The 72,089-nt window shown below is 25.1% G+C and overlaps 2 protein-coding genes across 2 annotated transcripts in view; both read right to left on the bottom strand.

The window, feature by feature from the left end:
• The window catches only part of LOC145834885 (uncharacterized), an 18,611-nt gene extending 100 nt beyond the window's left edge, over nt 1-18,511 (bottom strand). The window contains exons 1-10 of the mRNA XM_082942409.1: nt 18,435-18,511; nt 13,888-14,008; nt 10,158-10,348; nt 8,250-8,361; nt 4,724-5,001; nt 4,238-4,352; nt 2,149-2,342; nt 1,826-1,928; nt 1,128-1,441; nt 1-39 (exon numbers count right to left, since the gene is read on the bottom strand). The exon at nt 1-39 is cut by the window's left edge and continues 100 nt beyond it. Coding sequence (XP_082798535.1) covers nt 1,243-1,441; nt 1,826-1,928; nt 2,149-2,342; nt 4,238-4,352; nt 4,724-5,001; nt 8,250-8,361; nt 10,158-10,348; nt 13,888-14,008; nt 18,435-18,507 — 1,386 coding nt within the window. The 5' untranslated portion in view covers nt 18,508-18,511 and the 3' untranslated portion in view covers nt 1-39; nt 1,128-1,242. The remainder of the gene's footprint in view (nt 40-1,127; nt 1,442-1,825; nt 1,929-2,148; nt 2,343-4,237; nt 4,353-4,723; nt 5,002-8,249; nt 8,362-10,157; nt 10,349-13,887; nt 14,009-18,434) is intronic.
• Nucleotides 18,512-34,435: 15,924 nt separating this feature from the next.
• On the bottom strand, nt 34,436-47,784 carry LOC145833616 (uncharacterized). Its single transcript, XM_082940770.1, has 13 exons — nt 47,704-47,784; nt 44,032-44,198; nt 43,696-43,791; nt 42,470-42,624; nt 42,099-42,200; nt 41,654-41,767; nt 41,334-41,465; nt 40,892-41,148; nt 39,487-39,560; nt 39,048-39,183; nt 35,891-35,967; nt 35,165-35,466; nt 34,436-34,762 (listed from the first exon to the last, which is right to left on the bottom strand). Exons 1-13 carry the CDS (start codon nt 47,782-47,784, stop codon nt 34,725-34,727), a joined length of 1,731 nt encoding a protein of 576 aa, XP_082796896.1. The 3' UTR covers nt 34,436-34,724.
• Nucleotides 47,785-72,089: the final 24,305 nt, after the last annotated feature.

The raw sequence follows: 72,089 nt of genomic DNA, 5'->3' as shown, positions 1-72,089 counted from the left end.
CAATCCACAATTTTTCCAAAGTCTTATTACTATTCCATTCTGTTTGAAAAACAAACAAATTATAACTAAATATATCTTAAAAGGTTTTTTATAATGAACTTTGAAAAAATCAAGTTTTCGTAATTTTCTCCTAGAACCCAAACTAAGAATCTTATTTGTTATATCTAAAACCAAAATTTACTATCTATTTCATTTTAAAAACCAGCTTAACTGTTATGTTTGTTACTATTTAATAACCTTAAAGTTAATAAAGCATTTCAAAATTACTAGTATCAAATACATATAAAATTAAAAATCTATTTAGAAAACTATTTTTATGTCTAGAACTCTAGAGCTATTTTTTTTTGTGCCAAACGAAAGATTTGTTTTATTTATTTTGAATAAAGAACTAACAACTGAAATTTTACCACTTTACGAAATAGACTAAAAAAAAAATAATCATATATAAGCAGCAATGATCGACTTAATATGTTAATAACACGAACAGAGGTAACGAACAATAAACTATAAGGTATAAATTTGAAATAAGTAAAAAGTATAAAAAAGGAATCTAAATAAAAAATCTGAAAAGACTTAAAAAAACGGGTATAGCATTGTTTCCAAATTTTTTAGACTACTAAAAACTTTTAATAACAACAAAAATGGGGCAGCTAGTTACAAAAATTATAGCAACAATGTTTTAATTAACATAACAACAATTTTTTATTCTTCACTTACAATACCATGTGTTTATAAATAGATCACTTTAACTTTAAGGAAACTTAAGTTTAAAAATTAACTTATCAATTAACTATCGAAAGTAAACCGAAAGATTTGCACAAATAACGTAAAGAAAAGTAAATTAAAAACTGCAGTTTATGTTTTTTTAAAAACAAAAAAAAATCTTTTATAACTGATCCCTTACACGCAACTTTCTAAAAGATAGTTCAATTTGTTTACTCGTTTTGTGTGTTTTTTTTGTAAAAATCTACTAAAATTTAAAATGTTCAACGCAAAAGTTAAAGTGTTTTAACTTTAGGCATTCAGTGTTTGCTTTAAGTTAGCAATATATAGACAAACAATTTGGAAATAAACAAAAAATTACCCATTTTTGAAACCAATAGCTAGCATTTTTAAAGCAGACTTACAAGTCAAATGTCAATTACTCTGAATATTTCCAACCACCGACAATAAAACCTTCCTTCATCTTAATTGAATCCTCCGAAAATTGCAATATTCTTTACTTTCTCCATCTTTTACTTCTCATACGCAGTTGTAAGTGAGTGATAAATACTTGCTCAATGTCGGGCATGGGTCCCCGAAAAAGTTGGTGTTGGCGTACAATAAACACGCGTTTCTGTGGTTGCACTGTAGGGAAACCACCTTCCACGAGAACGGCGACCTGCAGTAAGCTTTCTGTTGTCCTTGAGTGGTGGAGTTTTGTTTTGGTAGCGTCCGGCATCTGATAAAAAGACATGATTTTTAAACGTTACACTAATACATATATATTAATAAAAAGACGTTAATAAAAATAAATGAGAGAAAATATTTAGTTGAGGGTTAACAAAAACCTTTGAATTATTTCCTAGCAGTAACACTAAGACTAATATGATAAGACTAAGACTAACATATATTTTTTAGTTTTGTAAACTTTAGTGGTTGACAACGGTAGCATTATATTATTGTAGCTATTTTGAAAAAGGTTTTATAGTTAAGTAAATATGAATTAAGAAAACTTTTAAAAGTAAAAGTTTAAATTGGTTTAATGCTTTATCCAAAAACAAAAAAGGTCAACAACTGTAAGATAATGTTTTTTTTAAACATTTAAATGATAACAAAAACAAACATTGATTGATCAGTTCTCCCAAACATGGTATTCAGTATCCTCAGATTTTTATTGATTGGACATCGAAGCCACTGACTTTGCCCTTCACATATGTTTACGGCTCCTGGACAAATTTATACTTAAATATTTATAACATTAGATATTTTATAATTTTCCATTATAACTAAAAATCTAAATTTACATATATTAAATATTTGAAAATACTTAAAGAAGTATGTTGATTATGTATAAATTTCGGTCCTCAGAGAACACTAAACTTTTGTTATCTGTGAATCAAGTCTTTGAAACCATATCACATATACACATTATGACGTCACACTAACTAGACTTCACGCACGAGTACTCGACGGTCATGTACTTGCTGACTGAGTGGCACGGGTCGAAGTGGAAGTCCGGGTAAGTCCCCACCTTCATACTGCACTCGTTGTTCCAGTTGCACTTTTTTCGCGCCAAAAAAGTGGCGCCCGACCAGCTACAGTTCCCGCGCAGAAAATATGGCCTTTTTCCTAAAAAGCACCTTAGGAAAAAGATATTTTATGTAAAAATAGGCAGTTTCCATACTTTGTATGTTTTATCTTAAAAAGATTAACTCAATAAAATTAAAAAAATGTATTTAGAAACTTTTTTATTGTTTTGATAAGTAAACTCTGCTAAGTCAAGAATTTGAATGATTCTTCTAAGGATTATAAGTTTTTCAAGTCATTTTAAACAAAAAGTTATCAAAAATCATTTAAAATTTAAATCGATATTACTATATTATTTATATTATTTATATTAATCTTTGAAAACATTAATGTATACGTCTAGTATAGAGATAAAACAAAACATCAGTGATAGTCTAAAAAACCTAAGCCTGGACTTTCGTATACCGTAAGGCAAGTTCAACACAATCATTTGAACTAAAACCTTCGGTAGACTGAGTCCCGGGCTCGTTTTTGTTGAAACTCGTTAGTCAGCTGCAGCTGAAAAACCTGCAGTCGTTAAAATCTCAAAACATTAAAAAAAATCGTTTTTAGATTGACGACAGCAGATTTTTCGGTTGCGGCTGACTGACGAATTTCATTAAAAACGAAACCCGGTCTCAGTCTACCGAAGGTTTGTGGTCTGATGATCGAATTAATACCATCGAACTTTGAATATAGAGAAAAAGTTTTTGTCTTCGAAAAAGCTCTACGACTACTAAAACGTTACTAAAAATAGTAATCTAATTATTCAATAAAAAAAAGGTATATTCAATGTTAAATAAAAACATATAAAAAATATGTTTTAATTTAACAAATATCAATGCTATATTGTGACTGCTTTATATTCCTATTAAGGTAAATTTAATTTTACTACATCGTTCCAACTTTATATATTTTATAGTTTTTAGTCGTAAATTAAACAAATAAAAGTGCTCACATTCTTTTAGTTTTATTATTTTCAAGTTTGATAGATTAAAAATATTTTATATCAACTTTAGTAAATACATTAAAAAAGGTACAATTATAACTAAAGTTTCAAAGTAAATACATTAGTGTTTAACTAGCGGTCTAATTTGCACTAAAAAGAGACTAAACCAGAACTTAAACCGAATGAAAGTTAATACCATTAGCTATGTACAAAAGAGGTGAAATATTTTAAAACAAACTAAATTTGACAACTATATAAGCTTACGGCAAATAACCGGCAACTGTAATATATACATAAAATAGCTTAAAATTTCGGCGATTTTAAGATCAAAGGCTTAATAGAGTTAATCTAAACAAAGCAGTGCAAATTGTTTACAATTTAGTTTGAAACAGAAACTCTTTTATTGCAAACTACTTATCATACACTTCAAAGTAAACACAACAGCTAATCTTTTAAAGCTTCCTTAAACACTTAAATGTTAGATTTAATTTGTATGTGCTATGTTAAACAAAACTATCAATAATAATGAAGCAGATGTTTAAATCTTTGTTTAATAAACTAAGCTGTATCTAGTTTTAACAAATATTTATTTACTGTACACTGCGATTAGTACCCCGAAACTATTTCAGTGTGTTTAACGTTTTTAGAGCAGATTTGTTCTACCAGTTTACTGTGAAACTTTATTTGGATTGTCCCAAAAAAGTTTATAAAATCAAAAATTATGTACATATCACTCTACTATTTCTTTTAGAATTTGTTACATTACATTTGGATGTTCTGTTTATTTTTAGAATGAATCAACTACTGAGAACCCGAAAAAGTAATACTTAGATTATTAAACCGCGGAAAAAATGTATACCTGGTTGACCTGGTTTATTAAAGTGCACAGATTTACCATTTAGTAATTTAATTTCGACATTAAAAAATATGAAAGTTTTTAAATAATATCTATTTGTATTTATTAGATTATACTTGATCTAATTTAACTATTGTTTAAATTTTTAAAGACATACAACAAACTTGTTTTCGTTTTTTCTTCCATAAAAAGCATTATTAACAAGAATGCTTTCATATCTGCTTGAACATTTTAATGTTAACAGTTGACCATCACATGCTGTTCGTTTTCTCATTCCGTCTTAAAATATAAGCAAAGATCATAAATTTATATAAAACTTTATCTACTGTTATGTTAACATTTATTTAGTTTTTTTTTTTAAGAATTTGAACAAAAATAAATTAAATTAATTTTATAAATCTTTAATGAATTTAAAAAAAAATAGTTCAGATTATAGGATTTGTAGGGCTTAAAAGATAATTATATATTTTATAAAGTACTAAAACATTGTCAAAGCTAAAACTAAAAAATAAAAAAAATATTCCGAACTTACTGTAGTAAACGTACGTGTACAGCAATTCCAATTAAAAATTGAAAAATAGATAAAGTTTAATTATCATATGAATTGCAAATAAGTGTTTGTTATAATATACACAAAAATAAAAACTAACTGTAGTAGACGCACGTGTACAGCAATTCCAGTTGTTTCCGCATGAGTGGGCACGGATCACGTGACGTCAGATTTGAAACTTTCAGCTGGCACGACTTGCGCTCGTTGCAAATAAAAGCCGCGTTTTCGTAAGCGTCGTTCGCCCTGCACCTACCATTGAGTGGTTTGTTTCTTGCTAGGGGCTTCCCTATGACATAGTTTCTCCCTCCATGAGAGTTTCTCAGAAGGGGATTGTTCAGCGAGATTCTAGGGATGCTCTCGAATATGTCGTCATCGCAACTAAAAATGAGATCATTTTAGTATTAGAAAGTTTCTTTTCAGTTAAACTGTTAAATAAGTAAAATCAGTTTTGCGTAAAATTTGCTAACGAGTAAAAAACAGTTTTATTTAATTTATTAAGTTACTTAAAAAAACTAGAGTTAAGTAGAAAAAATGATAATATCAGTACTAAAACGATATTAAAGTTATATTGAATTAGCCTTGTTTTAATGTAAGTACATACCAGGGGCGTAGCGTGGGTAGGGACGCTGGCGCATGCGTGCCACCCAAAAAAAAGAAAAATGTAAAAAAAAATAATGTAATATCTTTATTCTTAATAGTTTATTTTTTCTGCTAAATTTGCATTTTTTCAACTATGTTTATCTAGCATTCAAAAAGTTAAACGAATTTACTAATACCAATTAGTGACAAGTTAGGAAAGTACATGTAATTACTAAATATACTGATTCGGGGCGTAATTGCAAATGCGCACCGATGTTGATGAAAAAATCCATAAGGAAAAAATTTATAAGTTCATTAACTTCATAATAATTTAGACTCAAAAAGCACGCAATTAATATAGCGCACCGCTGTAGTATAACCTTATGGCAGATTATTTTCTACAAAAAGTTTACAAAAATACGTCACGCTTAAAGAAAAACTAAACAACTTTACAATTTTTTTTTATGCTACATTGTTAAGACTACTGCTAGTTTTCTAAACTTTATTTTTGTAAACATACAAGATAAGCGTGTCGGCCTATGAGAAATAAACTTTGTTTGTGATTTTTATTTTTAACAAATACAATTAAATGAATTAAATTTAAAAAGTATACTTTTAACTATTTTACAAAGCTGTAATAAACTGTAATAACAGTTATAAAGTTAATCTATTTTAACTTCTGTGTAACTTTATTAAAATTATGTGCAATGAGGTGTTGTTATCACTGTTGTATTGTATATTAAATAGATTGATATTTTTTTCGTAAATAAAACAGATACTTTCGTTTTATTGAATATATTAGTTTTTAAAGATATAAAGTTTACTATGAGTTATAAAAACAATTTTTATTTAGTAAGTTTACATTTTTGCAAGTATAAGTAATTCTAATGAAATTTATACTTTTATTAACTTGTTTTATTTTGTAATATATAAATATTTTTAAAACAGTTAACGAACTTACTTTACTTAATAAATTTATTTTAAATATATTACTTGTAAAAAGTTTTTTTATAGCTAATTACAAAAGTTTTAATTTAGAGGATTTTTTGAGAAAAAAAAATTGCGCACCCCCTGACCAAAATTCCACGCTACGCCACTGGTACATACTACATATGTGCAAAATAATTAGATTATTAAGTACTAATTTACTGTTTAACAGCTGAGTATCGGTAATTTGAAACATAATTTGCTGTTTTCATTTTCGATTTAGGGTTTTGCATAAATTTTATCTTTAGATATGCGTATACAAATTATGCTGAAGACGCTCGTTTCAAGTTGGTTCTTTTCATTTTTAATTTGTTGATAATATACATATGTACAAGTATACAGTTTTCATAGGAAATAAGTTAAAATGTTTTTTTTATTAACATTATTATTAACTTTCATAAATAGTCTAGAAAAACTAGGACTTTGATATAAGCTTAATAAGCAATTGACAAAAAGTTTTATTTTAAGACAAACAGTTCATAGTAAGTTAGATAAGTTTCTAAAGAATTCCAAGTATTGTTTTTCAAAAATTTAAGTTCATAGGTTCATTTAATCAAAAACAATCTTGTTGAAACTTCCCCAATTATGTCTGGTGCCAATTCAAAACCCACTTTTTGCATTTAATCAGAGATAATACGTCAAAATGTGACGTGATTACATTAATTACTTGTTTGTAAACGTGATTTTGCAGCAAACTATTTAATATTAGAATTTAAAAAAATAGCTGAGCATTAAATAATACCTAAGTTTTTGTTTTTAATTTAAAAAGTCAATTTTACAAACGATAGCGTAACCAGAAGTTAGGTTTAAAACGAAAAAGCTAAGTAAATAGGTAAAATATGGTTTTAGCTGCTTAACTTTAGGATAAATAAACATTATTTGACACTTAAATAAATTCTTTCAAACAATATAAATAAGACTAAATTTTTTAGAACAAAATATATTTCATGCTTCATTTATCAGTTGTATACTAAGAAATACAAACAAAATTTTAAATCTAACTAATAAAGTGAAAATGCAATAAACGTAATTAATAATTATAAAGTAAAGAATAATTAACAATATATAAGTACTTCTAATTACAATGCAACTAAAAAAAAACTAATAAAACAGAGCAATAACTTATAAAACAATTTAAGAAAACAACGAAACAGTATAATCAAAATCTTTATGTTTACAAAACTTAGGTTTTCTTAACAAAATACAAATAGCCTCAAGTTTAATTAAATCCGAAATGTGAAAACAATTTTTAACAATTTTAAATCTTTTTAAATTATAATTACTAGCACAATCAAGGTTATTTACTAAGTGTTCAGCAATAGCAGATCTTTTTGAAGCATTTATTATATTAATAGATTTAGTTTTCTCATTACTCTTACAAAATTCATCGATACTTTTCAGAATATTCCTTTATTCTTTTGCCAAATTGTCTTGAGGTCATCCCGACATAACTAGCTTTACAGAAGCAGTTAAACTGGTAAACTATCATACTTTGTTTAAATTCTGCTATCGGATCTTTTCCTCCAGGTCTGAACAGTGGTTTGGATACGAAAATAACAATCGAATTTGCCGAATGATAAGTCCCACTTACTAATTGACAAATATCTCTTTCTAAAACTCCTGAGTTCTTATTGACATAAGGATACTAAAGGATTCAAGCATCTCTCCGGCCCTGCTGGCTTTATTTTGTTCAAACTATTAAGATGTAAATTTATAATTTTATTAACAAGTTCTTGTGGATAGCCATTCTTATTTAATATCAATTTTATCTGTTTTATTTCGTCATCAAATAAATCTCTTGAACAGAATTTTGCATTTTCACTATATAAGTTAGATTTAAAATTTTATTTGTATTGTTAGTATACAACTGATGAAAGTAGCATGAAACATACTTTGTTCTGAATCATTGAGTCTTATTTGTATTTTTTTGAAGCATGTCTTATTTGTATTGTTTAAAATAACTTTAAGACGCTTTAAAACACTGCACTTTCTACGAATTAAGATAAGTTTTGTAAAAGTTTGACTGTAAAAGTAAAAGCAAAGAATTTGTTCAAACTAACACGTTTTTATGTTTTTTTCCAAAAAAGGTGTATCCGAGAAATATCTTGGTGTGCCTCGGACAATTTAGGTTTAAGGTATCTTCTTGACAACCTATTTTCCTTGTGAAATATCCTGAAATTATACAACGATTGATTAAGCCAACCTAAACTCATGAAAAAAAGGAAATAATTTACAGATATTTATACAACTAAACAACCCAAAAATTAAAATAAACATATAAGCTAAATATAAAATTATGTAAACATGTTTTACTTTTACAAGTGTGTAGACTTTCTCACGATGATTAAATAATAAACTAAAATCATAAATGCAAATACACTCACAAAAGTTTAAACCGTTCAGAGTTTTTTTTTAAAGCAAACAAGGCAAATTAGTTTTTATGATAATGGAAACTATAAAGTTTTAGTGTACTTTTATGCTATTAAATACCTATAAACTGTAAGTATCGCTTATAAAGTTTTAATTAAATATACAGAGTTAATTTGAGACTGAGTAAACAACAAAAGTTTTACAAGTGTGTGTTTTTTCACATGCAATATAACGTAATAAGCACTTTTAAATGTGCTGAGAAAATTTTTAAACTACTTGCTAAAAAAAGCTTAGTTGAAAACTTGCATATTTTAAATTAATAACCTTATAATCTGAAATAAAGTTAGATAAAGATTTATGGTAAGTTTTTTAATGTGCTCTTAAAAAACATATTTATAAATTTGATTTTACCACCACAATACAATGGTAAATTGAAAATTACAAAAGTTAATTTAGTATATAATTATTATTTAGTATTAGTATTTTAATAATTTGATAAGTATTTTCGAAAGTTAATCTATTGTTATTTAGGTACTTTAAGTGTATTGATAAATTTTATTTAATTAATAAAACAAGTTAAAAACCTATCATTATTGTATCTATTTTGTGTTAAGTAACAATAATACGTTTGATATTAATTTAACATTGTTAGACTGTCAAAATTACAACATATACAAATTACCACTTAAATTAGTTACATGTTAACAGTCCATGTTAATCAGATTAATTTCTGAAAAATACGATTGTTTCAAGTATGTACACTTGTATTGAAATATGTTTCTTGGAAAGAATTTATCTCAGTAAAGTAAAGTAAAAATTAATAAGTTGAAAATTGCAAAAGTTTCAACTATTAGTATTTTAATAATTTGATAAGTATTTTCGAAAGTTAATCTATTGTTATTTAGGTACTTAAAGTGTATTGATAAATTTTATTTAATTAATAAAAAAAGTTAAAAACCTATCATTATTGTACCTATTTTGTGTTAAGTACAAAATAATACGTTTGATATTAATTTAACATTGTAAGACTGTCAAAATTACAACATATATAAATTACCACTTAAATTAGTTACATGTTAACAGTCCATGTTAATCAGATTAACTTCTGAAAAATACGATTGTTTCAAGTATGTACACTTGTATTGAAATATGTTTTTTGGAAAGAATTTATCTCAGTAAAGTTCTTTAAAGTTTTATCAAATTAAGTTTACAAATAGTTTAACTTTTATGAAAACTTTGGTAATATATTTTTTCAGATTGTTCATTTGTATAATATGAAACATTTTATACATTTAATAATACAATATGTATTAATTTTAACAGTGTTTATAAAAAAAATATTTTCATCTAACAGAATCTGGTTAAATAACCATTAAATTTTTTTTTCTTTTTTTCAAAGAGAAATTAGAAAACGATCTTTCGTTTTATACAACAATTTTCGTTCAACTTCTATTTACTTAGTTGTTATTAAAATTTTTATTTTAACTATTAAACATTTTTTAAAGTAACCTAAATGTATTCACATTTTTTAAACTATTCAATAACATTACATATTTGTTTTTGGACCTAACAATCGAAATAATTTCAAACAAACTAACTGATGTGTATGCACATGTACACCACGTGCAAATACTTGGAAGTTTGAGGGCAGCTGTCCCCGAAATACTGCCCTGACACCTTCAGTCGGCACTGGAACCTTCCGTGGCAGTTCCTGGCAACTTTGTCCATCGCTTTGGAGGAGTGGCAGCCGCCAGGAGGCACCAAAGAGCTCCGTTTTCCGTCGGAACACCTTCAAAAGAAATTAAGTTTAGAATTTTAGTTTTGCATAAGTAAGGTATCTTGTTCTTATTTTTTTTAATTTTCTTAATCTAAGATACTTTGTTTGTTTATCAGTTATAAAATGAAATGCTATCATTTTATCAGACCACCGGTTTTTGAAAAATAATTCAATTTAATCCTTAATAATTTACATAATGGAGGATTTCTACTTGAGTTTATTAAATGTTAGAATATTTAGATTACACAAAATTTGTTCTTTATGATAATATATTTCTTTGAGCACTCCTGTGACAATTTTCAGTAATTTCTGAGTATCTTTCGTTGGCTTAAAAAAATTTGCTGTTGTTTGTTAAGTTAAGAGACTTTTTTTAATGGTTTAATTTTTTTATTAGAACACCTGTCATTATTGAGAAACAATTTAGATTTGAGCTTCGATATTTATCTCAATTAAGGTTTTTTTACTTTATTTCTAGGTGTAACATATTTTGTTTATAAACAATTATGTTTTATTTAGTTTTAAAGTTTATAATTTCTGTGAACACATGTGACCATTTTCAATAAATTGTTTTCATTTTATGAAAACCAAATTGTACACCTGTTTTTTTATGAAAAAAAAAAACATTTCCACCACGATAGTTTTCTCAATTAAGTTATCATGTGTGCTTAATTTTGGTAGATTTTTTTGATATTTGTTTACATAGAGCTCGTCCACTATAATTTTAGACTTTACAGTTCATGTAAAAGTTCGTGGTAACACTGTACACCTGTTTTTATAAGAAAAACATTTTGATAGAAACTTTAATAGTTCAATAAATTAAGTTGTTTGGTTTTTAAAGTAAGTTTTAGTAAAAATTGTAGAACAATTTGTATACATACCGTTTGCCCTCTTTAATTTTACTTATTTTGATTCATAAGTACATTTGTGCCTACTTTTACTTAGTTTTGATTTTTTCACTAATGAAAAAGTTAACCTCTATTTCAAAACAATCTAATTCAAAAAATTATAAGTAAGTGAAAATAGTTTTGCATTGTGTTTGTACACCTGTGATAAATACCTTTATTATTTTTGTCAACTTATTATAAAGTTTAAAATGATAAAGTCGTAAGTTTCTTTGTCTTTTAGTTTATATGTCCTATAGGTATATGTTTAGGTTTAGTCCTTAGTTGATCATTTTATAGTAAATTGTTTCACTTTTTAACTTTATGCATAACTCGAAACTTTAAGTTTGTAATATCTATTTACAAAATCTTTAAAACGAATATTATACTTTTTTTGATACGCACAATAACAGTTTACAACGTCTTGTTTTTTTTAATATAAAGTAAACATCGGAAAAAATGTATGTGCTAATTTTCTAAAGCTTTGAAGTTTCATTGTACAAAATTATCGGAAATAGATTTGAACAGGAAAGCAATTTGAACTAAGTAAAACATTCAAATTTAAAAGTAATTTAACGTGAATGTTACAAAGCTTCCGATAACTTTATACACAACAAGGAAACATTAATGGTATGCTTTCTTTAGCTGAATAAGAAGTAAACTTTAAACTATAAATTAAACATTGAAATTGTTATGTGCAATTTTTTTTGTTTGGAAATTAAGTGAACAAATTTTATGAAGATAGGTTTAAACTTGAAAGTTATTTGAAATAATTGCAAACTAGTAACGCTTTTGTAATCTTGAAAGTAATTTGATGTGAATGAAAACATCCGAAATTTACACTTCAAGGAAACATGGTTTGTATGCTTTCTTGGAACTAAATAAGAAGCAAAACTTCACCACTATAACCAGCTGCTGCTGTTGAAAGACAGTTTATAAATGTGAACTAATTTGTGACCGCCATTTGACCTTATGCTGTGTTCTCGTGCGAAATTTATTTACAGCACAAAAGACACAATGCAATTTTTCTTGCTCTATTTTTCTTTATGCTTAAGAGTTGCTCATAAAAAAACAGTGCTTTGTGTAGAGACCACCCACATTTTATATTATTTTTAACAGGTACAAAACTGTTATTAGAGTCTATTTAAGGTGCTTGACATTTTTTAACAAGCGGAAATCTTCTTAAAAAAAGCTTACAAATTTTTCATGTCATTTTACAACTTAAATCTTTTTTAAACCAGTTTAAAGTAAATTATAATTTGATATCTGATCTTGATTATTTATTTACATCATGTTTATGAAATAAATAAGTCTATATATATATATTAACTTTAACTATCTTTTTTTTGAGAACCTACTAAATTTATTTCATTTCTTACATCTACATTCTTTTAAATGATTTTAGAATTGATGCAAAATTATCAAGTTTACGGATTTAAAAGTCACAAGATGTTAAAAAACACACAAATTTCAAAAACAACGCAATGTGCTATCGTTAGTCAATGTAAAATGCTAAGCTATCTTATTGGATTAAACTTTCATGATTAGCATCAAAAATAAGTATTTATCAGATAAAACTAATCTTTATGATGTCAATGCGTATGATCTTCAGATAAGGTCTTTTACACCTATTATGAAGAAAACAAAAGATTGGATATGTAAATAAAAAATTTTGTCAAGAACTTTTTAACTTAATTATTAAAAGTTTTAGTTAAGCTGAATTAACTAAAATTTTGTTGCAAGTACAATTATTTTTAACAATACAAAGTTGTAAAAATGTATTTTTTAAATGAACACTTGTAAGATGAAAAGATAATTTTTAATGCAAGTAAAACTGTACAACAAAACAAAGAATTTGTTCAAGATTAAGCTGTTATGCTTAAAAAACAAACAGCTATGTATCCGATAAAAATAATCTTTATAATTTCAATGTACATGATATTTTGATAAAGACCCCAACACTTATTAAATCACGTTAAAAATTTTATATGTAAACAAATAAATTGTTTGAAAAGTTTGAAATCTATTGTTGAAATTTTTGTTTAAAATAAGTCATTAAAAAAAACATTATTTGCAAAAATGTGTTTTTTTCTTTACCAAACTTTTATTTTATTTAATGCAACCTAAAAGATAAAAACAATTCTCATGGAATTGAAACGTACAAAACAAAGTAAACAAACAACTTATTTAAGATTAAAGTTTAATTCTTACAAAAACAAACAGTTGTTCATTTGATAAAACTAATCTCTACGTATTCATTATAAATGATATTTAGACAAGGAAATTCACACCTACTATATCACATTTGAAGCCATCAATACAAATAATAGATTTATTATCACAAGACTTTCAAAAGTTTGGTCGGAAACTTCTTACTATATACTAAACTTAAACTGAGCTAACTGAAGTTTTCTTCTAGGCCCAAGTATATTTTGTATTACTACAAAATTTATGAAATACTACTTTAAGAGTAAACTTTTGTAAAATGATAAACTTTATACTTTTTTATAAAAACAAAATAACTTCTTAGGTTCTCCTCAAGTAAAAGGCGTTTGAAATGAACTATTTTATTTTTGCCCAAGTTAATTTCTCACCATAACAAAAATATAAAACTGTTTTGAATAGATGTTTAATAAAAAAATATTTTCTGTGTGTAAAAGTCAAACAAACTTGTTAGGGTTTCTCCTTCCGTAGAACACGTTTGAGATGAACAATCTTGAAGATCTGTGGTCGTGACATCTCAACCTCATGACGTCATTGTCGCACGTCGTCTTGCTGAAAAATACGCCACCTAGTGATAAGTTTTTTAATTAGTTTTCAATACTTTAGAGAAGTACATATGTGCATACATATATATAATATACATTGTGATTAGATAAGCTGCTGATATTACATATTGTTTGTAATCCTAAGCTGTAGCTCGATTTGAAATGCACTGTGCTTAACACATAAACAAAAATAAAACATGTTTACTGTTTGTATGAAACATATGTATTGTATACAATTTAAATGACCAAACGAAAACTAAATTCACAACTTATAATTTGATTATAACTAAATAATCAATTCACTTGAAAATGTTAATGTTGCTTAAACTACATACATTTGTGGTTTTATACAGCTTTAAGAGGTGTTTTAAAAGTACGCAAGCTTGTGTGAAAGTCGTACATTTATTTAATTATTTTACAAATCATCAAGATATTTTTGTTTGTTTAATCTTTAAAATAAAACACTTGTAGTAGGTATGCTCACAAATGGAGCTTTTATTTTTGTTTCAAAACTTTAAAATTGTTTATTCAATTTTTTTTGTAGAACTTAAATAGTTGTATTAATAAAAGTTAAAATATTTGGTAAAAAATATTTATTACATTAAATTCAAATTGTTACAGATATCATAACTAGAACTTTAAAATAAAAAAAAAAGTATTGAAACTACAAAATAATTCGATGTGGTCAAAGAATATATGTTATTTATGATAAAATCATTCCTTGGAAAACTATTTTAGATAGAATTATGATAAGTATGTGTTTTCACGCTCGAATCAAGCAAAATAGGTTTTATCACCAGTAAACAATTTTTAGCAAGCCAACTTTCAAGTTCGCACATTACGCAATGATAAAATAATTCGTCTCGCATGAGTGACTTCATGTATACACGTGGGAATTTAAAATCGACTGAATAAACAAAATCAATTTTTAAGCCGTTTTGGCAGCAAGTGTTTAAAACTTCACTTCTTAAGTGCTTCACTGCGGTCTTTTTTGTTGAAAAAGAAGAACTTGGGGATAGCAAAAAACTGATAAAAATTTTTTGAATTTTTCAATAAATTTAGTTTCTTAAAAGTGTCTGAAACTTATTTAAAAGTGATTAGCACGTTTCAACAACCTAAATGGGCACTTATCATATTTCCACAAATTTAATTGGCAACTTTCATAAATGCATTCCAATGGATGTTAATTTTGACGCGCTGTCATCTTTTAATACGTTGGTTTATTAGAAAGTCGGCAATTTTGACAAGCAGACAATAAACTACCTTTACTTCGCCGCGAATGATGGCCACAAAAAATGTTAGGTATACTATATGATTGTCGGCCGCATTTCAAGACCGCAACTCAATTTGTAAAACGGAAAGTACATAGATAAAACAGTACGAACAGTTTTCTTAATAAATTATTTTTAATACCGGCGGTGTAAAGTTATTAAAAAGTGATTAACGCTAGGACACATTTAGATAACAAGCTTTAGCAAGCAAACTTTAAAATTTACATTTAAATTTATTATTGAGTTTAAATTAAGTATCATTAGTCTAAAAGGGTGTAAATACTCGAGTTGCTATGAAGTTTTAATTACTTGGTGAAATATTGAATGAACAACTCAAAGCATTACAAAGCGTTTCTTTAATAATTTTCGACTTCTGTGGCAAAAAATCTTTGAAAATATTAAAAGTCTTATACAAACCTAAACCTAAATATCAAGTATGCTGTTTTTAAAGTTAAAGACATCAACTAATAATCCATAAATATTGTACTCACATTTTTGATTGCTTTTTTAAAAATTAAAATCTACATTAGTTTGACACTAAGAACATTTTTATATACTATAGTTGCTATCTATTGCATTTTATAGACTTTATTATGCAAACACCAACAATGATGGTCAATAATGATAATTTTAAACAAGACAAATAATAGTTAAAACTTTATGTTTAATGTATAAACTTTGAAAAGTATAAGAAGCATATACCATGTTTGTCAAAAACAAGTTATGTTCAAATAAACTTAACAACCTTAAAAACAACAAATACTTAAATATAGAAGTACCACAATAAAGGGACCGGCAAACACAATGCAGACAATACAAAATATTTGTTGTGTTGTTATCCGGTTATTGAAGAAGCGATTTAGTAAACAATAATTTGTCCACTTTGCGAGATTTTCATTAAAGTACAAATATGAGTGCCGGTTTTTGACAAAAGAATGCTTGTAAAACATGGCATATTTTTTGCCTTTCATCAAAGGACAAATGTTTTACTCCGGTTAATAATTTGTGCTTGTTTTTGGGTTATTATGGTTCAATAATGCGGATTTTATGATAGTTTTGTGGTGATTTGTTGTCATAACAACGTAGTAGCCAATATTTCATTGTTAGATTTTGATATTTTTATTGGTTTGTATTGGTTTGTATAACTTTTTTCACTCTTATTTTGCATTAAATTCTTCTTTGATCACTGTTTATTTGTTTTGTTTTTTATTACTAAACAATATCAAAGCTTCAGCATACTGCGTTGCTTAGTAGAATTTTAATAGTATTTATTAAACGTTATAAAACTATTTCAACAATTTTCTACGTTAATAGGTGAAAACTTGATGTTCTCATAACAAGTATTAATAAAATCAGTATATCCAAATCTTTATCATATATCACAAAAACTATTATTAGGTACTACAAATAAACACAGCGTCAAAAGATGTGTACCAATATTAAGAAAATTTTAAGTAAAATATGACGTCACAAATGTTTGAACCAAAAGTTTTTTTTTCAGATGTAAAAATGTTAAAAAAGTTTAAAATATCAAAACTATTAAAAAGACATTGAAAAAAAAAAAGAAACCAAAAAAGCATTCTTTTGTGTATTAACAAACAGGTTATTCTATAGGATGACGGCCTTCTACTGTAACAATGAAACAGTGAAATAATTCAAAAAAAACAAATCAACAATTAACGTTTAATGTGGTAAATGGGTGTGTTTTACTAAATAGTATCAAGAGAAAACTCTTTTGATAATTATTTTTATCAGAAACAAACTGTGTCATGCTGGAATGTGGACAAATTTTTGCTTGTTGTAGTTAGATAAGTCTATTTCATAATAACTGAAGTTGTATCATTTTGACAAGTTCTTTTTTTGCTTTTCCTTAGAAATTAAAAAAATGACATCTTAAATCGCTTTAACATCTCAGTAGATTAGCACAATAAAAGTTGTTCATAAGAAATTTTTGTCGACGAAACAGCCATACAAGCTGCATTTTACTGTTATTTTAATTAGGTTCAGTTATGTTGTGTAATGGCTTCAAAATTATAAACAATATCATACGTGTTATTTTCTGTTAACTTTTGTAAAACTATTTTAACTTTATTGTACTCCAAAAATTTGTTGAACTATTTCAATAATTATCTATACTCTAAGCTTCAAATGTCAACTTATTGAAATCAGTTCGAACAAAAGGCCGTACACTAAAATATTTATATTATGTCCCTCAAAAGCATTGTATAGGGTACTAAAATTAAACTCGTCATTAATAAAGGCAAACTTCAACTAAGGAAAAATAGTAAGCATAAAAAACGTCACAAAACGTTTATAATCAAAACTTTTTTTTGAAAGTAAAAGTGTTATGAAATAGTGCAAAGTTGTACAGGTTGGTACTTTTTTGAAAACATAGTAGTGTTAGTTATGTATTAATAAACAAATTGTCCCATGAATGACGGCCTACAGTGGCATTAAAATATTTCAAAATAAACAAATCAACAATGGACGTTTAATGTGGTTAATGGGTGTGTTTTATGCTAAATAGTATAAATAGGAAACTTTAAGGATAATTAGTATTAATTGGAAAGAAATTATATCACATTGGAATGTGGTTAAATTTTGGCATTTTGCTGTAGGATAAGTAGTATTAATTTGGCAAATTCGTTTTTATTCGACGAAACAAGTAACTGTTTGTAGTGCGTAATTGTCTTAAGTATTTTATCACATCAATTTTGGTTTTTGAATTAAGCACAACTTAAAGTTTAAACTAGCTTAAATGAAAAACTCAGATAATGGAAAATGAAACCGTTTTTCTGTTATACTTTGATTTTGTCTTGTATTCAAACTATAACCAACAGTAACTACTTGCAACCGTAATTTAATTTCAGTTGTAACAACCTGTGGCTTAAACTGAAGAAGAATTTCAATTTTATTAATTTAATTTAAGGTTTGATAACTGTTTAAAACATGTTCCATGGTAACTAAAAGTTATGTAAAAAGAACAACAAACAATTAATTAATTTTACAATCAGTTTGAAAACATGATGTGTAATTAGCCTTGAAATTGTTATTTACCATGTTTTCAGTCTTATCTTTTTTATCTAATTTTACTGCAACAATTTTTTTTCTTCACGTGACTACAAAATCATATCAGAGGTTGAAATTTGTTTATATATATAAAACTAAAACAACTCACCTCTCGAATTGGTCAAGGTGAGCCTGGCTATCAAAACGAATGCAAACAAAAAGGTGTGTTCCATAAACATCATTATCATAAAATCTAACTGTGAAAATAGTGCACTTCTAGAAAAGGTAGGTTGGTTTTCAAACTCAAGAGTAAACAGGAAAGGATTTTAGACTTCAAAACTATTAAAACTAATGTTTTTGTTTTAAGTTGTTGTTTATAAACATAATCTCCTAACGTGTTTGCTTAATTTAAATACTAAAACTAAACATTAGATTAATCTCAATTAACAAAAGCAAACAATAAAGTTTACTACTTTCTAATAAATAAATATTCTTTATATAAAAATAAAAAAATAGTCAAAAAAACTGTTTTTTTATATTAATGAACCTGAATTTTTATTTATAAAACCCAGCTGCCAAGTCAGCTACCACTAGGTTAATCCCAAAACCAAAAACAAACCGACAACCTGTTTATTACGTCACAACAGAATTTCACTACGACTTGTGAAAATCGCTCAAGCGGGACTGAACTGCCGGTTTTTACCGAGCTGTTACGTCACAGTCGCCAACCGAAGTTCGATTTGTGCCTGAGGTGATTGTAACGTCGTCTGATGATGAAGAGTAATGCAAATTTGAAATCTTATATACTGCGGTTAATTCTTGATTGTTTTATATTTTACTGTTTTTTAATTAAAGCTGCTTAAACTGAGCGAACAAACATGAGCTGTATTTTGTTTTTATCTAAAAAATCCTATCTCAAAAACATTGTTAATATCAACTAAAAAGTTATTTCAAACAAACACCTTAAGCTTATTGAAACGCATATAAAAAGCACAGTACATTTTATCAATTAAACAAGGCCAGAGTTTTGTTTAAAGTAAAGTATATCTTCACTTAATATTTAAAATATTATGAATGTTTTTCTTCTTTAATTCAAAGCATTTACTTTCAAATGAACGCAAACTTAGTAAAACTTAGTACAACTTAAACTTAATTTAGTGTGACAATAATTAAATAATAAAAATAACTTTTTAACTAGCATAAACAATTACATTACAACAAAATTAAGGTCAATTTTTTGACGTTTTTACAAAGTAATCTCATCTAATGTCAAAATGTATCTAAAGCAAAATTTTTTTTACAACGCAACTGAAAGATTCTGAAAAAATCTGACAATAAAATTAGTTTTCAACTGAAACCAAGAAGCTAAACTAAGTACGTAAGAAGTACGTAAAGATACTAGATTTACTTTTTTTTTCTGTACAAAACTTTTTCTCTTTCTCTCTTGGCTGTTACGTCTAGGCTCTCTCGAAATTAATAGAAACTAAAGTTGAACTTTACACTTGATTACTTTGTGAGTAAAAATATTGATGATTTGCTTTTAAATTAGGAAGCGTTCAGTGCAAGTGTTTATTTTGTAATTAAAAAAAGTTTAATGGAAATGCGTAAGTTGTAATTACTTTTTGAGTTGACAAATACAGTTTCTTTTGTTAAACTTAAAGTTTTTTTACCTGCTTTTTAAATAACTCCTTTTGAATAACATTTTTAAAAAAGTAAACTTAATTTTTTCTTTATACATGTTAATTAACAATTATAAGTATATTTATTTAAACAGAAATTAAAATGTTTAAAACTACATTAACTTAACAAAAACTGACAAAAAAGTTTATTAATAATATAATATATAATCTATTGAATGAAGAAAATCTTTAAAAAATTAAAAAAATAGCCTATAAGTATAAATCATAGCACTACTTAAAATGAAACAACCAATCGTAATTTAACAATGTTGTAGATACATTATCAGTACCACGTACAATAATGACTACACACTTTTTTTTAATAGATAATATAATGAAACACGAACAACTTATAATCTCTAGAGTGTTGTAAAAATTTTAAAAACATGAACAAGTAAAATATTTTTAAGCATGTTCTTTTCAAGTATTTTTACAAAGTATTACTTTAACATGATCAAAAGCATTGATTTTTTTAGTCTGCTAAAAACTAAATTTGTTTTAATAAGATTAAGTATTCAAATTATTAAAACCCAAATCATAATCAAGTCTCCCAGACAGTTGCCTCTTTATAATAGTCAATTCAAATTTTCTTACAGCTTCAAATTACTGTCAAAATTGAGATTTCAGACAAAAGTATTTACAAAATAATTGTGTCTGGTATCTCATATTTGACAGTATTTTTTAAAGTAAACTGATTTGAGTTGATAGTTTTATGACATTTTTTAAACTAAACATTGCGACAACAGCTTAGAACGTCTAATTTTTATAAAACAATTTTCAAAAAGAAGTTTTTATAAAACCTAAATAAATAAATTTGAATTTTTAATAACTCAAAAAGCTTATAGGTACTAAAATTTTTACACAACTTGTTTTTGATATTCTATTATAAAACCTTCACACTTTATACAGTACTAAACTTTAAAAAAATATTAAGATCACTACCTAATCAACTTAAAATGAACACAAACAAAAATTTTAAGTTTTTATAGACTTTGTTTAAAGTTGAATCAAAAGAAATATATGCTTTAGTTCAATTTATCATTTTCAAAACAAAGTATTCAAAGGAAATAAAAATCATAGCATTCATGGAAACTAAGTATTAACAAGCTTTACAAAGGGTTCAAATTATAATATTTAACTTACGTTTGTAAAATAACTTGACGATTTTTATATGACTAGTCTATTTGAACTTAGATTAAATCTGATTACTTAAAATCCAAAATAAACACACTAATTGTTGACTTCCGAATTGTAGAACAATAAACAAACTTCACTAATAAGGTAAAAAACTAAAAAGTTTTGAAATGCCAAGACAATTATTGGCATGTTTACAACTTTTGAAAAAGTTATCATTACTCTAAACAGCTAGCAAATCATTATCAATTCAATTGAATTACACACAATTCGTTCGGTTTGTAAACACTTTTATCGTTTAATGAGTAAAAACAAATAGCAAAATGCATTTAGTTTGTGCATCAAATTTTCGTTTAAAATGTTTATCAAAAAGTAAATAAACCTTGTTTTATGTTTGCAGTTAACCAATTTATTTATTTAAGCAAATAAATATATTTTGTGTGGCTTTTACTTTTTAAAATTAATTAAACATATTCGAAAATTTAAGTAAACAAATTTTACAAATAAATTAATTTTTGTTATTGAAAGCTTTTAAAAGCGTAATATCAAGAATTTAAATGTTGTTTTGTTTAATATATACTGTTGTTAACAAAAACCTAGATGTGCAGTGTAAAACATATTTTTAACAATACTTCAAAATAACTCAGACTTGAACTTTGTATTAAGCACAGAGACGTGGTTTTGTTTTTTATTTTTTCTTTAGTTACTTAAAAATTAAATACTTGTTTAACTAGCTTTCAATATGATTTTAAATATGTTGATGAAAAACTTTGATAAATAAAAGTTTTTATTTTAAAAAACCAACTCTAAACTAATCGGTTATATAGTTCTCTTAATACCATAAAATTTAATATTGTACTTTGAAGCTGCTAAATAAGTTCTTTGAAAACTTCTTTTAACTTTTCAAAAGCCGTTAGAAACAATTACACATATGCCTTTATTTGACTTAAACCTCTAGCCTTAAAGTATATACACTTTTCTCAACTGTTTGTAAATATAAAAAAACCTCAACGCTTTTTCCAAGTTCACATATTTGGCGGTATTCGGTCATACTTTTCTTAATACCGTAAAATTGAATGAATTGAAATTTCCACCGGCGGCTAGCAACGCGAATATTATAGTGACGTCATTATTTTGGCATGACAACCGATTTGCAAATTACATTATCTGTTTTTTCATTGATCTATTGTTATTTAAACTGGAAGTCATAAGTCTTTTTATGTAATATTCTATTTTTTCGGGTCTTAATTTTTCCCATCGTGTGTTGTGTTTAAACTATTTAAAAAATAAACTACTAACAAAAAAAAATTATTTAGAATTTAATATTTTGGTTTATAAAGCTGTATGCTATAATATGTATTTACAACAATTACAAAAAAAATCTTATGAAATTAAACGAATAACCAAACATTTTTTTTTATAATTTAAAAAATCTATTTATACTGAGTTAACAAGTTTCGCAATCAAAATTTATTTAAAAAAATAAGAAAAATGTTTATTGTATATAAGTTTTTATTTTATTTTGACACTATTTGATACATATTTTACATTGTTATCAGTATTGCCAGATATTTTTAATTTCTGTCAATACTGTAACTAAGTCGATAAAATAGTTACATTCATAAACATTTAATAAAATCTTAAAATGTTATAGTCAAATAGTTTTTTTTTGAATAAATACTTATTTTGTTACTTTATAAAATAATTTTTTAATGTAGTTTTTTTCACGATGAATAACATTCATTACTGCAAACTTCATTTCACAGCTATTTAAGAACAACTGAATAATCTTTAAAATTCATTAAATTCTTATTTAATAAAAACTTTTTTAATACCTACTTAAAAATGAAGGTTTTTTAGTTGGAAACTGGATTTTAATTTTTTTTTAATTTTTGAAGTTGAGCTTTTTTATACTCCATATTCAATTAATACAGCAATAAATATTATGTACACTTTTGAATAAACATACATTTTTAATAGCCGTTTTTTTAAAATTAAAATAGATCTAATATGTTACTTATTAAACTGATGGTCTGATCTAATGTTTTTAAACAAAACCTTAATAATTTTTGTTTTAGTTTTGATAAAAAGTCTAGATTTTAACTTTATATGAAGTTATTAACATTCTTTATTAATAACAAAATGTTATTAACAGCAAACTATTGTAATGCATGTTTAAAATTAGAAACTGTTCAATATCATTATAAAACAAAAATTCACGTATTCAACAGGGACCTTGTAGTACGAAATATTAATTATAAATATTTTTTTCGACTCTCGTTTACACCTAACGGTTAAAATTGAAATAGTTTTATAACAAAACTTTTTATGTACATCTCAATCAATTCTCTAACTGAATTATAAATTTATTTAAACAAAAGTTTTATATTTATAATTGATGGAAAAAATGGTAGGAATAGATGGTACTTACATGTTAACAACTTGAGAAAATTAAAGATATTATTAATAAAAGTACGTCAATTTTTTTCTTAACACATTTCTTAAAAGTTAAGTTTAAAACAACATTTTACTTACATAAGTATGTATATAAGTAGCTTCCATTTAGTTTCAAAGTTCTTATATAGCATAATTTAAATACATTCATTGAAACTTGATTTTAAACTTTTAATATTTATTTTATTATTTTATATTCAATGGTTTTAGTTAGTAAAAAAGCACTTTTAAACTAAACATTTTGCACATAGAATATAAAAGGTTATTAATGAATTATGAACTGGTATACGTAGTTATTTATTACTATATTCTTGGCATTACAAGTTTAATTCACATTTTTAATGATTTTTTTAATCTAATCGATTTTTGATTTAATTCCCCAATAACGATATACAGGGTTGCCGTTTTACCTGGAAACCTAGAATTTGACAATTTAGGCAAAAAAAAAACCTGGAAAAGTATGGGACTTTTAACAATTTTAACATGGAAGTAGTAAAATTTTGATTTCACAAAACAAAATCTATCATAAAGATAAAATATTTTTAATAATTTAAACTTAATTGTCAAAATTAAGTTACTTATTTTGATAATTGCTTGCCAGTTTATTGCTTTAGCAAAAAAAATCTTTAATGTGCTATTAGTTATTTTCCTTTTGATAAGAATATGTCAGATTACTTTAAAAAAAGATGTTAAACAACTTAGTTAGTAACCTTGTTTTTTTTAATTCTATATGAAATTTATAAAAGTTATAGTTATTAGTTATTTTAATATGACTATTAAGAATAAAAACAAGTATGTCAAAATTCTATACAAAGAAAACGCATGCACTAAGCTTATAACACTAGCTTTTATTCAATAATGGATAAATACATTTCCAATCACAACTTTAGTTTTTAATATAAAACAATCTCAAAAATTTTTTAAAGTTTAAAATCTTAATGCAAGTATTAATTTAAAGCATTTAAAAACATAAAATATAACCACATAACTAAATTCAAATATCAATTTTATCGTATAAATTTTCTAAAAATTTCTTACAAAAGTTCATATAAGCGTAAAATATTAGCTCTTGTTTATTAAACATTTGTTTATCATACTTTATTACAAAACCGTTTAAAAGTAATAGAAGCATATATATAATACAAATTTCAAATAACACATAAAACTACACACTAATACGTTATTATAGTTTGCTAAAACAATTTATCTTTCAGAAACATTAAGTAAGGTAATTTTTTAAAGAAAGAAATATTATAACAAATTAAGTACCAAAAACTGAACACAGTAATAAAACCTGTAAGTTATAATATTTTTAAAAATGTAATCTCTACGTAGTAAGTTTTACAAAATTTAAATGTAAAAAGCAGGTTTCAAAAAATTGAATTTTATTTATTCTATTTCCAAACGTCAAGTAAAAGACTACTGTTTTCATTTACAACAACCAATAATAATAATAATAGTTAAATAATTTTAAATATTACAAAACATCAAGTTTAGTTATTTGTAAATAAAAAGAATTTTTATCTTTTTAATAATTTTTTTGGTTAAAATACTTCGACAAAAAGTAGTTTCTAAAATTCAAAAAAACTTCTTAATAATTAAATGTAAAGATAATTTTAAAATAAACTTTAACACGATAATTTAGAAGTCGTTAAAGTTTTTTTGTAGATTTTGGCAAAAATTAAACTTTTTATAAAACTCGGCATAGACCACATTTTTTAGTAAATAATCATATTCATAGGTTAACACAAACAAAGCGATTGGAACTTTTCTTTTAGTTTTTCTATCATTCAATGCTACGAAATTATGCAGCTTTTGCCCTTTTTCCTTCGTTTTTCTTTAACTTTTACATTTGCATTACCACTTTCATCTTTCTGCGAAAGTCCTTCAAACAAGTTGAAACTTTCAAGCTGCTTTTTCAGCTCTAAATACTCAGGCGTGAGCTTCTTGTATTTAAAATACAGCATGAGCTCGTTATATTTCTTTAGCAAGTCTTTTTTGAGTTTTTGTTGCGCTTCTAATGGCAGTGCAGCGCAAATGCAGTCGAAACACTTGATTGCCTCCATCTGGTATTTGTAGCACACGGGCCAGTACTTTACAAAGTTCCTGACAACGTATACCATTTCTTTACGGAAAATAAGGACAGAGCTGTAAAGGGTTTCAAGAACGAACGTTAACTCTTTAAACGCCCCTTCACCTAAGGTGTCATGTTGGTACATCCTGTAAAGGTTGATGAAGAACTTGACAAAATGCCTTGAAAATTTCTCATCATCAAAACATTGTTTCTTGTCACTCAAGCTTCGCATGATCGATGCTACGGTGGACAACCACTCAGTAAACTCGAACTCAATGTCAATTTTGTCAATGGCGCGTTGTGAAACTTCAGATAAACATAGCAGTTCTTCCATACGCTGTAAGATTTTCGTCAGCAAGCACTGTACAGTTGCTTTTTCGATGTCAACAAGTTCAACGCTGATCTTCAGCAGGTATATTGCAACATCGGTGTTTTTGGTGTATTTTGTGGTAAAGCTAAAGCAGCTTTTCATGGAATCCTCTAACACACCTTTGAAAGGCGGGATGTTTAGGGCTGCAAGTGTGAAGAAAAACAGAAAACTGTAGTATTTTTCAAGATCAAAGTTTGGTAGGTCTTTCAGTTTTTGGCAGACTTGAGATTCTCCTGGAACAAACTCTTTGATTTTGACAAAAGGCCGTAATTTTAAAATTTTTATGCATTTGTTGAGATCCTTTGTAACAGCTTGTTTGTTATCAAACAATCTAAAATGCATGAGATATTTTACCAGGTTGAAAACATCTGTTTTGTTTGTTTTCAGAGTCAGGCCTTGGGATTCTGCTAAAAGTTTGTTAATGTTGTCGCATTGGTTTTCTTGTTCCATTTAATTCATTAACTATTAAGTTAAGACATAAGTCTGTAGTAAATAATTGATTTTAAAAATGTCCTAATAACTGAAAAACAGTACATACTTTTTATGAACAAATAGTTATAAAAAAGTTATTGTTTAAATAGTTTATTTATAAAACAATATTAATGAGATCCTGAGGACCTCATTTTTATAAATCATTAATTAAGTGAAATTTTTTTTTATATATAAATTTGTTTATCAACAAACTTTTATTTTTTTGATAAAGTTGAAATCTTATGTTTTTACTGTTGTTATTGAACAAAATTAATATCATAAAGGTATAATTAAAACTAAATTAATTATTATGATAAACAAATCAACACTTCCAAATTTTGGTCAATAACCCTGGTGTATGAAAAGAATTTTAGGTCATTGCGTTTCACACCAACTAAACTTTTTTGTGTTATAAGTCAATAAAAAACAATTCTACTTATCATAAAATTGTTTATGTTACAAAAAAGTTCAACCCAGAACAACTTACCATGAAAAAACAACTAGTTTTAAGTGGTAGAATATATACTTTCACAAATAACAAACTTAGGCCAATTAAGTTGTATTTAGATTGTTTACAACTGTATATCAGAGCTTTCAAACTGCTAATAGCTGATATACCAATAAAGCAGTGAAGCGTATAAGTATTTGTTTCTTTTATATTAAAAACTTCACGCTCGAGCAAATAAAGTTTTTTTTTGACAAGTATACCTATAGATTAAGTTATAACAAGATAAACCATGAAAACAAACAGAAAAATAAATATAAGAAAACTGTTTAATACACCAATTTTTTATAACAAGTTTAAATAAAAAAATTTTGCTTAAATTAATTAATTGTACATTGATATTAGTAAACCAAACAAAATTATACAAACAGTTTTATCGAAATAGTTGACTGTATAACTTAATAAATTTTTGAAAATACTATAAGTAATCTATAGTGTTTTATTAGCAAAAATAGTAAAAATATTTAATGATATAAAAGGCACGAAAAAATATACCAGAGTCATGTAGTTTTTAATATTATCTATCTACTTTTTATTACATTGTTTTTTTTACATTGTTTTTGATAAAAGCTTTTACCTTCAAGAAAAACTTTCAAATTAAAAAAAAACTTTGCATGATTGATACTGTTTTATTGTATAAATTTTAAAAGTCTTTGTAAAGATAAGTAAGTTGTATTAACTATAAAATAAACATTCTTTATTTATTTTATTTTTAGCCAAATGTTAGATAGGTATGTGGTAAGAAAATTAAAAACTAATTTTTAGTTAACTTTTATCTACATAAAGTAACAAAACGAACAGATTAATTAAGAATAAGTAATATAACAACCATAAATTTTAAACTAACTGAATATTTACAAAAGAACCATAAAAATAAAAAATAAACATCTAAGTTACTAAAATTATTCTTCATAAATAGAATTTTTCTTAAATATAGCATCAATACTATAACCAACAAAAAGCTTTACAACTGAGAGAATATTGATAAAGTATTGAAAAAAACAAGAAGTTTTGACCTTTACTATCTAATTAAATTAATAACTGTTTAAAAAGTAAAAATATTTATTTAAAAAATCATTTTATACACAGTTTAATTGAATTAATAGCAATAAACAATCATTTGTATGATATTGTAGTTTTTTACTAAAATAAACTTTAAAAACATATACAAAATTTAAAAAATTTGAATGGTGTTATATTAAAGTTACTATAAATGAGATTCTATTTAAAACTAGGATGTGTTGTTGAAATATTAAATATTAAAGTGGTTCAAAACTTGTATGTTTTTGAAAGCTAATACTATTTTTCTTCTAATACCTATAAGGTCAGTGTTATGTATATACTTTTGACTAAACAAAACCAAAATCAAGATTTGTAGTAAAATTCATGATTTTATACAAGAAGCTTTTTCAGGTAACAAAGTTTATCACAGAAAAGTGTTCAAAGATAGTAAGAAATTTTGAAAGGTATATTTTAAAATAAGTTTTAGAAGCCAAACTGTAACAACACTTTTATGTTTACTCGATACTGTTTTTTTTTCTTCCAAAAAAACAATAAACAGGTAGTATCGCTGACTTTTGCCTTAAATCATTTACATAAAGTTTGAAAATTAGACTACTGATGAAAATCTTAATTAATAATTATGATTTAAAAAAGTTATGGTATAGTCTAGATAAAAAACATTTTATTCCTTTAACACATTAATTAAAGCCTTAAATTTTAAAACAAAAAATAAAGTAACAACAGCACTTAAAAAAAACTTTTACAGTCATTTTAAGTATATATTTCAGATGAATGTTCAAACAGTTTTGTAATTAAGTTTTGTAACAGTATCTCTTTTAAAGGTAATCAATACTTTAAGAAATATTTGTTTAGTGTTTATTGTAAAATAATTTTTAACATCTATATAAAAGCAGAGTTCTCCAAGATACTGTGCTTTTACATACTTACTCATGTGTAAAAAGAGTAGTTACTTCTTAACACGATATGTTTTGTGTTTATAGGTTTTAATTTTTTCTTACTACGTATTATAAACATTATAGAAGAAATCAAAATTTGTTTATTTGTTAAATGATAACTCACCTTAATAACTTATAAGTTTTATTTAGATAAATAGATTTGTGTGTTCTTAGAATGTCTTATAGAAAGCTTAAGCTCTTCAAAGTAACAAATAGCATAGCTGATCTATAAGGCTTAAAAATAAAAAGTAATCTAATGAAGTAAAAGTTAAAAAGTAAAAAGTAAAAATAACCTAATGAGGTAATTTTAAGTTTTACAGGGGTTAATTAAACCGGTTAAATACTATGTGGTACTGCAGTTTGATTCTAGTAAAAACTGAAAAAAAAAATTTGTAAGTTCATTTAAAGTATTTAACTTTTTAGTACTACATATATTGTAGAGAAATCTAAGACAATATTCATTCAAAAACGCTTTTAATATAACAAACAACAAATAAATTCGATTTCGGCTAACGCTTTTCAACTACTTTTGTTAGCAACTAATTTTAAGATTAGGTTTTGAGTAAATAAATAGATAAAGGTTTCATCAGAAAAAATCAATTAACACTAATTAGCATAATTGAGCAAATAAAAAATAGACATTCACAGTTCATAAACACATATATAAAACAGTTGATCAGTAATTTAACTAAGATAAGCAACAATAAAAATATAAGCGACAAAATTCAAATAAAATTAAACGAAAAAAGAAATAATTTACTTTAAAAGTTTTCCTTTAATTTAACTTATAACAACTTATAAAAATTAGATTTATAAACGTAATGATGCTTACACAAATTACGTTTGCATGTTTTTTTAGATAAAAATTCTAAAACACTTAGGTGATAATCGTTAGAGCTTTACTTATAATTGAAAAGTTACTATCACTATAGTTCTTTGCACAATCTTAGTTGAAAAGCGTTAGCCGAAATCGATTTTATTTATTGTTTGCTTTAATAAAGGAATTTTTGAATAAATATTGTCTTAGATTTCTGTACAATATAAATATAAATAATATTGTTGTACATAGTCTTTTAGCTATATTATTTTAGTTCAGCTATTAACTTCATTTTAACGTAAGTGCGTCTAGTTTTGACTTGAAATATCTCTCACTTTTTCTAAAATGTTTTACTAATTAGAAAAACTGTTAATAAAAAAAAAATTGAAATACTATCAGGATTATTAAACATAATTTGCAATTTTACTGATCCTAAGTTTATAAAAAAAGTTATAGGTAAAATTAACTTAATAAAAATAAATCCATTGTATTTGTTAGTTTTTTTTTTTTTGTTAACTTTAAAAACAAACTAAAAGTTAAGGACAAAAATTTCATAGAATATCGATAAAAACTAAAACAACAACTTTTTATTTATTTCTTTTTCTGTTTTTATTTCTTTGTTTGTAGTTTAAAAACAATATTTATAGTATTTTAAACATATTTGAACACAAGTAAATATTAACAGCAGCAACATTACAACACTAGAAAAAACAATACTTCTACGTATTTTGTAAGTCAATAAACAGAATACTAACAAGAATCTAGGTTAAGCTATTTTTTCCCATTATTGGTGTACTGCACGATTTCAAATGTTTAAAATACTTAGTTTACTTAAAATAAATACTATGTTTTTAAATAATTCCCTTTATGATGCTTAATAAGTTAAATTTTATAGGTTGAATGATTATTAAGTGGTAACAAGTTTAGCTTTATTTATAGTAAATTTTCATTGAAATTAATCGAGTTCTTCCTCAGATCATCGTTTCTAAACACGTGAAACAGTTTGTAAACTCACCTAAAATACTATTGAATTTTTTTTATTAAAACCTTGACTTTGATATACACTACAACCGGTTGTACAGCCTTGGTCAGTGAAACAAAGTGTTCAGATCTTAAACAAGTAAAATATAAACTTTTACTGAATCTATTACCATATAGATTATTTTTGGAATAGTTATCCCTTCCTACGAGAATAATGAAAAAGTATAGGCACTACTTTGGTATCTTGAATAACAATAAATGCGCATTTCTGTACATTGTTTTTGTTTATTGAACGATAAAAAAATAGTGCTCAAAAAGTTTGGTCTAAGGACCTGGTGTGCAAAGCAGGGGCATGTTTTGACTGGTTTTCTTTTTCCTGTGAACCCCCTGAAAAAAAGAAAAGAAAAAAGAAAAAAAGTTCTTAGAATATCACTAAAAACGTTGTTTATTGACTTTGTTTTGGTTATTTAGTAAACTTTATATAATGAATGTTGAATTTATAACACTAAAAGATTAAAAAGTTTCCTTAACAAAAAATGCTCTTTTTTGCCCAGCTGAAATAGATTTTAAATACAATTTAAACTGTGACGTGATAATAGGTAAAAGTTTTAAAGTAGCATTTTCTTTCTAGTAAACTTTTTACTAAGATGCTCTTAGTTCCCATTGTAAATTGTTAGTTATTGTAAATAACTTTTGATTAAGAATTGTTTTTGAACTAGTAAGTACAATTTTACTGAAAAAATGTCTATTATAATCATTAATTTTTTTTTTACTTAGTTTATTGTATATAATAATATTGTATGAAGCTTTTGTGTTATATTGTTATTTAATAATGTTGTGTTTGTACTTTACATTTTATTATTATTTTATATTTTTACGTTTAAACGTTTATATTTATACTTTTACGTTTATATTTTTTGTTTTTGCGCCAAAAAACTGGGTTTAAACCTTGAAAAGTTCAATTCAGAGACTTTTCAAAATCATGTTTAGACAGACGAGTAGGAATAATCACTAATGACCTTGAGAATCACTATTTAAAAAATAACTTTTAAGTTCATACTGGAACTTTTCAAAATTACTTATATGTTTTAAACATAATGGTAGCTTAATCCATAACTTACTTCCTTGGTTGGATAGCGATTTGTGACCTATTTTAATGTTGAATCTATGTAAGAAGAAATTGGCTTCTGAAGACCTCGTATGATAATTATGGACATTTTTACATTTTTGTTGTAATTTTTAAAGTTATCTGGTAACAAGTTATTGTTAAACTTAAACATTAACAGATTTATTTCATATAGATACAGCCTTTCATCTAGTATTTTTTTCGGGGTTTTTAATTCTCTTACAATATCATCATATTTCTTATAATGTTATGCATCTAAGTGCTCTGTTTATGAGAACATTGATATCATTTATACTTATTTTATTTGTTCTTCCTTAGCACAACAAGCCATATCTAACATTGCTTATAAACAAAGAACTAAAGATTAAATATAATGCTTTTTCATTTAATAAGTGTCTGGTTTTGTATAATACTCCCAATGTTTTTTGTAATTTTGTTTATATAGCTTCTATGTGTTCTGTACATTTTAAATTTATGTCTAAAATTATTTACAAATACTTATAGCTATCTATGTTTATTATAACTGTTTTACCTATTTTAACATTAAGTTCTATATTTTTCAAAAACAATTTTTTGCTTGATGTAGAATCATGCTTCTGGTTTTATTAATGTTTAGTTTGAGTTTTTTTCCCATAAGCCAATCTGATACCTTTTTTAGTTCTGTGTTAGTATTATTTTGTAATTCATGTATGTGTATTAGTAATAACAACGGTCCTATCACTGAGCTTTGTGATACCCCAACTTTACTTTTTTCACAGGTTGACTCATACCCTCCAAAGCTAACGAACTGTTTTCTTCAATCTAGTCTAAATATTAACTAATTAGTAGATACATATTTCCTCTCAGACCAAAACATTCTAATTTCCTAAGTAAGATATTTCTATCTACACTATCAAATGCTTTACTTAAATCAAAAAGACTGTACAAGCTGCGTTTTCTTTATATAAATTGGACATAGCCCCTCCAACAAATTCAGACAAAGTTAAAGTTGTGGAATAATTCTGCCTGATTTGCGACAAATGATTGAATTTAATACAAGCTTCCTGCTATTAAAAAAAAAATACCAGTTCGAGTACATGCCATCTGAAGTTAAGACAAGAAACTGGATCTCATAGTTTGCATAATTCAGATCTAAGACACAAAGGTTGATGCAAAAATAAAGTTAGACCGCTACTTTAAAAACTTTGGTGACCGGCAAAAACTGATGAACGTAGAGTTTACACTGAAATTAAAGTAACAATCTAAAGTTTCTTAATTTTAAGGGGTAGCTTCAGATTTCCACTACTTTTTCGGATAGCCTGAAAAACTCACAAATAAGTTTTATTTAAGCTATTTTTATGAGGAAAATCGTTAAATTATAAAACAAGAATTAAACCCGCCAAAATAAAGACATTTAATAATAATACATATAAAAGCAGAGAACTCCTCAGTTAACTCTAAGTATTAAAATAATTCTACAATCGTATTAGTGTTAACTTAGTAATAAAGATATACTAAGTTCAATTTTTTAAATACTACGTCTATTTTCTTTCTGTGCAAAATTTTTGTAACTTATATGCCTGAAGCTTCTAAACTGAAAATCACTTTAAATAAATTAACCAGGTTGAAGATAGTTTAAAAGTAACAAATTCAAAATATTTAAGACTAAAGGGGATTATTAAACTTAAATATTAAACATAAAGAGAACAAAATTTAAGTCTTCCGAAAATACTTTAGGAAGCGTAATCTCTTACATGTCTAACAAAAAAAAATCTTAACACTACTAAAAAAAATACTTTTACCATAACTTTAATAAATTAAGTTCAGTTACATCAGTTTTTGGACTAGAAATTTAGATAAAATTCAACTAAAAAAAAAGTTTTAAGAAAATTTTACTTGAATAGAAACAATTTGGATAGTTCTATACATAAATAAAAATAATACCAAAAAAATTTACGATAAAATATATATAACAAGGTGACTTAGGGAATTTTCTAATATGAAAGTATTTTAGTGTAAAATAAGAAAGTTAACTAACAAGTCCATTAAAAGGTAAGTAACTTTAAGTTTTATGAACTTTACAAAAAAAAAACGCTTTATATAATATGTTGAACGGTTGAAACAGGAAAACTGAAAATTTAAAAAGTACAAAAAGTTTTGACAAGTCATACAAAAATGCAAGTTGTAAACTTAAAATCTTAAAAAACTTTTTTTCATAGGGTCTAGTTTGATTAATTAAGTAACATTTACATTTAATCATGTCTGTTTTTAAGTTGTTTGTATTAAAACAAACTTACTGTCATTAATTGAAGAAAATAATAATAATAAATTGTGATAGAAACTTTTAAGGTTTTTTTTCATGAAATTTTTATGATTAAAAAGTTTAACATAAAGATAAATTTATCAAAACTACATTAGAACATGTATAGCGAAACAAATCAGTATAGAAAATAAATAAACACAGTTTTATGCCTTACTGCACAAAGTCCAGTAAAATAGTTTTGTTTTTGATAGCTAAAAGTAAAAAATTAAACTTAAAACTATATTTTACAGAAAGTAACATATTAAAGTCAAAAGAAATTAAATATTCCGAGAAAGTTTAAACCCACCTATAGCTTTATGGTTTTTGTTTTAAAACGCTCTTTTTGTAAAAGAATGTTATTATTGTTAATTTAAGTTCATACATTAAAGTATTTTTGGATTATTTTATTCCAATATTTGTAAAATATTTCCGATCTCGCTGCAAGTCTGAAACGACAAATCTTCCATGCGCGTCATTTCAACTGCTACCCACAGCTTTTCTCTCTGTTGCCATGACAACCCTCCGATATTTGAGATGTCATCTTCCGTCATGCGCAGCGTAGCGTGAAGCGTGAACTTGTGACGTAACAGTGCTTGTGACGTCATAACATCAACCCGATTTTGAAGACACCAGTCTGACAGTGACGCCTGAACTAAGAAATTGTAATTGCATAAATATGAACTTTTGTTTAATTAATAAAAGAGTTAGTTAAATAATATTATAAAACTTAAATTTCATATCAGTTATAAAATATGAAAGAAATTTTGTGGCTCAAATTTTTTCAATGAAAATTATTAGTTTACTGTCTCCTAATCACTAAGACTCTTAAGTATTTAACCTATCAAGCTCAACCAACAAAGTTTTTTTATTATTTTTTATATTGCTGATGCAGAATTCTTCACAGTTAAGAAAACTAAATATTTATTGAGCTAATGATATCTAACTTTAAGTAAAAAAAACTGTTTTTTCATTTAGAAAGGTTATACTGTTTTCAATTACAATATGTCTGAAAAATTAGAAAAAAGTTAAAAATTCAATCAAAACATCACCTTTCTTCGTAGTAAACACGTGATCGAACTTCTTTTTGATCAGCAAGTCGATGTTCGGATGGTTTTTCATGGGGACGCTTTTTATGACGTCACACTTCTTGCTGATGTCACTGATCAGATCGGGAGGGTTTTCCATCGTGACGTCATTAATGTTTTCACGGGATCTTTCAGTAGTGTCAGATTCGATTTTAGTTTGTGCAGATGAACTTTCGAGAGGTTTTTTCAGTTTTCTCAGACGCTGGTGATTCAGAGTGACAAACTTTGTCGTCGGTTTGAAACTTTCCGATGGTTTTAACGGTTGTCTAAAAGAATAAATTACAAGATAAAGTTTTGTTACTAAGTAAATTGTACTTTGTTACCTTTTATAATTTTTCGTTGGTTGTAAAATATTTTAAACGCTTAGTTTAAGACGTGATGAATTGTGTTACATAATAAAACAGTTTTTTTTCTGATTTTCTGTTCAATAAGATTTAAGCTTAACTGCATATAGAGTGAATTTTTGCATTTAGTATAGCCAATAAAAGAACCAGAAAACTATGACAAATTTTATATGATGGTTTAAGCTTGTACTTTAAAGTACTTACGATTTTTTTTTAATTGTTCCACTAAAAATGTGCAAATGAGTAGCAATTTAACAAAATACTTTGTTTCGATTTATTTAAGATTTAAAAAATCTAACTTATATTTATAAAAAGTGTATCAGTAAGTAAAAAATAATTGAAATACTTTGTTTTGATTGGTTTAAGATTTTCCTTAACTTCTAGTTGATCAGTAAGTTCTTCACCATGCCACAACTCTAACAGCTACACAAATATTTATATATTTTGATAAATGATTTAAAAATTAACTTATTTACGTATTGCTTTTTAAATTCCAAAAAAAGTTCAACAAATCTTACAACAATATATTTCTAATTGTAGTTATTAGTAAGAGTTTAAAAAAATCATCATGGTTTTGATAAATACTAACGTTACTGTAAAAATCATAAAACTTTGTTGCTATTTTGTAAAATAAAAATAGTTTGTGTTACAAAAGTCAATTTATAGTTGAAGAAGAAGAGTTAATATGAAAAAAACAGTTTTTGTTTTAAAAACTGACTAGTAAAAACAGGTTATACAGTCATAAAAGCCAATTTAATTTTATAAAATTGGCAGTTGTTCCTTAGGTTATTGTCTTAAAAAACAAAATATCTTTAATTACAGAATTATTTTAGCTGTTTCATAATAGGTTATGTAACAAAACACAAAACTACATTGTTTCAAATCAGATAAATTTATGTAACACTTTTGTGGGTGTCGATCATAATTAATCTCTTTTAATAATCCCTAAATATTTGTACAAACGTTTATATGTAATGTCTAAGAACAAACTATTTTTACAACATTTTAACTTTATTTGCTACTTTTTTCTATTTTATTATAAGAATTTATAACAGGAATAAAGGAACAAAAAACTACAAGGCTTTCACATTCATAAAAAGTACATACTTTCTGAGCTAAGCGTACAGTAACCTCTCGCTTATTTACGCACATTGTGTCCACAGAAAAAGAGCGTAAAGATATGAGAGATCGTAAAGAAACGAGAGGTACCAAATATACTCACTATAATGGGTGTTTTTTAATATTGCTTCTAGTTAAAAGTAGACTGGGCACTTTCATTTCAAATATGAAAACAACAGATCGAACTATACATATATTAAAAAAAGGGCTTGAATTTCTCTAAAATAGTAATAATACGAGTAGAAATAATTTTACTATTTTAATAATAAGTAGAAAATATCTTAATCTTTATTTATATGTAACATTTATATTCTATTCTACTTAGCAAATTAAATTTATAATTAAGCATTTCTTTACAACTATAAAATGGTGTTTATTAATATATAGGGCAAGACTGCTGTATTATTTCTTTGTGTTTTAAACTCTAATTATTTCATTATACTTTCATTATTAAACACTGTCATGTTTATTTCAGAATTTTGATTTAATCTCTTATTGTTAACAAAATTTCTGATACACTTAGGTTTAACTAAATGTTTATCAATTAGTCAAGGAACATAAACTTACAAAGTCTAAAGATATAGAGAGGTGTGTTAGCATTCAAAAACGTATTTTAATTTAAAAATATTCATTAAACGTATTTGTGCATTATTAAAAAAAAAATTAAATTTTTATTTTCTGAACTTTATAGAATTCTGAAATGCGTAACTAATCGAGAGTGCGTAACGTCACGAGTGCGTAAAGATCCGAGAGGTTACTGTACATTGATTTTAAAATTTCACAAAATTAAAACTTTAAACTTAAATTGATTAGAATGTATATATTTTTTTTAATGTATGCTAATAAAGTCTATTTACATGACTTTTACTTAAGCACCTTCTTGATGTTTTACTTATAAAAAACTCAATGTGAGTCATTAAAAGTACGTATAAAATTTTTATTACATCATGTATCGTCAAAAGTAGAGACTAATTTGATTTGAAATAATCATTATTTAATTTAAGTTACTCACAACTTGCTGGAGGGCTTTTACATTGTCAACCGCTATAAGCTGTTGATAGTTGTTATACGCTGATAATAGTTATACGAATACAATAACTGTGTACACCACAATATATAAAAATTTACAAAACTAGCTTAGTATGTAAGTTTAAAATTTTCTAGTTTATTGAATTAAAAGCTACATAAAGTTCAAGATAAGTTAAACTTGTTTCAATTGCTTTAGTGTTAGTTTTTAAAAAGCATCATTGTAACCGTAATAAACAATTACTAAAAATTAACTTTAGAAAATTTACTTACAAAAGTTTCATAAATAAATATTGTCTTGTCAGACTTATCCTAAATTAAAGATAGAGAGATTACATAAGTCTGTAACCTTGAGTAGACAGTTTAATTCTCTATTAAAATATAAAAAACTATACTCCAGTCGACTATTTCATATATTAAACTGTTGATAAAAGTGATGTCAAAAACTTGTACGCCTCTACCATACTATTTAGTACTTATGTTTTATCTTATATTAATTTTGAGATTTTTGTTTTATTTACATAAGCTATATGTGTTAAAAATGAATTTATTACCGAATAAAAAGTTGTGTTGTTTTAATTCATCATGAAAACTCAGTTGCGCTCTTTAAGCTGTAAAAGCAAAGAAGATCAAACCTTATTCAATTTTTTTTTCTTTAAAATAAGTACACATCTACCTAAGGCACACACTACAACTCAAAATAAATTTTTGGTCTACAATTTCATTCAAAAAAATTATTTCATCACATTTTAAAAAACAAATAAAATTAAATTAAAAAAAATGATCTTAATATAATTGAACACAACATAGCATATAATTAAAATATAACCAATTATAAAGTGAAAATGTACAACTATAAAAATAACTAAAATATACCGAGTAACACTAAAAAATAAATAGATTATAACTGTAATTCTTTGTGAAATTGGAAAAAAAAAACTTATTCCTTAGCTGTAAGGTACGCATTTTACACAAGGTACGAAGTTTTTTCAAGGTTTTAAGTTTTTCGATGTTACTACTGTAGCTATAAAGACATACAGAAAACTTTAATTTATTAAAATGCTGTAAACATAAAAAAGTTTTGTTTAATGGACGACATAAAATGCTAAATGTTTGTCGATTTCTAAAAATTGGTAACTTTTTTTTAAGAATCAAACGCAAATGTATTTATAAAACATCACAGTACACTTAGTTTTTGTTATGGTTTACTTTACTTGACTATTAAATTTTCATAATCTACGAAAAGAAAGTTTTATGACGTCGTAACTTATCAAAACGCTTATCGTTTGTTGGACAAATTATAATTACTCAATTAGTATGCTTTAAACCAGACTAATATTTAAAGGGTTCACACTCACCTTATTAAATCTTTTTTCGTTTTTGTGGCACTTGTTCAACTCCCTCACCATCGCCCTGGTGTTGCAGCATTTCGTTATGACGTCATCACAGTCGTTGTACGAAAGTGAGGACAGCTTGTGGCACAAGTGGACGAACCTTTTTAGCAAATAACACATCAGCATATTATTCAAATATATTATTATAAGTGTTTACACATATTTAGATATATAAAACACAATCATTTTCAAATACAACTGTTTCATTATTCTGTTAAACAGAACAGATCTTAGGTTTATTTATTATATATATAAACATTACATCAGCATATATTTTATGTATGTATTATATATTATTATAAGTTTTTACACTGGAAGGGCATGTATGTCCAACATATGATTAATACACTGTTTCTTAACATTTTATTTAATATATATTTTAAGTGAACACAAGTTCACGAACCTGTCCAGGGGTTTACTGCCCATTGAAGTGTTGATTGTCCATGAAGTTCCGACGCTTATCACACAGTTTCGGACCTGATAATTAAAACAATAATAACAAACTTTAATTTATTTTACTCTCAACTTTTTTATGTTTTAAACTTTACAGCTTTTCCATTTGATGATAGTTTTAAACTAGTTTAAGAATTTAACTAAATAGATCTGCCAACACTATTATAGACCTGATAAGTTCGTCCTTTAATCTTTCAGCTATTTAAAGTTCAAATTAATTGGTACATTATTGTTTTGTTTTCTAAATGTAATATAAAATCCTTAAAAAAGTAGTTAAAAATATAAATAAATACTACAATTTTATCATTTTTTTATACTTAAATCTGTCAAAAGTAATCATTAGTAATAAATTTACAAAAAATTGAATGTTATTTGATTGAATGCAGTTGGTTTTCATAAATAGTGAGAACATTGAAGCAAGTTTCTTAATGATTTAATTGTTTTTGTCACAGATTTACATCATAATACACATTATATCTTTGAGCTAAAATCTTAAACTAGTGTACAACCCAACAAATAAACAAGATACTTAATATTTAGCAGCCTTTATAGTTTTTATAATAACGTTTCATTAAAAAATGAGTTGTTATAAGCAGAATTATGCTTAAATGTTACGAACCATTCACTCAGTTAACAACCACAACAAATTTATACTTTATATAACTTTTAAACACTGAAACTCGTTATTTTTGGTCAGGTATAACTTTGGCAATAAAACTAATAAGGCTAAAATTACAACATATTTCTTCTAATCAAACTATTGATCTAAAATTAAATATCTTTCTCTATTAAAATTAGCGTTTAACTTATTTAAATTGATAAAAATGTAATTTATTTATTCCAGCTTTATATGTGTTTATCAGAAATATGTTTAAGAATTTTTTACTACTTCAAGAGCAACAGTTGTATTAAACTTTATGTAGTCAGTTTGGCTTATTGGATTACTAGGTATAAAATTTTATACTTTAAATTTGATCATTAATATTACTTTCATAAATAAAGTTAACTATTTTTTCTAACAAAAAATATCACAGAAAACAGGTTAAAGTAATAATTAAAACATTTAACGACTACTTTTATAATAATGAAAAAGTTAAGAAATAAGTAAAACTTATAAAACGTAAAAAGCGTAACACTTAGAGTATACATTTTTCAAATGCAAGTCTTTTTTCATAATACATGGGAAAAATACTCTGTGAAATTATAAGCAAATAGTTTTTCGACTTAAATAGAATGGTATTATTTTTACTTTTCTACATATTATGTTTTCATCATGAAAGAGTTGGTAGAAGTTATTTAAATCTATTTTGTCGAAATATATTTGTTTATAAAAAACGTATTTCATCGTTACTAACCAGTTCATCAACAATAAACTTGTGGTCAATACCAAGTTTGAAAAACTGGACAATGTTTCTCAAGTTTTCGTGTTTTTTCTTTATGACGTCAGACGACTTTAGAAAAACCTGAAAATTTTCGTGAATTTGTCTACAAATTTTTCTAAACTCAATCACCAGCTTTAAGTTGTAGTTGTTGAACGAATTTTGTTCTTGTTTTTCTTTGTCTTTGTTCTTTTTGGATTTTTTTCTTTTTTGTTCTTCGTCAAAAGACGTCACTGTAAATGAAAAAATATTTTATAACTAAAGCTATTCTGTTTTATAATTTTAAAATAAAGTACGAAACATGATAAAAGCGATGTTGTTTTGTTATAAAATAATTTTTAGTTTATTGTCATATTAATATTTAGTTATAAGTGAAAATATTCAGCAGGTGTTTGTTTAAAATAATATTAATTCAAACTCTCTTGCTCTTCAACCAATTTTGGCAATATGCTCTTTTTAACTCTTTTGAATGCTGACTTTCTGCTTTTTCTTTTGATACCAAACAGTTGTGACTTTTCGAAGTTGTTTAAGGTTTTGTGAGACAAAATATCTGTAAGTTAAATCGTTTTTAAAAATATTTAAATAAAATACCATGTTAAAGAAACTAAAGTATTATATAAATATATACTATATACATTACACGTATATAGATATATGTTTTTATGTTTTTAAACCAACAAAACCTCTACTTTTAATAAAATATCTGTTGAAAACAAAAACAGAAACATAAAAATATACCTTGTATTTCATTACAGAGGCTAAAATCATCATCATTGTTGACACTTGCATTGAAATCATTTTCACTTTTATTTATATTTTTCGAAATATTGTTTAGTTTCATACTTGTCGTGTCTAAAGTAAACATTACCAGTTGAAAATTATGTTTTTTTTAATTGCTAGACAATTAATATATTTAACATTGATGAAAGATTTATGGTTTTTATGTACCTAGCAGTTAACAACATTTTAATTATACTTGTACTAGAGTTAAATTTGTTGTTAAGCACTACTTGAAACAAAAAAAGTCATGACTTATCTGAATATTTATAAACGTTAAATGTACAAAACTAGACTACACTAAAAAAATTTCTTAAAAGTTAATTTTATACATAAGCACGTGAAAACTTACTTTGAAAAAAAAAATTCACTACAAAAAGTTTCTGATAAAAATAAAATAATGTACCTGCGTAGTTTTCTGTTTGCTTGTACGTTTTTTCCTTGTCTACGTCTTTTTCATGGTCCTTGTTTAATGAACTTTGCAAAGAAAAAGCAGAGTAAGATTTTTCTAAAAATAGAAATTACAGTTTTTATTCTAACTTCTTGAATTAACCACACTGAAATTAAATAATAAAAGTTTTAGTAAACTTTTATACTTTTAGTTGAAAAAGTATAGTTCTCTAATTTTAATCTTAAAAACTAAAGTGTGCTATTACTTCGCTTCTTCCCGAAATTATGAGCTTCAGAATTCTTTAAACTCACTACAAAACGTATACCATTGAAAGACTTTTAATAGCGTATAAATAGTAGTTTTTAAATGTTGTTTTTAAATCTTACTTTTAGAATAGTAGGCCGGTGTTGAATTTTGTCCAGTGTCCTTAAGTTCGTTTTTAGCATTTTGTAGAGCTAGAATTTTCTTCTTTTCCAGAGAGTTTTTGATCACTTTCAAGCCTTCTAACGTATAAGGAGAGTTTTCACTTTTTTCTGTTACTCTGTTTTTAAATATATAACTATATGCTAAAGGTTTTATTTTTTTTGAGCTTATAGTAGAACATGATCATTGACACTAAATAAACTTTAAAAAACAAAATTTTTTAGATAACTTAGTAACTAAGTTGAATTTATAAAATACAGCCCTAGCTTTAAGTAGTTTATAAACAAAAAGCATAAAATACTACTATCATTATCTTGAAAATATCAGTTTTTTGTATAAAAAGATATTAGTATTAGTTTAAAGCTTTTAAGAAAAACAACATTAAAGATAAACATAAAACTGTTCATGAGTAAAGTGTAAGGAAACAAACATTTTTATGAGCTATTTAGCAAACATAAACGACATGTATAAATTAACATAAACATATTTCAAAAATTAGTGTTACTAATATTAAAAGCGTTCAAAAAACATTTAACAAGCTCCACTGTATGTATACTAATAAAATGATGAAAAACTTTACATTCAATTTCTAAAAAAATGCATACCATTTCAAACCTTGCCCTAAGACATTATTGTGGTATAAGAATTTTAAACTAATCAATCTAACAAAAAATAAATAAAAAGATGTATGTACAACCTTTATTTTACCAGATAGTCTAAAGTTGTTAACGAACATTTTATCAATAACTATTGTTGACATAAAGACAATCTAGACAAATAGATGATAATGATTTAACAAACATTGAGTGAAAACTTCATAAACAACTTTGAATAATTAAAATTTGACATCAATCCAGTTACACAAAAAAAAGAACTATTAAAATTTTATAATCAGTCAAAAAGCATAGTCAGTCATATTTGTCATTTTAAAACTATAAGCAATTTTTACCGAACCTTTGATTTCCTCTTAAACTTTTTATTTATAAAAATATTGCTGTAACTCTAAAAAAAGTTAAGTTGTGATATAAAACCTCGCATACCGGATCTTAATTAAAATTGCAATAAACTCAAATACTCAAAGTTAGAGAAAGTTTTTATAAAAAACTTTAAAACTAGTTTTTCTTTATCATTTCAAACTTAATATAAAACTGTTTTTTCTTTATACAAAAGCTATATAAAAATATCAAACCTTGCACTACTGGATCCTCTGATCATCTCGTAAACTTTCCCGTCGAAAATTTTCACCACTTGAGAGTGCGGTTTCCTCAGACACACCAGAAACATCCTATGACGCCATAATGGTTATTAATTATTTGTTTACCATAGAGAATATAAATTTTTAAATATACTTTGAACATATATATACATATAACATTTAGAAATTGTTATATACAAAGCTACACATTACTTCATGACGTAACAATAACAGCTAATTATAAATATGCAATTTTGGTTATAATATTTACAAATGTTGTATTTATGTTTAAATCATTTCAAATCTTTACAGTACGAAGCGTCGCATTACCTTATTACGTCACAATGTTTTTCGATCTTCGCCTTTATCTCTTTGAAGATCTCCTCATCGTCTTGTGATGAAAAGTCTTTATTGACGATGTTGAATCTTTTGAGACTCGGAAGGAGCTGGGTGTAGTTAATTTCGCTCTCCAGAGTCGAGCTCATTTGCTGGAAGACCTTTTAAGTAATATAAGTAGTTTAAGTACTGGAGTTTATGTTTTAAAATTTAAAAGTATGTTTTACAAAATGATAGTGTAGTATTGATAAAACATACTGTTTGTATAAAAAGTGTTGTAGACTTTTTGTTTATACTCAACTCAAACATCTATATCATTTAAAATATTTACTTTGGCTAAAAAAATATTTTATAATATAATTATAACAGCTTGTCATAAAATGGTTTCACATATATAATTTAAGCAAAAAGTTCTGGAAATAATAAAATAAAATCATTTTTAAATTCTATGTTTTTTTTTAAGTTTTATTTGAAATAACTAGCTATAAATAAAAAGCATAATACATTTAAGATTTAATTATTAAAGTTTGAAACTATATTAACTAATGCTTAAACTTTGTTTAAAAGTAAGATGAAATAAAATGGTTTGTTTAGCTACCACCAAAGTGAAGCTTAAAAAAAAAAGTATTCGTACTATTGTTTTCCAAATGCAAATAATAATAACTAAATTAAGTTTTGCCTTCCGGGTTTTTCACTATTTTAGTTGAAGTAAAAATAAAACTACACTGCAAAGTTTCAAAACTTTGACAATTTACATTATGACGTAGTTCTGGAAAAGTTATAGATTTGTTAGTAATACATTTTAAGTTTTGTTAAACTAACAAAATAAAACAAAAAGTTTCTATCCACAATTAGGCATAGTTTATAATTATAACTAGCTGTGAAAACGTAAACTTAAAAAAGGTCACCATATAAAATGTAAAATTTTAGAACTTTATAAATAAAAATAAACATGCTATTGTTTCATTTTTTACCAATAGTTAAAACCAGTAAAACAGTAGTTCTAAGTAAAACAGTAAAGTTCAAAGTAATGTACAATAAAAAGCTTACTTTTTTCTGACATTCTGCTAAGAATTTAGCTTTTTCTTTCCTAATAAAAGCTGGCGTCGGAGGTCTGTCATTCTCCATATTATATAAAAAACTAAACCTTTAAAATAAAAATTTACAAAAATACAGTCAAGTGCCTATTGTCATGTGAAATGCATTAAGAAAATAAACCAAGTTCAAAGAATTTCGCTTTACTTTCCACCCGAGGCGATTTACACAGCTTCTCCTTCAACTTACTACAACTTATATACTTTGGTGTTATACAATTGGTGGCTTTAGTGATGATTTTAAAAATATTTAATATTTTTCTCTTTAAAAAATTATTTTTACCTATGAAACTTTAAAAGTTAGTCTTAAGAAAAACAGTTTTTTAAGCATTACAACAAGATTAAACTATTTTGTCTTGAAAGTATAAATTTTACTTTTTTTTGTTTTCTCTCTATTTATAAACTTCTATAAAGTTTTACAAAAGAATTACAAATAAAATGCTTTGTTGTAAGCAAAACAAAAACGTTTTAATAAAAAAATACTTAATTTAGTTCAAAATATCTGACTAATTTATTATAAAGTTTTGTAAAAAACTAGTACTTGATTAAATTATGCAAATTTGTGCTATTCAAAACAACTTAAAAGAATTTCGGGTAGAACTAGTAGTAACTAAAGAGAACTTATAAGGATAAAAAATGTATAACTACTTGTTCATATTTGTATTTATCAAAACTATGACCCGTTTTAATTAAACATTTTATCTATTTATTGTACATATTTAAAAAAAACATAATTTAACTGAATGTTTTATGTGTGACATCTTGTTTTTCCTAAAAAGTATTTTCTAGCTTTGGACCGCACTATGATTTTGTCGCTCATTATCGTTTATTTTGTTTTCCGCTCTTCTTTCTATTCTAGTTTCTATTTAGTAGAAATATTTTTCGTAGAATATTTTTTCAACATACCAATTCGATTTAATGCATTTTGTAAGTTTACAATTTTAAGTTTTTATATTTCAAAGTTAAAAACTTTATTTTGCTGTAACATGTTAAATTTTTTATTTAGAACATATACACTTCAAGTAAGTTATTTTCTTTAAAACTTTTAAGTTGACAAGTTGTTTAATACACTAGAAATAACTTTAAATTTACAATATTTGCTGCTTAATTCTACTACTTTACTTATTGACTTTCAAACTTATTAGTCAGTTTTTTCATTTATGAATCGAATTATTCTATGGAGTTTAAATTAAAGTACTTTTCTATTGATGCGGAATTTTAATCGAAAATATTGATTTATATATACTTCGATAAGTATACTTTGTTTATTTTTGACTATGGTATCCTACTTTTTGTTTCAATCAAAATTTGTCATGAGGTTTAGTGTTTAAGTTTTGTAAGGAATATAAATTTGATTTTATTAAAGTTGTTAATTTAAACCTAATACTCATCCATTTTTTTAAATAGGATCTAGCTGGATCAAGATATCTATTACAAATAAATAAAACAAACTATTAACTACTCGTTATGAATAAAAAAAACTATCATTAATTATTTTTTGCTTTAATTATTCATCCTAAAAACCAAATAAATTTGTCTATTGTGTTTAGTATTTTTTAACAACACATAATGTTTAAAACACTATCATGTTCTAAAAAATTCATAGTTTAAAATTAATATTTCTTATTTTTTGCAACCTGTTAATACATCTTTCTCTGGATATAATTTACTTATTAAGTAAAACGTACCAAAAAAAGTCTTTGTCAAATGTATCTCGCTTGTTATGTACAAAACACTGCCATTTCGGGTCCACCGATAAAAAAAATCTATTTAACTTAATTATAAAACATTGACAATATTACTAAAACTCATTTATTTAGGATTAAGATAAAGTGATTAAAACTTGAAAAACGAAATATAAAACAATATTACTTTATAATATAAAAATAGAGGAAAATTTACTGTAAATTATCTAATCAACATACTTTTATTGATACAGCTATGTTTTGGTGTACCGAAAAAAAACAATTAGAAAATTTGCTTTTTTCACCAAACTTGTTTGTTTGATAGCAACTAACAGAAACAAAATTTTGAGAATCTGCGACATCAGTTATAATTTTCAAACATACTTATAGTATAAAAATTTTTACGCGATAGTTTACTTGAGTCTTTTTATGGAACGTTTCGTTATAAACTTAGTGTGGCTTTTTCTTTATATGTAGAACTTTTTTAAACGGGGATTATTAATATGGGCCAAATGTAGCCCTTTAAGTCAAAATCTGCGGCCCACGAGCTTCTTTTTAGCCTAAAATATAAATTTCATTAACAATAAAATTAAATTTTTTGTAATAAAAACTTACCGTGAGGCTATCAATTTAACAAATACTGTATACCAGTGCTCTACTATTGCTTAATTTATCATGTTTTTGATCTAAAATGATATTTTCATACTGATCACTAGAACTTTATTGAAACAAAAACGGCCCTCGAGCAATTTTTCCTTGGAAAATTGGCCCGAGAGCTACAAAAGGCTGCCGACCCTTGTTAAACAGCTACAGTTAGTAAACTTTTATGTATGACAAGTATGGCTTAAATTAATTTTCCAGACGCTTATTAAACCTTATCCGTTGACCCTGGCTTTCTTGTAGCCCGTCACAAAACGGTCCTTTTCAACTGCGCCCCGAGACTGCGGCTTCGTAGAAAATGACGTCATAATTAATTGAGAGTTGCCCCGTCGCAGTTTCTCGTCTTCGATTAAGTCAAAATTTGATATAAATTAAAAAGCAGCTTTTTATGTATATCCACAAGCTTTTAGTTTTATAGTAAATAATATAGAGAGTATTGGGAAAGCAGAAGAAACTAAAGAAATAAACAATTGGTACGCTAAAGCGTGCACGAGTTATTATCTTTATTTTGAGCACGATCTAGCATATTTAGTTTAAACTCTACTGCCGGGGATTTATTAACACTAAACATTTTTCTTTTTACCTAGTCTGGTCAAAACTATTTTCTCGTATCGCTCGACCTGTGACTAAAGATTTGGAGGGGGGAAAGTTCATTTCCCAGCGTCACTTGGTTGTTTTTGGAAAAACTAAACGAGAATAAAACTTTTTATGCGTTTAATGAAGTTGACTTTTTATGCAGTTTTTAAACTTCAATTGTTTTAATATTAAATAGGAAATGATTGAGCTTAAATACAACTCAGAACTACGTATTGAAAAATTAGATACAAGCTATAGCAAAAGTCAATGTTACTAAATAGTTATTATTGCTATTAGTAATTTCTGCATCATTGAAAATATTGTAAAAAGTAGTTTTGAAATCAAAAGCTAAATACTTTTATAATTTCTATTGTCATTAATAGTGCCTCTTGTTGTTATTGTACAGTTGATGATTAAGTAGTTATAGTTTTAAAAACATTTAATAAAAATTACTGGTAATTAGTTGTATGTAATAAGCACTAGCTTTTCATTTTTATTGCTATTGTCTTGAAAAAGCATTACTGTTGTATTAGCAGTAATAACTTTTAAACACTACAATTATATAATTGGTCAACTAATATAAACTGTTTAAAAGGTAAAACATTTATCTTTAAAAAAGTTTTTATAAAGTTTACTAAAATACACAGAAACTAAGTTTTTGTTTGAATAGATAAAAAGCTTAAGATATACTAATATATTTTTGCTTTTTTTTATAAGTTTACTTTCATTGAGTCTTCGTTTGACTTTATAAAGTTGTTATTAAACTAAACTAAAGTATTTTAACTTAAATAAAAAGTATGTTTTCTTAAAACGTGAATTTAAACTTTCATATTTGACTTCATGTTTAAAAAATTTAAACCTAATGCAGGCTAGTTTTAACAGCAACTTTGAATTAAAAGAGTATTTAAAGATTACTAGCTGAAAATAAAACAGAGGAATCACAGTGTAGTATAATATCACCTTTAAGTTGTCTTTGTGCTTTTCAATAAAAAAACTCCTTTTTTGATTGTTTTAGTTTTAGTTATGTTTAAACTAAGAATAAAAAGGAAAAACTATTGCACTTTGAAAGTATTGAAGGTTGAAAATACTAAAGCTTATCATAAAATTAATACATTATTCTTTAGAAGTTTATCACCAAAGTGTTTATTATGAAAATCAATAAAAGTTTTAGTTTTACTCATATACTTATTATCAATCAGTTGTTTTATAGTTCTGAGTAGATATTTGAAAAAAAAAAAAACTTAATTGCTTAATTTAAAAAAATAACACTGAAGGTTTAGAACAATACTATATATAATATAAGGTTAAAGTAGTTTAATAAAACTGATTTTAGTTACTGTTTTTAAACTATTGAAAATTATTTTTATTTATTTAAATGTTACTTATAAAATACTAAAAGTGTTGGACTAGTAAAGTTTTATCTTAAACAGTACAACTACATAAATTTTTATTTCAGCTTAAACTTGTTCTAGTTTGTCTCATATATTATATTTATAGAGTCTACAAATGTAAATTTCAAAAAAAAAACAATGTTTTTATTAGTTCTACTAACAAGTAATTTTACTCACACAATTTGTAAACTAATAAGATAATTGTATTATTTTAGTTTTTAAACAATAAACTAAGTAATCAAGCAATGAAAAATAAAGTACTCGTTGGAATTATTTTGACGCATTGTTTTTTGGTAAGCTATTAAAAGTTTACTAAGTGTAAAAAATATTACAAAAATTAAAATGTTATAAATATTGAAACTTATCAAATTCATTATACAAGCTTAAATCTTACTGAAATGTATATTTAATAAAAAAGGCTTAAATGTGTATACATTTAAAAATAATCAAAGTTTAAAAAACTATACAGCTTACAACAAGCTTTCCAATAGAAAGTAAAGAAATATCCGAAATATACGTATCTGAGTTTAATGGTTATTTTATTAGTAACGACATACAAAATGCACTCAAGATAACACAAGGCTTCTTTGCTGAAAAGTATAATGCAAGAATGATTGTAAGTTTTGTTTCCTGACGTGATAAGGTGTTATAGTTTTAAATACAGAAATAACATTGGTTTCTCTACCTGCCTTTTTTTTTTGTATCAAAAAGTTTTAGGAAGTTTTAACCTAATAAATCTTAATGAAGCCAGAAAATTTTATAAACACTTTTAATTGTTATATCATGAGATTTCGTTTTCTTTTTGCAAAATAAATTTAGTGAAAGATGAAAATGTAAGTGCATTTGAGTCGAATGTTAAAAATAATATTCTAACTAACTTAATTGACTTAGTTTTAATTCAAAATCTTAAATATATGTATGTACTTCGAGGTAAAATATAAAACAAAAAAAGTATTAAAAAGTTTTAAGCATCTAAAATTAATTAAAGTGTTATTATCTTTCACACTAAGTGAAACATTACTTAACTTTGTTTTTTGTTTTATTGACAACTATGGTAGATAATTTTTGTAGAAACTTTTACAAAATTTCAGGTAAATCGATTCCATCTGTTTGTGAGAGCGAGAAACTCCCTGCCGTTTGTGTTGAGAATAGAAGTAGCTGATGACGTAAACGACACGTGCTCATACCAAGGTACACACACTCAAGATTCGTCAGTAGTTGCCGATGTTCAACTGTGTCCAGAAGTGGTAAGGATAATTTTGATTTACTTAAATGATTAAAAAGATAAATGTTTACTTAAGTTCTATAATCTAGTTTAAACGTTTATTTTACTAACTAAAATCCATTTAAATAAAAACCTGATATTTATTATTTTAAATACCAACCGCTGTAGCATATACACGTCGAAGGAAAATAAAATATTAAAGTTGAAGTGTGTACTTACTTATCTTTTATAATGTGTACTTTTTTAAGCTACCAACTTTGCTTCATTTGTAAGTTGTTAGTTTAAAGTTAACTATAAAGTTATAGTTAGTAAAAATAAGCTATTTCTTAAATAATACAGCTACTAAAGTTTATAAAAATCGTGTAGATACTAAATTTGAGTACTGGAGATACTTACAAGTTACCAATTGCAAAACTGCATAGAGCTAAAAGATGGACAGATTCTTTCATTAAAAAAATAGGTTGAACCTTTTCGTTTGCTTTAGTTAAAAATTAAATTTTAAAATACGATTTGTATATAAAACTCAATGACAATACTTAAACTGTTTGCTGCATAACGGTTTCATTTATTATTTAAACACAGCAAGTAACTTCACGGTAGACAGTTCAGAACTACATGAGTCAGTTGAATATTTTAAAAGAAACCCAGGTTTAAAAACAAGGGTTTTAAAAGTCAATTATTTTGTTGACTACAACACTACACAGAGATTCGAGTCACTGAAGGAAACGGAAAATTGGTTATTTGCTGTTCATGGTCAGGTAACGCTTGTTTAAACTATTAAAAGTAAAAAAATAACTTAAAGGTATTACAACTTTATTGAAGAGGACCAACAAGTTAATCATTGAAAATATATATAAACTTAAAGCAAGTAAGAACAGCTAAATGCAGCATGTTCATAGCTTTTCTGCAAACTATTTGAACCTTAGAATCAAGTTAAAAAAATAAGTTGATGAAAGAATATTTAACTTAATAAAAAAACAGATAAACCACTACTTCAACATGCTTAGACGTCCATTTGCACTTGAAATAAAAACTATCAATTTTGTGAATCAAGAAGAGGTTCTGTTAATGTTTTTATTAATTGTAGTTATACGAATCTTCATATACGCAATGAACTAAATGCAAATTTTTTGGAAAACAAAAATAAAAATAAAAGTATCTTATAAAGTATATTCTTGTATTTTACTGGTTTTTATCAAAAAAGAATCAATTTTTTTAACAGTCAGAAGAGATTTTAGCGCCATCCGAAAAGGAAGTCTTAGAAAAGCTAAATTTTAGTCACATTTTGGAGAACGTAACGATACCTTATTCGTATAAAAAGATTTTTGAACTTTCGTATATGGCAAGATTCAGTTTAAAAGAGTTTCTCTTCCGTAGAAACTTTCTAAACGACAACAAAGCAGTTTCAGTGTACATGATCGATGAGATTCCAGCAGCAAAAGGTAAGTAGTTTGCATATATATACTATTGTAATACTATTCTCGTACTATGGTTTCTTAATGTGAAAATTTTATGTACATATGTTCTATTTTCGTTCTGTTAACAATTACAAATTAATAAATTGTGAGTTGCAAACATTCAGATATGTCGCTTTTTTTTAGTTTTTAATTTCAAAATTTAAAACTTTAAATTTTCCGCCAAATGATACAAAAATTATTAAAACGTCAAAATTCTTCATCAACTTCTTTTGCGCTGAAACAAACAGGAATTGTGAACCAGATAGGATCTGTCGGCGCAAACTACAGCGCTGCCCTCATTGGAACAAAGAAAACAATGCACTCGTTCTCATACCTAGCTCGTGCAATTGCACACGAAATAGGTCACTTGTAAGTTTACATTTTATTATATTTTGTTGTCCACTAGCTTTATAGTTTTAAAGCTGTTTCTTGTTTGATATTGTTTATCAAATTAATCAGTTTAATCTCGAAAAAACATAACCCTAACAAGTTATTAAACTTTTACGTTTTAGTTTATACTTAGATCTTGTTTTAAAATATATCAATCAAGCTCTTTTTCTTAGCAGTTCTAAAATTCTTCATGTTATTGTAAGCTTATTCCTTACGTAGTATTAGTAAGTTATAAACATTTTCTTGGCCGAAATAAAATTGCGTATTACCTTTTCTTATTTTTGGTATTCTTTTTCCGTGTTCTTTAAATTTTTGTGGAATATAAAGCTTCGTTTAGGTTTTAAATAAGTAAGTAGCAAAATTATATATGTTTTAGAACAAACGTTTTTTGTAAGGCAATATTAATTTAAAAAAATTTTTAACAGAGTTTAGGTTATTAAGTTTTTAAACTTTATTGTTCTATTGTAATTTTTATTAAATTGTTTTTGAAAAATACAAAAGTGTTAAATATAATAAACTTGAAGTAACGTTTTACAAAGTTTGCTTTAAAAACATAAACAAAATTGTTAAGCTGATTATTTATTGCTATTCTAAACACTTGTCTAAATCACTTATAACTTATTAATATTTTAGTTATTTAAAATTATGCCCCAAACAATAAATTTAACAAAATTAACTATGAACTCTACTATTAAACTAAGACAATAAATTATATTTTAGAAAAAAAACTATAAGTTTAAAAAGAAGTTTACCTGTTTAAAATATACTTTCACTGTTTTACTTTATTTTTATTGTTAACAACACCAGAATTGGATTGCTTCATACTTTTGGTCGTGAATGTAAAATACCACCTCAGTCTGACCCGGATACTGATTACGTCATGGATTACGGTTATGGGGCAGGGTCTTTGAAAAGAACCGGATGGTCGAACTGCAGCAAAATTATGTTTGATTTCTACTTGAAGTAAATAAAACTTGTATATATATGTTTTGTTATATAGCTCTGCATTATAAGGTTTGAGTTTACTATTTATATGGTACAAAAATTAAAAGTTTTTTGTATTTGTATTAAATTTCAAAACTTAAAAGCGTAGTTTTTTAGTATAATTAATTAATTTTAGTTTATTGTATTTGTATTAAATTTCAAAACTTAAAAGCGTAGATTTTTAGTATAATTATTCAAATAACGCGACTAAAATACATACTTTTATATAGTAAAATTTAAGTGTTCTGTATTAAATCAGTCATTAAAAAACATTTTAACGTTAAGATGGCGGCATGAAATAAAAGTATATATTCTAAACTGTAAAAGGTTGAAGAAGGTTATCTAACGTTTAAACTATAAACTTTTAACTTAAACAAAAATGACTTTTTTTAATTATCATTTTTTATAAAAATAGTTATAAAACAAGCAACTTTTTCATGACAGAACCTATATTGACAACGACTACCTGGAAAAAGACTTTGTGGGTATTCAACCGCCCACCCCTTACCCCGGAACTAATTTCAGTTTCGCCGATCAATGTGAACTTATAGGTCCGGACTATGTGAGCTATAAGAATGTAAGGATACCATGTTCTAGTTTTATTTTCCGATTCCTAACAAGTTGCTGTAACTTTTTAATATAAACAAAGAATTTAATGCTAATTTTTGTACTAATATATTTGTGAACCACTCAAATCAATACTTTTAGCAAAGGTATATAAATGAACTGTAATACAAATGATTAAATATATATACTTCGAGATATTTTTGGATGTGTAAACAGTTTTTCTTCACAGCATAGTTCTTGCTCTCACGTGGTATGCGGTCTTCGTTCGAGGGAAAATGAGTTTGAATCTGAGTTCGAATTAAAAAACGAGTTTGAATCGAATCACAATTCTACCCAAGGACACTCGGTTTACATATTCGACGTTTTGCAAGGCACGAAGTACGGGAATGATACGGTAGTTTGAATTAATTAGTTTTATTTTTATAATTTTGTTCTCTACCTAAGTTAGTACATTCAATTTTTTAATTTTTCAATAGTTTTGAATATCGATCAGTCAATTTTCTTCTAAGTTAAATTAACTACCTTCTGGCATTTTTTGTTTTAAAAAACATAGCTATTTATTTAAGGAATTTTTAAACAGATTTGCCTAAATAATACACGTCACGAAGTTCATACAAAACAAAATGAACCAAAAATGGCATGGACAGAAGTATGTTTGATATTTTTTAAGTTTTTAAAAATGCCGAAATATGTAAGAATCGGTAAAAATTTATATTAATTAATTTTTTTAGAGTATGTTCATTTTAAATAAAAATATATGCTATTTGAAGTAGATATATAAATACTTTAAAAGTTACGGTTTGATTTTCACAAAAGAAAATGTTCTAGATTTACTTTTGTCAACAAAATTAGTTTTGTTTTTGTATAAGGTATCTTATTCTTAAAAAAAAAAGAATTTTTAGCTTAAGCACTACATTGAGATTAATCTGAAATCTTAAAGAAATAATAATCTAACAACAATTTTAAATTTTAGTTTTTAATAAAGTCTCTATTTACATGCGTATATTAACTAGTAGTTTAAGTTAGAATTATGACTTATTATTATTGATAAATGCTTATTTTTCAGAGCTTTCTAAGCCAGGCTAAAAAATTTATCAAGGACATCTTTGGATCGTTATTTTAAAAGTCATAATTTTTTATTGCTTTGTTATGAATAAACGGTACTATCTCAGTATGTCTTTCAATTACTAAAAATCCATGAAGTAAATAAATTTTTTGCTATTAATTTTTTGTCGCTAATTTTGTTTTGTTTATTAAAGTTGAATCGTTGTTGATCTTGTGGTGAAGTTCATTAATTATTACTCTTGTTAATACTTAACAAAACTTAAAAGTATTTTTTTATTAAAAAAAAATCTACTTAAATCGTGGTTTATCATTTTTATAAAAGACAAACATAGTCTTGTAAACAAAAAACGTCAGCTAAAACATACAATTCAATGTTTTATACAGCCATTAAATTTTTAATCGATTTCAGATACTAAAAAAATTATTTAACAAACAAGTGTTCTCTTCACTGCTTAATTTTAGCAGTGTTTAATAAATTGTAAGTTTTTTGTTCCCAAAGTATTTAATTTATTACACAATAAATAAAAATATTTATTGTGTTAATTTCAAAACTAACACGATAAATAATGAACACTTAAAAGATTTTTTCTTTTACTTCGTTATAAATGTCAACAATTAAAACAGGGTTTCCCAAAAAAAGATATAAGCAGCAAAAGAGCCAAAGGGGTTGTTAGTAGTAAAAGTGCCAAAGGAGGGATTTGATGCCATAATTTGAAACTTAAATAAATTAATTTGATCTAAGGAGTTTTTAATTTTAGTTTTTTAATAACGTTGTCGAAGGGTGCCATAATTGTTTTAAGTTAGAATAAGGGGGCCTTATGAAAAAACTTTAGGAAACCCTGAATTAAAGTCAATTGGTGTTCATAAAAAAAAAATCGCTTTTATCCAAACTGATATTAAAATTATATTTTTTTAATATAAATAAGCGCGTTTTAATTTAAGACTTGTCTAAGTTAAATGTAGTAAGTAACAAATTTAAGAAAAAGTTAAGAGATATTTAGCCGTCCAATCTAAGCATAGTGTAAGGTAGGGGTCGGCAGTCTTTTGTAACTCGCGGGTCAATTTTCATAAAAAAAGTTTGCTCGCGGGCCGCATTATTTCTAAAAAAGTCTTCGAGGGCCCCAGTTGTTTTAAAATAATTGTAGCAGTCAGTAGAAAAACACTATTTTAAACAATAAACACAATAAAATAAGCGATAAAGTAGCACTTGTAAAAAGTAACTCTTAAACTTAGAGCCTGAGTGTAATTTTTATTACAAAACTTTATCTTTGTTTTTTTAAAAAAAGGTATTTTTTCAGATAAAAAGTACCTCGCGGGCCGCATATTTTAGCTTTGAGGGCCGCATTTGGCCCGCAGGCCGCAGTTAGCCAACCCCTGGTGTAAGGTATACAATTATATTTTTTGAGAAAACACTTAAGAAATTTCTTACCATTAAGTACTAGCACTAGTTTAAGTTAATCATCAAGAAAAACAGTCAAAAGAAACACCAAATAATACTATTAAACAGATAAAATTTAAATTTTTTAAGACATCAATAGAATTTTATATCACTCTCATTTACAAAAGTGAAAATGTCACAAAAAATCGTTTTTAAAACTTAGTAAACAAAGTTCAGTTTCACAAATACATGAGAAGTTTTAGCTGTTTAAAAGAGAGAAAACTGACTGTTTCTTATTTCACCATGACCTCTGTCATTCGTACAGTTTTCATCATCATCAGCGTCTTCATCGTGCTCATGCCAAAAATCTTCTTCTTCATAATACATAATAACAATAAAAAAGACTTAGTTTAACAAAGTTATTTTATGTGGATGATAAAATGTATAATACATATACTATTGTACAATAAGAAAATATTTTGTTTTTTTACTTATATAGTTTGCATAGTAACAAAAATTAAGAAAATTTAGTTGAAAGTAAAAAATGCAATTGGAAGGGTGTATTACGTACATAGTTGTTTTTAGTGAAAAAGAAAATTTCGCTCAGTATGAGTCAAGGCTAAATGTAAGGGGTTGGTGGGTGGGGGATAGGGACGGCATGGTTATAGAGACACCGAGTGGTGAAAAAACAAGTAAATTTTTTTAATTTTTAATTTTTTTAGAACGGTTATGGTGCAATCTCTGGAGAAGTCTGTGACTCGATGGCGCCACCTAGCGGTTGAAATTTTTTATTTTATGCCTAATCATGCAGGACGTAGATATTTATTTTCTTCATGTTAGAACCTCAACTACTTTGAAGCTACTTTGAAGTAAACGGTTTTAAAAATATTTTACTTGATATACCGCATGTAATAAAAGTTAAATCTCAAGAACATTCGTTTTAAGTTTTAATACAAAACAAGTAATAAAATAAAATATAAAACGTGTACTCAACCAAAATGCAAAATAAATTCTGCATATTTTTTGTTTAGTTTAAGCTTAAAAAACCTGAGAATTTCATAACATTTGTTTTAAATTAAGTTTAAATTAAATGGTTTTTACTATTTATTACTAGAAAGTAAAGTATAAGCAAAATTTAGTTTTTAATTTTCTTACTTAATAACTAAAATAAATGTTTGATAAATAACTTTGAAAGCATGTAATTTTCTAAGATATAAAAGTAATTGTAGTATCTTTTCGTGTAAAAAAAAAATATGTGTGATATTCATATGAACTTATTGACTTACTGACAGTTTCATCTAGTTTACGTTTAGCCTATAAACCGTTTGTTCAACATATTTGTTTGATAACAGGTCAAAAATTGTCAATTAGTTGTATATTACTAAAAGCTATCTGCTTTCTTTTTTTGAGTATTGCTTAGTTTCATTAATACTAGCAACCTAAAAAGCCATTATATCAGTTAGTTCACATTATTTTAGATTTCGTTGCAGTTTTCAAATACATTTTAAAAGTTTTTTTTAAGACTCAAACGCATTAAACTAAAGCAAGATAAGAAATAAACTTTCTTTTTGCATTTAATTTTTTTATGTTGTTTTTGTATGCTTAAATGAAGTTGAAAATAAGTAGTATTTCCTTACTTAAGAAGAGCTGAACAGTAAACTAGTCAGTAGTATATTGCTGAGTTGAGAAAATAACTACGAAAACTAGTATTCTTCAAGTTAAAAAGAAATTTTGAAAACATCAAACACAGCTTAATTTATTTTGAACAGTTGTAGTTCATTTAGTTTTATACAAAGCTAAATTATGATAGAAAGTTTTATATCCAAAGTTTTAAAACTGGCATGAACTTTGAGCTTATTTAGAATCAATTAACGAAATAAATTTGCTATTTCTACAATATATTTTTAAAACATTAAATTTAGATAATCAAGTATATAAACTCAAAATCAGTTGCAGTGATAACAACATGAATGGCTCTGTCGGTAGAGCGTCAGGTTGGAACTGCAGACGTCATGGGTTCGAATCTTGGTAGTTACTTTTTTTTTCTCCTTTTTGTTAAATTTAGTCTTTACGTTGATTAGTTGAACAATACTTATTAGATGATTATCACATAATATATAATGTTAACCATATAACTTTGTTCATTTTAAGTCACAAAAGTACTATTTTATTAAAGAAGCAAACCTACTAAGATTGACATTTGAACATCGTCGTTGTCCTTCGCCGTAGTTAACAATAAAACTTTTTGAAGTTTTGCTAAGCATGTCCGCTTTAGGAAGATACTTTATTACTAATTAAAGTAAAAAAAAAATATAAAAATAAGCAAAACGTATATATAATATAATATATGTTATTAAATTAAGCTCAAAAATCTTAAGTCCTCGTAGCACAGCGGAAGGAAGCTGCATCACACAATCATTTAGTACTATGTTCAAATCCCATATTGGACACTTTTTTTGTTAATTGTGTTTACTCTTAAATTTAGTTATTATACAACGTAATGACTAAAATATGTTAAGAATTAAGACTATTAAAGCTGTATAAGTTTTAAACTTCGATCTAACAGAAACTTTTCAAACATGTTAATGAAAAAATAATCACTTTTAAAGCAGTTCAAACAATAGTCCATTTGTATATTATTGCTAAGTAAAAAACAAATAAGTTTTGAACATAAAAAGATTAAAAAAAATAGAAAGTTGATTTTATATTTTAAAAGTTAGTATATGCGACTATGGAACGATAGTGTAGCGGTTGAAGTCTGTGCGTTGAAAACTAGCGATTTGGGTCACTTGTTGCTCCAATTTTATTTAACTTGATATACTATACAAGTAATTTATAAAATTTACGCTGTCACAAAGTTTCAATCAGAACTAAAATACTATTGTAATTATATTAAATATACCAACTAGATCATTATTATTTATTAGTACTTTATTTGGTCTTTATCAAAATAGATTCTTTAAACTAGTTTGCGCTTTTTATCAGCAACTTATAAAGAGATATAAGAATATTAAGCAAAAAACAATACTAGTCATCCATCTTTAGTTTTTTCGCTGTAAAATTTAGACTTTAAGTTTCTGTACTATTAGTTTCTACTTTAAAAGAAGGACTAGTTTAAAATGTCTAGAAATATGCAAAAATGACAACATTAACTCTTATCTACTTTAAGATATTTCAAAAGTACTTTTAAATTCATTACTCAATGTGAATATTTTAAAATGACTCATGTTTATAAGCATTTTATTACAAAAAGTAGTAAAATTTACACCTACTTTTAATAAAAGTTAATTGAAGCTTGATAAATCCAAACTTTGCTTAATAAAAAAATTTTAAAACTTAATAAATGCATAAACAAACTTTTTATATTTAATATTTTACATAAGTATTTTTTTACTGTTTGTTTTAAACAAAAAAAATCAAAATCGCCATTAAAAAGTACACTTGAGCTGCTTATGTAGCTTTTAAATGTGGACTCTTTCAAATATCAATGTTTGCGCTAAGGTTTTATGTAAAATAAGCAGTTGTATCTTCTTTTTTAGCTTATTTTCGATGAAAAGTATAGTAGCATTGTGCTAATAAACTAAAAATTAAAACTTTATACATTTATAATCAAAAAAAGAAAAAAATTGTAGTATATAAATTTAAATTAAGACCTTTAATTAAAACTATTGTATATCTCTGCGATTGATGACTGTGTTTCACGGTCTCTTAGCACCCTTCAAGGGCACATTTTAGTTTACTTTGTTTACTCTGAAGTTTAAAAATAAGTATGAAATTTTACGTGTAAAACAATAGTATCATGGTTTAATAATCATAGTTCAAATCCGGGGACTCGGGTTGGACTTACTTGTTGCCAGTTTTTTTTTGGTAACCTAAATTACCATACTAGTAACTTATAATAAATTATTATTTCACAAAGTTTCAATCAGAACTGAAATCTCTTTTGATAATACTTAAGTTTATAAATAATTTAAGTTTGTATAAAACTTTTCTTAAAGCTTATTAAATAAACTAACTAAAACTTTTAAACTTGAAATATTTTAGTAATATAATAGTAATATAAGTAATAGTAATAAGTATTTTACTGTACGTGCGCTAGTAACCTTGTAAACTTTATATATTCAGTTTAAAAATCAAGCTAAACGAGTTATGAGAAACCCCATAATCAAGCATAAGAAAATGTACTAGAAATTTAGATTTAAATTACAATTGAGATTAATTCAAATTGAATTAAGCATTTTTTTTGATAAAAATAAACTAATCATTATAAGTAAAAAGTTCTGTTTAAACTAAAGTGATTGTTTTTTCACATTGTTAAAAAATGAAGAATTATAAAAGATAAAATAAAACTTGCTGTTTTATTCCTAAAACTGTTAATTGACTGTATTTATTTACCATAGTTTAGTTTAATTTTGGTAAAAACCATAATATAAATGTAATGTTTGAAATAATCAATTATTAAATAAAAAGGCTAACAACTTTTTAACAATGTAGTGATTTTATTTAAACTAAGACTAAAATTAACTTATTATGCAAAACGTGTACAACTATAAAGTTTAAAGTTATATATTGTTTTATAATATTTTTACTTATTATCTTTATATGTTACAGTCGTAAAATTTCAAAATAAATTATATTTCAGCTGATTGTTTTTTGATTGCCATTGTTAGAAAAAACTCCAGTAAACAATCTTTGATAAAATTGACAACAAAAGCAAACAATGAAAATTAGATTCATTTATTCATTAATGCACCAAATTATTTAGTTGATATTAACCAGTTGGGCATTACTAAACTAAAAATTAAGCAGGGGTCGGCAATCCTTTATAAGTAAAAAAACAAAAAAACTTACTACCAAAATGCTCGATGGCTACACTTTGTAAAAACAAAAGTCTTGAACTTCACAATATTTTACTTTTTCCTCGTTCTATAAAAGTAAAAACAAATAAATTTTTTGTACATATCAATTAAACCTAATTAAACATTTAAAACTTTTCCAAATATTTATTATTTTTTGAGTTCTGGCATTTAATTAAGTTTTTTTTTTTTGTTAATTTGAATTGTTGTCGGAATTTGAATTGCCATAAAACCAAAAGTTTTATTTAAGTAAACAATTCTAAATAAATGTTAAACAAAAATTTACAATTTTTTTCGGTGTGTTACAAAACCTTTTTTGTTCTTATAAGTATTTAAGTTAAAAAAAACTATATGCTAAAAAGCGCAACACTTCAATTTTTTAAAATCGCATTTATGTGCAGTTTTTAAAATTTGTTAATGATGCTAAAGTTTTATATATATTTTAGAAAAAACATTTCTAAAATTTTAGTTTAAGTTTTATTCAAACTATTATTTCGAGTTAAACTATAGGCTTTAATCCCTGATATGTAAAAGTTAACAATTTTAGGTGGTTTCCCTTTTATTATTTACAAGCTAAGTTTGGTGAAAGTAAAACATAATTTAGCTTTAACTTATAATTTATAAAATTAACTAATAGTTACTACTAATCTTAATTAAATTCAGTACACATATAAGAATATATTTTTAATTACTTTTATTTTATTTTTTAAATTCAAACTTTACTTGTTTTTACTAAGTTATAACCTTTAAAAGAAAAAAAACATGGTGGTCCATATCTTCAAATATTTTAGTTGTGACACAAAATAAGTTTATTTCTAAAGCATTAAAAAATAGTTTCAGGAAATTATATTTACTTTAACTTCATTGTTATTAAATAGAATTTGTTTTTATATTTTACACATTCATTGTCAACAAAGGTTGAATTCACAGTTACCATAAGTAGCTACAAAGCTATAAATCTTAGTAAAAAAATTGCTTTTTTGGAAGGTGGTAATAAATTAGCTTTTAGCCCTTAAATAATTGCGATAAGTGATTTTACACTATAAGCTTATGGAAAAAAATATTGCCGTTTTAATAAAAAAATTGCCTTTAGAATAAATAAAACCCCCTTTTTTAAAAGCTTTAAAATTTTTAGTTTCTGATAACTCTAACATTTGGCTCATCTAGTAATAGCTTTTTGATCTAAAGTAACCTTTTATAAAGAGTAAAACAGCATAAATAATTAGTAAACTGAAATTAATGTATGATAATAAAATTTTTTGTCAAAATGAGTTTTAAATTAACTTAAATTTTAGCTTTAAATTTTGTTTACAAACTCTTGTTGAATGATAAAAGTAAAATTATTACAATCAGTTATTTCCTTAAAAAATATTTAGAAATTTAATTAAAAACTGTCAATAAAAAGGTTAAGTTAATAATAATCTTGTTTGTTAGTTTAAGATAATTAAAATAATTTCATTGTTTGAATAAAATAAGCAGTAGAGTTTGAGACTGATGTTTATTTACCATATAAAAAAATCAAACAGCTCAATTCATAGTATATTAGTTAAAAAAATGTCTATTCCTTTTGATAGAAAGTATTTTATCATTTCATTTTATACATATTATATCTTAAAAATTAACTTTATAAACTTCAAACTAAAATTTCTTGAATATTGGTATATAAGTAAACATAAGCAATGTAAAAAAGCAAATTCAATAAAACAATTTTACATATTACATATTATTCAATAAAACGAGTTTACAAATCAATAAAACAGTTAAGCAAATATTTAAAATTTTTACCTACATACATATACAAAATTTTTCTAGACAATATTTAAAATACATGGTGATCTTAAGTATTATGATTATACTAAATCTTTTATTGTAGTGAATTTACCAATTCTTTCCTTTTATTTATTTTTTAGTTATTTATTGCATTTTTTTGGTTGCTCTTGTAGAAAGGGAAAAGTAAAATTTAAATGATGTAAAAATCAAAATCTAGGGTAGGAGACAGTGTGGGTGGAGCCCATGGTAGACTATAGTTTCCATGGTCAATATTGGCAGTAATGGGTTAAAAAAAGTGCTTACTATTGTTTTTTTTGTAAAGTTTTTTGTTTTTTTATTTATTTATTATTGTTTTTAAATTTAGCTCAAAGTATTAGTCACAAGCAAATGATGCGCAGCCCATGACTGAAAGGTCCTTCTGCACACCAATCCATCGACCTTAGTTGTGAGCCTCACATGTTTTCTTTTTTTAATAAATTTTAAGTTATAAATTGAAAATGTGCTTTTTCTCTGGTTGCTAATGGACTTATATTTAAGACAAAATTTGTATGAAGTTTGTGAAGTTGAATTTTTGGTAGATATATTAGCTTAAGATTATAAAATACTAACTGTTTCAAAAGGATAGTCTTTAAAGAATATTTTTATAAAAAAAATAGAAAGGATCTGTTTTGATACAGAAGTGGTAAATTTGTTGTTTAAATTCTACCTGTAGATACAGTATTGCACATTTTAGTTTTTATAATCAAAGTTAAATGTGTTTAGTGTGTACAAGGTTCTCTCTGGCCCAGATTTTTAAAATAACTAACCTCAAAAAACGTAGGAGAAGATAACTTTTTAGTGAAATAGTCTATTTTTGCAGTTTTAGTCTGCAACTCCTGTAAGGAACCTATTTTTGCCTCTTACTTTGACTGGCTATATCTCAAAAATTATTTTGAATTTTTAAAAGCTGTAAAAAGCATTTTGTAGCTTAGTAAAAATATATAAAATAAAATAAAATTGTGAAAAAAAGTGTTTTATTATTATATGCCCCATGCCCTTAAATTATTTTCAAAAAAATTACAAAATCACTTCTTGATTTTTTAATGTCATTTTGAAACATTTGCAACTGTTTTGTTCGGTTTGTTGTTTTATATGGTGATTGGAAAATATTGATTGAAACAATAGATTTAATTATTTTGCATAATGTTGGACTAGTTGTTATATTTTTATATATACAATTTACCGTGATGATTTTTTAAATAGTTCCAGACTAAAAATAAGTTTGATCTGTTTTAGGAGGCTACTAACACTTTGTCATACTATATTGATTTTCTATATTTGTGCTCCTGCACTTAATTTTACACTGTTTTTTAAAATACTTTTCAATTTGATTATAAAGATACAACACACTTTATAAAATTTTCTCAAAAATTTTTAAAAGAATACTTGTTCATTTTACCATTTTACCTTGAATTTTAAACTAAAAATTTAAACAAGTTCTTTATAAAATGAACTACTATATATTAATAAAATGTTTAAATATTTTTCATATTTTTGTTTAATAAAAAACCCATTTATATCAAGTAGCTGTATAGTAACTTTTCATTATTTTTTTACCTTTAGTTTAACTTTATACTTAAAGAAACAACTAAACTTGTAATTAAAAACTAAAATGTAGAACAAAATCAGATAACCAGGAAGAAATTTATAAAAATCACTAGCTACCCTGTTCATTAAAAACATTTTAACAAGTGGTATGGAATGTACAACAGGTCCAACTAATGAATTATTATAGAGATTATGTAAAACATAAATATAAACTTTTGATAGAGTGGTAAAAAATTCTAGAATCCTGGGAAAACCTTGAATATTCAAAACAAATTACTAGAAAACCTGTAATTGTTAACAATTTTTGCATATTAAGTAGTAAAATTTTGGTTTGACATAAAGAATCTCTTATATTTTTCAGCAGATATTTGTATAGTTTGATAAATTTCTAGATGCTTTTTAGTTTGTTCACTTATTTTTCTAAGTAAAAATTATAGATTATAGGAAACATAACAATAAACTGTACAGACATAAACAAAACCTATAAATAGTATGGACAGATTATATATGTAATTTATTTATTTTTACAAAATAATTGATGGGTTTTAAATATTACCAAAATACTAAAAGTTTTACTCTAATGCACCATGCTATAAGTAGCCAGCATTTAACAAATGGTAGTTTTGTTATAACTACTATAAACATTTCATACAAATATAACTACTATGTAAAGTTATTTTTTGTACATTTGTAAAACTGCATTAGTTGAATGCACCTTCTGTAATATGGTGTTATTAACTATGAGTGTTCATTCGACATATATAAATTATTGTTCATTAAAAGTTTATTAAATGTAAATCAAACCTCACCCTACAGAAACTTTGAATTACTCTAAAAATATTTTTGTTACTTAATTATGTAACAGTGTTGTAATTTTTGCTTAATTTGTAAACACAAAATTAATTAAACTTAGAATATAAAAACTAAATTCAAAAAAGTAAGTTAAATTTGAATTAACTAAATTATAAGTATACTTGGAAAAAGAGCAAAGATCATTTTTAAAACTTACTGAGTTTTTTTTTGGCCTCTAAGACTTTTTCACAAAGGTTATTGTAAAATGACTTTTTTAAATTTTAATAAAGAAAATTTGAGTAGATTTCTGAAATTATAATTACTATTAAGTTATAATCAATTATTTGTAGTGGAGGCTTAAAAACAAATCTACACCAGGCTCCCTTCATCATTCACAATAGGTGTCATAAATGTTACAACTCAAGCTAAGATGCTTGAGGCAATACTGGGCATAAGCAGCTGCTTGCTTAAATGTTTGATGATAAAGTACGAGCTGCTCGTTTGAGGCGTACCGAGTGCACAGCTGTAATAAAACATGACCTTTGGCCCATGTGCAAGGATTACTCAAAAAGAAAGTTGGAGATGACTTATAATTCCCTTTTTGTTGACAAGGCTACTGTTAAGGCTGGCAAAATCAGCTATTTTGGTAAGCATCCAAAAGTTATAACTATTTATTATATACCAAATTTATTAACATTATGTAATATTGGTTCTGCTTGTAAAGAGTTATTTTTTTTTAAATTTAATTAAGTTCTTCTAGTTATTTAGTAGAAAGGTTTTAATTTCTTATTTAATTTTTCAGTTTTTAATTTCTAAATTTGTAATAATATTATGTATAATTATTATTTATTTGTTATCATTTTGAAAATTATTTTTAGAGTCTTATGTAATATGAATAGGTTTAACCAAGTAACAGTTATTTTTTACAAAAAAAGCTTGTTATTATAAATTGTAAATTTACCCTAAATTAAAAAGCAGTAAAAGTTTTTTAAAGCAAATTAATTAACAGTATGTATTATTATGAATAAGTTGTCGTGTTTCCTAGAGGTTTTGCAATTTTATTAAGATTTAAGTGTAAAATCACCAACTTCAGAGCTAGGTATACTTGATATATTGAAATAGTTTGTTCTTAATGTTTTATTTCATCTGAGTTTTTAGGAAATGAAAACTTTTTAGAGATGTTTTTTATTAATTAGTTTAGTACATATTTGTAGTTTTATCACTCACAGTTTTTTTTCTAAAAAGTTAAACTTAATTTATATTTTAACAAAGAATATGTTACTCTATTGTTTTATCATTTTATTAGAATTATAGTTTTATCAATCACTGATTTGTGTAAAAATCTTTACAATTAGATAAAGTACTGTTTTTTAACTTAAAATGTGCTTAAAATATCCTGTTTAATTCTATTTTTTTGTTGTATTAAACTATAAGAGTGTGTTAATCTACTTAAAATTGAACAAAAAGATATATTTTTGCTGTTTTTGTTTTCTACATGTTAATAACAAATCAAACATATAACATTTTAACGAGTTTTATGTTGAAAAGGTAAAATTTTCAAAAGAAAGTTCCTTCTTGTGTGAATTTTCTTTTAACTTTGATGCTACTTTAAGCTTTTTTAAGAAAGTAGGTGACTCTAAAAAAAAGTAACTGTTTAAAGCAATTTAGTTTTTGATTGCATTAAAAGTTTCTTTACTTTTTAAGTCAACTTTAATATCGACAAAAAGATTATTACTTAGTGTTTTTTTATATTTATTTTTATTAAACTACATTATGTTTAAAAATTGATTTCAAAATGCTTTGTTTTAACTGATTTTCATATTTTTGTAGAATAAACAAAATTACTCAAGCTTGCAATATAAAATGCATTTTAAAGCTTAGTTATTTAAAACTTATTTGAAAGTTGTATTGTAGTAAGTTATTTGAAACATGTAGTTTAATTTTTTTAATCTCAGAAAAAAAAAAAAACTTTTAAGACAGAATTTATATATACTATATGATTAAAAATGTTGTGTAGTAGATTTTAAATTAATTAGATTAAAGGAACATACCTTATTGTTAATTATTGTATATAAGTAAGGTCATGTAATGTTTTAAAACATTTAATATTAAATTTGTTTTTTTTTTAATTTCTATTTTTTTTTGTTACATCATTGGTAATATATGAATGCTTTAAACTAATTATACTTTTACTTTGTACATTTGAGGTTAAGTGTGTAATCTTTCAATTAATGTTGTAGTTTTTGATATTCAATTTTATATGAGTGTAAAAAGTATTTTTAGCTATATCTTCCCATCAATTTTATTTATTTTTAAAAGTATGGATAAAAGTTAGTTTTTTTTTATTACAAACTGAAAGTTTTTAATTGAATTTTTAAAACTATATTTTTACGCTCTACATTTTGATAAAAATTTAACTACTATGAATACCAGGGTAGATACTATTCTTAATCAACTTTTTTACATTTCAAAGTATATTTACTGGTGTTGTTAGATATTTTTTTCATTTTCACTTAGTTAATGACATAAAACTATTAGAACAGGAATGTAAATAACATATTTTTTTTAATAACTTTAATAAATACCAATGTGAGTTATTTTTAAAATAGCTTTAATCCATATGTTTTCTCATTTTTATGATGAACATAAAGGATTATAAGACCAGCTTCAAATTAAAAATAAAGCTTTTATGTATCTTTCATTGTTTAATAGATTTTACTGTTTTAGGGTGTATTCACACTTTTAGTTTTGCTAAGTTACAAATAATAAACTGTTTTTTAACATTTTCAGTTTATGTATTGACATTTACTTTTTCTTTGATTTTTATTTGTAAAAAAGCTTTAGTTTTTATTAGTCTTTTTTAAAGCGTTTTTTGTAGATTAACTTATACTACATGATTTTTTTTTTAAATCTAAAAAATAATCAATAAAAAATAACCGTTAATCGGAAATTCTATTTTCTATGATTCAGTTTTAATGAGTACCAATAAAAGTATCTATTTTCAATAGCTTTTATCCTTACATTTTTCATTGGTATGATGAACAAAATTATTATAAGACCAGCTTAAATTTAAATAAAAATTCTTTTATGTATACTGTTGTTGTTAAATATATTCTACTGTCTATAGGATTAATTTACAACTTTTTTTTAAAAGTTAACCATTTAAAACTTTTACATGACTTTCACATGTTATAAAAATGTTAACTATGAAAAAGCCTTATTTTTTTTACTGAGAGCTTATAAATGTTATAGGTAATGTAAAATAGTTTAGGTATTGATAAAAATGTAATTATTGAATGCAATATTTTTTACAAATAAGGTAAGTTTTTAATAAAGAAACAAAAGTATTAAGGGAATTTTTTGTTTTTAAAAGCATAAGTATTGATTACTTATATAAATTTAGTTTTAAAATATCGCTAAAACTGCAAACTAGCGAATGGTTTTTGTTGATTAGACCATTAAATGTTAATGTAATTTTTGCATTGTATCATAATATTTTTTAATATATTTCGTTCAAGTATATTAAATAGAAGTAAATGAATTAAAAATAACTACTTCTAAAAAAAAGTTTTCAAGTTTAATTTACTTAGCAAAAAATAGAAAAAAATACTATTAATACAATTTCTTAAAATGCAAACTTAAGCAGCAGTGCAAACTCATAACTTGCACATTTAACCGAATGTGCGAACTCACAAATTTCTCCATTTAGATATAATTATTAGTTTTATAAACAAAAAATTATAATTTTTGAAAGTAGCTTTTCAATCACCTAAAAAACAGTATAGGAATTTGCTCTGCTCTGATGCAAAGGCTTTAGTTTAAGTATTCGGTCATGAAAAAGTTTACTTTCATAAACTTTAAATTTGTGAGAAAAGCACTATACTAAAACTTTTTAATAGTAAGCTAAGCATTCATTGATATTCAAAGTAAGTCAAACTTAGCTCTTGGGAGATACCAAACGGTTAAAATATTTTGTATGTCAAGTTTTCATTGAAAATTATATAAGGGCAAAAATAGCTATAAAATTCTGGCAACTGTGGTTGAATTCATTGTCAAAGGCAATGGGTGGGGAATTGACAGTTTTATTTAAAATTGGTCTCACTTTAAAAACTAGCTGCTAGTTGCTTTTATTGCATCCTAAGATTCAAAGTAACTTTTGAAAAATATGAGTTTAAATTTGAAAAGTTCAATAGGTGTCTTCTGGAAGGCCATGCTTAAAAATGCTAAAAATACTGAGTCCTTTGATATATGTTTCCTTTACAGTTTTTTACATTACCATTATGAAACCTTCTCAGTCTAATCTGTATTTATCATTAAAAAATCTTATTTAGGAAATGTTTTTACCTTTAAAAAATTTTAGTCTTTTTAAAAAAAATCAATAATTTAAAACTTCATTGTTAATTGCTTACTTTTTATTCATCAAACTGTTAATCATGCAAGGAAAATATCTTTAAAACTTTAGTTCTCTAGAATAAAAAGCCTTAGATGCAAGAGATTTGTTTTAAGTTTAAAAAATTTAGTCAAGACAAGTTGTTCTCTATAAATCTGTATTACAAAAATTTTATAAAACTGACAATACCTTAGTAATCATTAATTTTCTTTTGTTCTATTCTACTATATATATAATAAGCACCACTTAAAGCTACTTAATTATAAAAATAACGAAGTAAAGTGGCATTAAAGTATTTTTTTTTTGAAATTAAGTTATCAAACAAATATAATAACAGTTATATGATCAAAAAATATCAGACTGTCAAAATATTATTAGATAATTTCAAAGTAAAACTACACATATATTGAATTTAAAATGATAAAAGATTTTATAGGAATATATGTTTAATACTATATTGTAAGTTCATCATTGTTTATAACAAAATTTTGTACAATTGAAATGTTATATAAATTTTAACACTCAATTTCTTCTAACATATAGATCTAGTTCTATGCAAACTACTATGGTGTTTTATTATATAACCATTTAAGAATTTAAAAGTATATATCACTTATAAATTAATGTGTTACTTATTTTCAATACATTATGACAAAGATTTTATTTACAAAGATAATAGTACATAAAAAGCTTTTTATCAAACTAATATCTTGCTAATTCATCTAGAGTTCAAAGTTTCTGCCTGCTATGTCCTGAAATTTTAATAAAACTTAACTTTATATCGTACAATTTAGTAAATATAATAGAGTACAAGTGGTTTAGAAAATGAAATAACTTAAATTTTAATTAAATAAGAATTGAGGTATAACTGAAGATCTCTTACAGGGTGAAACATTTTATTATAACAAATTACACTAGACATCCTACCTTAATTATTTAGAGCTTCTAGCTATTTATTGTTACAATGCTACATTTGTTCTTTATGATTTTAGATACTTTTAGACACTGTTGTGCATATTTTTTCATTTTTGAAATGATTACTAACTTTTTATACAGTTATCAACATATGCAACATGATATTTTTGGTAAATTAGCTATGAGTGAAGTAATATAGCATCTCAATTGAATTTTTTAAAATAAATTCATTTTTATTTTTCAATTATTAGCTATTTGTTTTCAATTGTTTTCACTTGTGGTATTAAATAAAAAATATTTTTCAATGACTAACTTATATTTTCCTTTGTCACAATAAATTTTTAACAGTTTTTAAAAGATTAGGGAAGATAGTGTTGACCATTATATGACAAGTTGGCAACATTTGGACAACTTTAACAGCTCACAGGGGCAAAAAATACTTTATGGGTAAAACAAGGGTGACTTTAAGTAATTAAAAACAAAAAATTTAAGCACAACAGTGTTTAACAAAAAAAAAAAAACACTGTAATATAGTAAAAGTAAACATAATAAATAGCTAGAAGATTTAAAGAACTCAGACAGGATGTGGTGTTTGGTATGTTATTTAACACATATTTTGATAGAAAGATATAAAAAAAAACTATACAAGCATTTCTAGTTTAAACTACCTAATTTATAATTTATTACAAAAAGTTAATCTTAAAGAATAAATCAACTTCTTATTCTTTATAACTTACTATTAAAAAAATTATGCTTACAAAATTACTTATAATAGTAAATCATATAGTTTTAACTTCAGCAAAATTAACTTGTTTTTAATTTAAACTTTTAAGCTTATATTATGGTAACAAAAATCTAAATAATTTTATGCCCAATTACTTATAAATGATAGAAACTAAATTTAATTGTATCTAATTATTTACACGTTATTATAACTATTTTCAATGGCAAATTTAGTTTTTTTTTTTTTGAACAACAAGTAACTTACTATTTGGTCATTAACTGTAATTTATTAGAAATTTAATTAATTTGAAGCATTATTTTTTAGTAAGTTATTAAAAGTTTACAAAGTGTAAAAAATATTACAAAAACTAAAATGTTATAAATATTGAAACTTATCAAATTCATTATACAAGCTTAAATCTTACTGAAATGTATATTTAATAAAAAAGGCTTAAATGTGTATACATTTAAAAATAATCAAAGTTTAAAAAACTATACAGCTTACAACAAGCTTTCCAATAGAAAGTAAAGAAATATCCGAAATATA

Source organism: Thalia democratica, chromosome 4 (genome assembly GCF_965202585.1).
Source record: "Thalia democratica chromosome 4, ktThaDemo2.hap1.1, whole genome shotgun sequence".
NCBI lineage: Eukaryota > Metazoa > Chordata > Thaliacea > Salpida > Salpidae > Thalia > Thalia democratica.
Note: the sequence above shows the minus strand (reverse complement) of the source record. Positions and strands in the feature narration are given on the sequence as shown.

What these genes read in the sequence shown, in the direction of transcription:
- LOC145833616 (XM_082940770.1), bottom strand. Translation starts at nt 47,784, where the DNA reads ATGACGTCATTTTCTACGAAGCCGCAGTCTCGGGGCGCAGTTGAAAAG. An exon ending in ACCGGCCTACTATTCTAAAA is followed by an intron (nt 42,201 to 42,469) that starts GTAAGATTTAAA and finishes TTCTATTTTTAG; the next exon opens with AAAAATCTTACTCTGCTTTT. An exon ending in CCTCTGTAATGAAATACAAG is followed by an intron (nt 41,466 to 41,653) that starts GTATATTTTTAT and finishes TTTAACTTACAG; the next exon opens with ATATTTTGTCTCACAAAACC.